The sequence below is a fragment of the Epargyreus clarus genome, unplaced genomic scaffold, assembly GCF_041222505.1.
Source record: "Epargyreus clarus isolate Ecla_fem2 unplaced genomic scaffold, WU_Ecla_fem_2.2 ptg000034l, whole genome shotgun sequence".
NCBI lineage: Eukaryota > Metazoa > Arthropoda > Insecta > Lepidoptera > Hesperiidae > Epargyreus > Epargyreus clarus.
This window is the reverse complement of record NW_027332239.1, coordinates 6,231,817-6,303,905: the sequence shown is the minus strand read 5'-3', so window position 1 is coordinate 6,303,905 and position 72,089 is coordinate 6,231,817. Positions and strand designations below refer to the sequence as shown.

Here is a 72,089-nt window from a genome sequence, read left to right as displayed (position 1 = left end):
TACATTCAATCAATGACACCATCGTCTATGCTTTTTTATAATAACCCATATTTTAACTATTTGGACATATTTTTTATTTGAAGGGAAGCAACTTTTAATATTATTATCATATTGTATTAGAAAGAATATTTGCTATAGTTCTACATTTGCTATAAAACTATTCAAATTGAGCATTTGTTAATTTATATCTCCACATAACTTCACATTTTGATAAGCTATAATTAATGTACATTTTTGAATACACATTTTTTTATCTTTAATTATAGAACACTTACATATAATAATCAACCTGTTGTGCTGTTTGTTGAAGACAATAGAAGTAATCTGTGTATCCTTTACATTTACAGATACATGGACAGACACGAAAATTACAAAGAAGAGCAAAAAGAAAGCCCGCAAGGATCAGTGAAGGGTGAGTGATACAGACAGGGTCCAGCAGGGCGCCACGCCCTGTTGCTAGCTCAATGCCATTCACACCACTCGTAAAACTACATCGGAATCTAACATTTTCACCATATCATTTATACATTGCCGGTATAGCCAAGCTCCACTTGATGGAAACAATAACATGTACATAACTTCTCACTGCTGACTATTATACCATAGAAACCACATGAAACATGTTTACACAGTCTCTAACTCAAATAGTTTGCTAGCAATCTCATGGTTTACCATAAAAAAAATGATTATGTTTACATAATCATTTTATTGTTAAGTGGAGTATGGCCTATATGTTACATAAGCAATATCTTCTTAAACGACTTCCATTTCTAAGCAATTGAATAAACAATACTACGTAGTAACAGGTGTTAGCTCCAGGATGTAGTTTTATAGGGTATGAAATTGTTAACATTAAGTTTTTATTACTATTACTACTCTTACACATTCAATTTAATTACGTCCATGTTTTAGTTGCATATTTTATGTTATGACTTGTTTTTTTTACATAATAATTTAATCATTGTTTTCATTATTGCATAATAGGTTTTGTTTTTGTTTCACAAGAGTCATTATATTTTTATGATAGTATGTTTCGGAATCTGCAATATTTTTTGGTGTTACATACTGTTATTGTGCTGGCGTGATACAGTTTTAGTGTCATTGGTATCGTTCTGGATGAATACCAATGTACGGTGTAAATGTAATGATTGTAAGTCTGTAACCTGGTATAGAACATATTTCGTAGTTAAGTAACCTTACTCTATTATTAACTCTCAAAATCTTCTGGTGCTTGTAGTGGATAAGTATTTCGCCTACATTCATTCCATTTGTGAGTATTTTCTCTACTCGATAATTTCTAAACGTTTACTCTGCAGATAACTCATTAATATCGTAATTCTTTACGAATTGATTAATATTAGATTATAGATACACCTCTTGCGAACGATAGGGAGTCGATTTGGACCAAAATTCACGAAGTAAACAATTACTTTGATATAAATTTTGGGTCATTCGTATTGTTGTCTATTCTTTAATTAAAGTGGTACAAACTATGTATAATCTCCAGGACCTAAGTGGCAAATTTTCGAAAATATATCGTAGCTTCTCTAAGATTATTGTTGTGAATTAAAACTGTAACCAAGTTTCAAAACTATCATTGTAGTACGTTAGCATTTTTTTCTGAGAAAGTAGAAATATTATAGCAATAGTACTTATAGTGAAAAAATCATATTTTTAAGAAATTTATTACAATTGTTGTTATATGCTTATGTAATGTAGCTCTTTGTAGATATTAGTGTTGTGTCCTATTTATTTCTCAGAGTGTATCTCGTATTGTATTACGTCTATGTAGAAGAATATGTGGATTTTTTCCGTCCGTACACAGATTATGTATGTAGCTTCTAACATGAAATTATTCCTTTTATCCGTATATAGCTGTTTAACGGGTTTCCTTTATATTGACACATATCTGTTATTAAAATGATAGTATACTGTTCATTTAATATCACTCTAACCAGCTTCAAAACATCGATGTCTTATTGCAGATTCCTGTTTTTTGTAAACCTAGATGTAAGTGTAATGGAAGTTTGAAAACTCTTTGTCTAAATTTGAATTTATTCGACATCATTCTGAAATTGTTAATGTTCGATGATAATTATTGCATAATTTATTATTATTATGTATAGGTTAAGCAACAGAACATCATTATTTTGAATTGTATGTACCTAGCTATACAGATGATTGATTATAATTAGAGTAACTATAACGAATTTTTATTAGTTCTGTAATTTATTAATTGATTCAATGGACATGCATTATTCAATAATAGATTTTATCGACTAAACTCTTTATATACCAGTGAATGTAAGTGAGGTGTATAGAAAATATATACTGCAGCAAAAAGATCATGGCCCTATTCATTTGGTTTTTTTAAATTAATTATACATTTTCAAATTTGTGATACTTACAGTGTCAGAGGGCGGTAGCAATAGTACATAGTTAATTCAAGTGAAACCGTGACGACCTCTGCGCACCTCTTGTACTTTACCAATTAATGTTGTTATCGTATTTATATAAGTATTTGAATTTATTAGACAGGTTTTAAGAGATTTAAAAATATTTTCAGTTGTTTTTTTTGTTTCTAAAACAATACTATTTCGTGCTATTTAATTTATTGCATCGGTACTTAGGGGCCTAAGTATCTTTGATATGCGGTCTAGCGGATTCATAATGGTGTTATTATAATAATATAGATAACATGTATGAGTATATTTTTCGTACGAATACTTTAGATGTAAAAGATATTTTTCGGCTTCATATTCATTAATTAGTATGGTAGGTATCGATAGTGTTCTACTTCGTCGGCCGTGTTTCGTAACGCCGGCTAGACATCAGAACATATATCTTATCTTGAAATGTTATTGTTTCATAGGGTCTAAACAATGAATGTGTAATATAAATATTTTTTTAAAATCAATAAAGAGTGATATTGACATGTTTTTATTATTTGACTTTACATGACCCCCTAGACATACATTAACTTTCAATTACTGTTTCACATAATATATAGTAATTCAATCCATATTTCTATGCAAGAAATTGTAGTAGAAGACACATATTTTAATGTAAAACAAGGAAGACTAAAGCAAATGAAATTTAATTTATTTTCGTTAGATCTTACAAATTAATTACTAAATTGATACATGCCGTTATTATGCAAATATAATTAATTATAGATGATGATATTATCTTGGTCATGAACTGTCATAATCTTGAACAACACCTACAAAGAAGCAAATAGATCGATAATATGTTTACTTAATATAGGTTAGCGCAGATGAATTCGTTTTGTGAAGTGTAATAAAACAATATCTTATCAAATATGTTTAATTGTACAAAGGTTAACAATATAAAATGCCTACGAGATTCAGATTACGTACAGTGAAAAAGTTAATAATACACAGTACATACGACTAGACGTATTAATCTTACACGATTTCAAAGAAATCAATTGTAAAATTACACACATATCGTTATTAATGTTATATTTTAAAGTACATACTTTATATAATAATTTGAACAAATTAATGCCATTCGATATTAAAAGAATTGTTTGAGTTGTTGATAAAGCGTTTACTTTTGAATGAATTATAACAATGCACATTTTTGGCAGACTCGTCATTAAAATAATGTGTTTATATTTGGCAGTGTAAACTGATATGTTTGCTATAGATTATTAGGTAATAACTAGGTAGTGCTTTATTTAGATAAGCGAAAGTTTATATTATTTGCATATAGATAGCATTAAACGAATGTTATAGACGGACTGTTTATTTAAATTATGAGTTGCGAGGAACATTCATTTACATATCCTATCTTTATTTTTTATTGTTTTGCAGATATAGTTCGTTTGACGATGTTTATACAAGTCATATTATAAAGACTATAGACATCGTTTAATTATTATTATTTGATAGAAAAAGAGTTGAATTTTGAAATGTTTTAATCGATTTCGCTGTGCTGTAAAAATATCGTAGGATTCATTATGCTATGCCCATAACACGTTAACTTTCGTGGACTCGTTGGCCTAGCACTGTGAATATGATTTAACTGTATTTCGGTTTGTCAGAAATTCTTTCTTCGCCGTTGTTTTAGAATAAATACAGTTTTGTTCAAATTCAAATGCTTCGAGGACTTTTCGTTCTAAATTGTATAATAGCACACAGTGGCCTAGGGTGTAATCAAGCCGCCCGGGGCGGAACGGAGTCGGAGGAGAGCCTCCTATAGGTTGAACATATTTCTAGGCGAAAAAATAATCTCCTATGGCAGGCAATAGTAGTTGTAATTGTTATGTCCAAAATAAGTCAAAAAGGAAGTATCTCAATATGTATATTTGCGAAATTTTGCTATTATCGCTCGTATCCGGCGCAAATTGATTACACTCAAGAAATACATCAGCGAAAAAAGGTCCATTTAATTAAAGAATAGTTTTGCCGCCTCCAAGGTCAACTGTCCCCGGCAAGCTACACTCATAGATTAGTAAAGATTACTCACTCCTAACAGTTTAGACAATTGTAATTGTCACTGTCATCTATTTTCGTGTTAGAAAAATATTTAAAAAATGTAGTTTTCGGATCATTTACGAATGAAATGACATTTCTCCGCACTTTTCCTTCGATTTCGTGTATTAACTGCGCATGTCGGCATCGTTCCGCGTAAATTAGACCATGACAGCCATTAAAGGGCTGACAGGATTGTCAGACATTTAATCCTTCAATAACAAGGCGGTGAGATATGTTTACTTAAGGCTACGCGTGTTTACAATTCGGAGTCGCTCTTAGCGTTCTTGCCGCGGCGCGTCGTGTGCGGCGGCGGCGCGGCGCTCTTGCTGCGCGGCTTGCGGCGCGCGCGGCGGCGCGGGCGGCGCAGCTTGCCGACGTGCGCGGGCGCGGCGTGCGCGCGCGGCGCCTTCGCCTCCACCTCCAGCTTCAGCCGCGCGAACATGTCGTAGTTCGTTATGGTGCACATTTTGCCTGAAATGGATAATGTTTATTGCCTTCTCGTATTAATAAACAGTAATCTAATGCGTTGTTACTCGGGACTAAGTTGGCATTCAAAGGCGAACATAGCATCTCTGAAATTGCTGTTATAAGGCAAAAGTAGATGAGGTGGTAGTTCTTGTGGAGCTGGAGGTAAAGCACAGTGGTTTCTACAGACTTCATACTTTTTTTAAAGCAGTTAACAATATAGGAGCAGCAGAGGAGCATGTTATTGATCTGAAAGTAGTTGGCTACTGACGCCCATGGACATTTGTAATCAACCCTAGATAACATTTGATTCCTACCTAAGGTAATCCCAGATGCGCTGCTACTCTTGAGGACTAAGCAGGAATGCCTCGGAAAAGTATGCTTCTCTTACAAAGCCTTCAAACCAGAACACACCAGCGCTTAACACTGATGTTATAAGTTAGACAGTTTTGGCGGTGATGTCACCGGAGTAGAACCACAGATGGCTCTACTAATTTCATCGTTGTGATGGTTGCGATGAGGTCGGTACCTATCGTCTAAACAGGCGATGTGCATAGCAAAATTTGGTTTGCCTTAATAAAATGATATTATACATTTTGCGCTCGCCCGTACAGTTGTGTTGTGATTAGGTTTTGGTTAGACGTGAATTCTTATATAAGTAGGTATTCATATTGAGTCAGCAAACATGTTTCGATTATTAACTTTTAATGCAATAAAGTAATAAGTTTGATTACCGTTGCAATATTCCTCTCCGCACTCTGAACACGAAACGATCCTCGTCTCGGTCACACCCGACCGATTCTTCGTTTTTCTGATCATGTTGTTTTTAGCGTATTCCCGTTTGTCTCTGGCCTTCGTTTTTAATTCGGATTTACCGAGTTCTATTAATCTAAAATAAAAAAGTTAGATATTTAGTTCCTATTTGCGATCTAGTCTGCTTCTTAATTTTTTAGGAAAGACCATTTTAAAAATAGTGCTTCCGATTAACAAAATTACATTTTCCACAAATAACTATTTAGGAGTAAGTAAGTACGTACCGATTAAAATATTCTTCGTCGAGTTTGGACTTAGGTCTAATAGAAGTGAGCATACGCCACTCGATTGGCACGGCACACAGCTCTTCAAACTTCAACCCCCTCATTTCAACAGGCACTGGATCCATGAACGTGAAATGTTTTTCTTCGTAACCCCGTGTGCCCAACTTTTCATAGCCACGCAGTTCCTTACGTGAAGTTTTCGTTTTATGGTCCTCAGGTTTATCTTTTATTTTGATGTCTTCAGCTTTCACCTATTGAATTTTGTGTTATCACTTTGGAATAATAATAGATAACTACTATAAAATTAAAGTTTTGTTTATTGTTTAATATTTTTACAAACCTTTTCGGGTCTAGTTTTAAAATCTGGAACCTTGTCCAAAACCGCTCTATATTCTTCTGCAGTATTTATTACAGTTTTAGATAGATCCAGCATAGGAGCTTCATCTTTCTTTTTATCAAACAAATCGTCTAATTTCGACATTGCTTTAATAGAAACACAGCGACGTGTGTATCGCAAAATGCAGTACTGGTTTTATTGATTTAACATCTTGTTCATTTCCTAGAAACGGTTGGATCGATAACTATGTTTAAGTAGGTAACCTAATTTAAATACGTATTGCACCAATCCCCTACATTATATGTGCTGCATCTAAGCATTGAAGTAAATATTGTTCACACTATAATAATATATAAAAAGAACAAAAGGAAACTATAGAAATAAAGTGATCTGTTTAAGTTTTCTTCATATTCATTTCAAGTCGTGAAGTTTTTTTTAGCAATATCCATATCGCTTAAACTATATTTGTTTCTTTCATTTACGTCATCCATCCATAACTTCTTACTTCCATATTTGTCGTTAATGAATTTTTGCGACAGGGTAATTCTTTTTGTAGGTGACGTTTTTGGAGACTTCTTTATGTCTGTCTTATCATTTCCTATTATTTGCTCTAATGAGGTGAGTTCGGTTGTCGTATTCGTAAGCTCAGATGTGTTATTGGGTCTGGAAAACTCTTGACTAGCCCGCTTATGCCTCCAATAAGATTGGCTTAACGAGTTTCGTTGCTTATTACTACTTTCAATGGTTTTTTCAGACCTCGTTGGAGGACTGGGCGATCGACTATCCTCACTAGATTGCGACATATATTGTCTAACTTGATGTCTATATTTTTGGCGTAATTTTCTTTTTTGGGTATAAAATGGATCTTTCTCACTTTGTTTTTTGTACTGGGCTGCAGGTCTATTAGCACCCCATTTCGGTCGGTTTTCTATATCTTTTTTGTACCTTTCCTCTGAACGCATTCTTCTATCCTTTTTTAAACTATTACGATTACTATCTTGAGGGGCATTTTCATCTATATTTTGGTAATCAATATCAATTTCTCTGGAAATTTCATCAGTTTCGATTATTTTGTCCGCAGTTAAAATATAAAAGTTCGAGTCCGTTTGGGTTGATGCATCTTTAGTTCTTAAAGTGCGGTATTTTCGTGGTGTAAGGATTCTTCCAGTGTCATTTGTTTCATTTATGCTATTGAGTGAATTTAAAGAGACACTATACAAGCTATTATTTAAATTTTGCGGAACTAAAACTGCTAGTTGTACATTATTTGATGTTCCTGTTACCTCTCCATTTCCATTGGCAATACCAATTGGCACAATATTGAACTGATTATCGGTTAAGGCAAGAGGTGGCACATTATGAATAAATAAATTTAAATTTCCAGTCGCTACTGATCGTGGTGAGTTACATGCTGTAGTATGATGAGAAACATTGTCCTTTTTATGGCTCGTGGCCGAATGCACATCATACGTTCTACTTGTCTTGGTAGGGCTTACAATCTTAGTAGGACTAGTGTGTTGTACTACTTCTGAAGTTATGTTTTCTTCACTATTTGATTTACAGTCGTTTGAGCTAGTCAATTTCTTATGACAGTTAAACCTTTTCTCTTTTTCTAGTCTTGCTTTTTTCTCGGCGTCCTCTAGCGCTCTTTTGAGTGCATCAAGTCTCCGTTTTTCTAGAATTTGCTTTTCTTCATTTTTCCTTTTTTCTTCTTCTATTTTCAATCTATCTTCTTCTTGTTGCCGCTGTATTCTTAATTCTTCTAAACGTTCTTCTCTTAATTTTCTTTCCCTTTCTTCTTGACGACGTTTTTCTCGATCTTCCAATTGACTTAATATTGCCGATTGCAATTCTAACGCCTTCATACGTTTGTTTTCCCGTTGGGCTTTTATTTCTGGCTCTATAGGGACGTTTTGCCCTCGAAGAAATGTTCTGTAAAGAATATTAAATAATTCAAGTATGTCGCATAATGAATATGTATTATTAATGGAAAGTATTATTTAATGAAAGTAGTATAAAAGGAAGCGTAATTAACTGTTGAATACTCACCTTCCTTCGTCACTTCCGTTATAAGACGATCTGTCACACTCCAATCCAGAGTTAGTGGAACTTCTTTGGTCGATGACTAGAATATCCGCTGTGTTTTCAATCATGTTTAAACCCCGCTCCACCCATGACGGAGTTCCTTTCTTTTGATGGTGCATCTAGACATACACAGAGGCGGATTTATAGATATGGTGTTTTATAATTCTAAAGTAAGCATAAACCTAAGCATTTACCTGTGGAAGTCTTTCATTAGGTGCAGTGGGTTCCCATAGTCTGCCAGTAGCGACGCCGCGGTCGCCCCAACGAGGGCGTCCTTCCTCGGCGGGCCCAGGGCTCCGATCAGACCACATGCCGTTGTTGGAGCGCCTGCCTGAATGTTGCTTTGTGCTGGAAATGACAGTTTTTGATAAATATTATTTTTATGCATGTTTACGTTTGAAAAATGTAGGGTGCTTTGGATTTAAATACGAACATTTAGCGTTATACCTAATCGAATTTCTTTGGTTAGTGGTTTAATATTTCGAATGTGTTTAATTAGTCTTAATGCGATAAAAATTGGTCTTACATACTAAGAAAATTACATATTCATTTTTATTTATTCGCATTAGGTTTTTATATTCTTTGAAACAAATCGGTTTGACTCCAAAAATCTTTGAAGTTTCTTCGTTGCTGTGACTGCCTCAAATATTGACCTGACTCAGCAAAAACGAGGAAGGTCTTTGAACCGGTGAATGTCTTTTGAACTTTCATCGAAAGTAAATTTTCTAAGAAATCAACAAAAAGGCATTGTAAAGTTGTAAATATACAAATAAATAAACTAAAGTATCTTTCTGTGGTTTGCAAATAACTGCAATTTCTAAGCTTACTTATACGGCATTTATAAACCTATTTTCTTTTGGTCTATCTGTCTGCTCGTCCGTAATCTTACCGGCGATACTACGGCGGCTTACTGTAATATTGAGTGTGTTGCACTACTTCTTGTCAAGTAAATACTGACGTATTACTACATAACCATTTACTACTATTATGTTTATCTATATGTATATGTATGTTTATGTATGTTCTTTATAGTTAAGGCTACTTTACTTACTTATTGTCTTTTTCTTCTTGTTGCCAAGCTACGACAGGGTTTTGATTAGTGACAGCTTGAAATGTTCCTTGACCCCTTATATTCATATGATTAACAGTTTCACTTCCGTAGCCCGAAGTATCCCCTTCGCCGTCTTCGTCATAAAAAGCGAATCTTTTCGCACTGGGTATGTTACGATTTAGCACTTCTTTGGTCCTTCTGTTATCTTCTTTGGCAGATCTCTCGTCTATTTTGTGTATAGGTGGCAAACTGGGGCTTCTTTGGCGTTGTACTGGTTCTTGGTACTCGTATGAAGATTGTTTGTGCAATTCGAGTGAGCTCGCAAACTGGTTTCGGACTTGCAAGCGATTCGTGTATCGCTCACCGGAACCCCACGGTAAATAAAGATGAGACATCTCTTCTGTAATAAGAAAGTACAACTTTCAATATAAAGATAAAATTAGAAATTTCTTTTAAAGTTTTGCTGGAAGAAGACCCGTTCAGGGCAAACGAGGTTACAGAATGAACTATTGAAAGGTGAAGTAAAAAAATGTTACACATTTCCCCTTTACGGCGCTGAATAAGGGTTTCAAAGTTTTGTCGATAGCGCATGTAGGAAAACCATTAATCCAGTCGTGCATGCTACCTGAAATAAGCTTGAAAAACGTACCGTCACAACATAATTGGATTTTATAACTTTAAAACTTCATAAGTATATTCAAAAATAAATTAAATTAAGATTATTCATAGACTTCTTTCTTTTGAACCTTAATTATTATATCGTTATTCCAAAATTGATTTCAACATCATTTTAATAAGTGCTTATAATGTAATAATCTAATGATTATAATTATAGGATTTATACGTAGTATAATATTTTAGCACCAAAGTCAACAAAAGAGGTCGCGAGAACACGAGCAAGGATTGCGTGTTGGACTGTGTTCTAAATTTTATTTAAGTAGTTCAATTACATAAAAATGTTATTTTATTGGCATATTTAGAAAATAATCATAAGAATTTTCGATGACACACTTAAGCATTATATTTATATAACCACAAATAAGATTTATACTTAATATTTACTTAAGTATTACCACAAATAAGAAAAACTAATTAGTGACCCATTTGGGTTTTAGTCGTAATATTAGGCATTTGTTATTCTATAAATTAATTTGTACGGAATTGAAATAAATAAATATAAATTTCAGTAACTTATCTATTATTATTTAGGTAGGTGTCTACGTGTAGAGCAGTTACATAAATTTTGTATTTACTTAGGTATGTAATGTAATTATATTTCCACATCTCCACTTCATTGACTACATCATGATGCACAATTTGAACATCTTGGTAACGTAATTGTAGTTAGCATGTTCCAGCATATTTAGCATAAATGAAAGTTCTTTTCAATTAATGACTACCTATAGACAAACTTAAGATAAGTACGTATTTTTTATTCACATAGGTATATTCTTAAGATATTCCGTCGCATAAAATAATTGGAACGTAGCCATCAAATAGACTTGGTAATAATAGATAGGAAAATCTGCATTCTTCATCTGCATATTAATGTAGGCGTGAATGTTATTCATTAGGCTACCATTCTCTAGCTAATTCAGCTTTCTAAGCGTTACGTTAATTATAGATATCATATATATACAGTTTAATAACAAAGTGTAACTATGTTGTAAATAGCAGTGCATTTGTTTGCGGCGCTCGCCGCTATTCGCCACGCTCTCATGCGCTCTAAATAAAATTAATGAGTGGAGAATGTTTTTATTCTATTATTTTAACACCACGATAAAATCCATACGTAACATATACGTTTTTGTAAGTAAGTTTTATTTTTATTTTTTTTTCAGATGTACGAGATTTAGTTTTATTTTGTAGTGTCATTGCACTATTTTATACAATTATGATATTATGATAATGATTATCAAATTTTATCAATATCATTACCTACCTCACTATTTAGAGGTCGCAGAGGTTACTAAAAGTTTAGTCAACCGGTGACCTTTAAGGCTAATGTTCTGTAGCTATTCGTTTATCGATTACCTATACACGCACGTCATGTTAACAGGTGGCTAATTGTCTGTCCAGCACTTGAACCATTTTTGTTGTAAATATTTATAGGTAGGTTGTAGGTATTTAATTACTTAACGATGCTAGCTCAGAAAAAAAGTGCGATAAGTTGATAGACGTAATGTATATTTCAAAAGATGTAAGTAAAATGATAATCGCTCCAATAAGGGGGTGGTATACAACTTTCAACCCGAAGGCTGTAGGTTTTAATAACGATTTGCATCTGCAGCGCGTGAATTAATTAAGAATTTTTACTTCGTTCAATCGCTCTCAATTTTGCCGCCCCTTATTTTTGCCGCTCTGGGAAATTTCGGCCCCAATTGGCATCCCATAGATCGGGCACTGCCAGAAATTATCGTTGGATAAAGCTATTAACCCCATGTAGAGTTACTATCATAATACACACTAAAGAAACGATTTTTAGTACTTAATACTAAATCGTTAACAGTTTACAAAATATATTTTACTTTTACCGGGAAAATAATTATTCTAAGAAATAATAACACGGACATAAAATTTCACTTCCTTGTTTCTGCAGTAGATGTTATTTATACTGATCATGATATAACAATGCGACACACATTTCAGTCTAGTCCCACATGTGGACCACAACGTTACGCGAGCATACAAATTGGTCTACAATGGTCTTTCTTAACGTCTAGCTGATGACCATTTGCAGAAATATGTAGTTCATATTAATAATGAAGATTTTCCTTATCAGGTTACTTTTATTAGAAATAAGTGTATATTATCCATAATTTTCTAATAGAATCTAAGATATACAACACTTTTATGAGTAAAAATGCCAATTTTACCTACTTAGCCCACAGATACTTTCGAACTACAAATTTGAAATAATTGTTATGGTTGTAGTAATTAGCATTCGGAGTGAATATGCACTTGTGTCTATAGTCAGAACCAGTATGTAAATTGTCGAAAGTAATTTGTAACTAACGGATTCTACCAGTAAAGAGAAGTTTATTGTTACATTTTACGCGCTAAATCAGAACTTTCTCTATTTAAAATAAAGACGTGTATTTAAAGTCATTATTATTAAAATGTTGTTTTTAAGTTTACCTGTTTATCGTTAAATATAAAATCTGTCTTTATTGTAATCATTAATCAATATAAAATACTCAAAAATAATCTTATATATAAAATTCTTGTGTCACAATGTTTGTCACCGTACTCTTCCGAAACGGTATAACCGATTTTCACCAAATTTTATATGCATATTCAGTAGGTCAGAGAATTGTATACTATCTATTTTTCATACCCCTAAGTGATAAGGGGTGTTCACCATTAACCTTTTTTTTATTTATATGGCAACACAAAGGTTGCCAGGTTAGCTAGTTTACAATAAAATATTTGTACGGGCAGGTCCACAAAATGATATTTAGATATTTTTTAAAGTATTTAAACGAAACGTCGATATGCGTGTTACATTATATAACTTAATGTTTTAATGTACGGTCACACTCACAACTATTAGGCATTAAAGTGACAGTTGTTAATGTTAAATCAGAGATAAACAGTTTGTTATTTCGAATTTTAATACGAGAAGCAGTCAATTAAGTGTCAGATTTGTAGAATAATTTTTAGTTAAGTAAGTGCCTACTTATATATTTTTTTGTAATGGTTTGACAAATACTATATAGCATGTGTCAAATACCTATACACGTTTACTTTGAGATTAGCGTGACACTGTGATAAGTACGTGATATATTAAGATGATGCTATTGTTCAACAATTGCTTACTATAACGACCGCGAAGTGTTGGTTAGGTTAAATGCGGTATTCAAGTGTTAGTTATATTACTTAGTTTAATTAAGCACTGTAGTAAAGTACTTACGACATACGTAGGTATACCATAGATGATACACTTAATATAAAGAAAGGTATACCTACTTTGTTCTTGTTAGACTGTATATCAAAATGTTAAAAGTGGTTCATATTGTACCTATGGATTAATACGGGTAACTATTAACTATTAGGTATATTAAGAAGCATAATATATAAATAAATACATATCCAAAAAGGTAATATTTATTCAACAATAAAGATTTTAGGTACGTACCGGTTATAGTTATTTAATGCAATATTTGCTCCTATGTCTACACGTATTTTGTGTTATGTGAAATAAACTGATAGCTATACACGAGCGAGTCGAAAACACAAGAAATCGCGATCGTGATATAAATGATTAAGGGTGGAACGTCGTGGTGCAAGCTGCAGATATAACGTGGCTGAGAGCTAGACGGCCATTGGGCTAGGCTGGCCGGCGCGGGCGCACGGCGGATGTGCGGACAGTACACAGGCGGTACGCACCTCTCTCCCGCGCCCACTGCTGTTTCTTCTGCTGGACTAACGATGCGGGCTTGCGCACTGACAGCATCGCACCGCACTATACATTACACTTTCTAATGCCCCGTATTGCACATACGTTGCGCTTCCTCCAACCGCAGCGCAGTTACGGTGCACCGGCTAATGAGTGCTCCGGAGTGCTTTTTAAAAACGGTCGCTCGCGCATCGGCGGCCGCGCGTATCGGTTCGTTTCGCGCGTGCACCCATTGTCCGAGATCGCCGGACTCCCACTTCGTCCACTCTGATCACTCCCACGAGCAACAATGAGTGTTTTGTAGCTGCACTTTGTTTGCGCCGCTTTTCCCACAAGCTGGGAGTGCCGGTGGCGCCGGCCCGTATGAGCCGCTCGCCCTCTAACACGGTCGCGGCGTCTAGACGACTCTTGTAGCCCTTATTGTTTCAGCGCGTGTCACGCAAATGTGAATGTTTCAGACGAAAGCCTCGGAAAAGCCGCGGGTCGATAGTGTAGTCATAGCAACGTTTGTTTCACGTGGTTGAAACGGAATGTGGTATTTTTCTTATTTGCATTTAGGCCATAACGTGCCGGTCCAAATTGTTATGGTATACATTTATGTCGAGTAGATTAAGAGCTAACAACAAAATATTCAGCCTAGTTTGATACAAGTAATAAGAAATGCAATGCTGCTTCAGCCAGCCATAATTGTTTGTGTATCAAGTTAATTTATATGTAGTAAAATAAAAAGTTATTGATTAAAATAAAAACTTATCAAAAGTCTCATATTATATTACCTATAGTAAAATAAAACTTCGGAGAAATAATGCGACCCGGTGATATGACACATTGTATTGTTAAGTTAAAGTGGCCTAGCTTTAATGAAAAACACAACTTATACCACACTACCGGCGGTTGAAATATGGGTTACGACATAGTTTCTAAGGACGATGTTTTAAATACTTAGGTATTAAGTCAGTTATCCGTGACCTCTCAACTTCCTAAGCTGTCTGCTTTCTTAAGCTCCTCATTTGCATTGTTATTTAATACCGTTGAATACATCACGGAGATAGGGTTTTCACGTGTACTATATTTATAATAGTAATCTTATATTATTATACTATATTCTAGTCCATTGTAGATACTATATATATTTAGTGCGAAAAATATTTTACAGATATCGTGGAAAAAAACTACTGGAATGCGCAGTACTTTTCAATACTTAGCAATAAGTCGGCGAAAAAGTTAGCAGAAAAATGTGTGCAATCTTAGAATTAAATTGAGTTAACAAAAAATAAATGTATGAATGCGTACATTTTATTTTAAAATATAAAAGTATCATTTTGCAATGCTTTTGTAAAAATACTATATTTCTTAAAGAAAAAAAAAACATGTGGCACCCCTATTTGGAAACAAGCCTATTACTATTTGTGGTGTTCTTAATATGCTAACTTGTATATTTTTTTGTTTACCTATTTTTGGATCTACTTTGACTTATCTAAGTAAAAAAGAAAATCAAATAAATTATTTATGCACCTCGTGACTAATCAGAAAACTTATCAGAACTATGAAGTACTTACCTAGCCACGTACATTTTTAATTATTTTAATGAGTTATTTCAGTACAAGACATAAAATAGAAATCATAGACAGATTCTTCAACTGTATTTATTTCCATATAATATTTTTTCATTGGATCTCAATGACACAGTATTGTTTAATTTTAAATCATTAAATTAGGCACCATTTGTTTTGAGTCAGTTCTCTTAATCTACTTTCTTTACAGCAAGTAGATATTAACCATTCTACTTCTTAGTATAAATAAATAAATATACATACATTAGTGCCATAAGTAGAGCTGTCTCTTCGGCTTACGAGTATTAGCTCTTCTAATTAATTTCTCCTTATACTATCATGCTTCGTCACAACAAGGAATTCAAAATAAATGACCAGCTCTTGCTAGTGAAAGTCGCATCAATTGCTATTCAGTTTTTCGTTAGCACGCACGCGAATTAAATTCTATAATGTTACTTTGATATCACACGAGACTGGGGCAGCGTCTGCGTATTTTAGAGTGGACTAGCTGTGCTCGTGGTTTCCCCTGCGTTTTAATACATATGAAGGTGGTGGCTCGATGTCAGAGGCACCACTGCCGGACATTTTTCTGCCTAATAACAACAGTTAGCAGAGTTGATCTGTTCCACTTTGAAGGGTGTGGTAAAGGAGACATTGTTATCCAAGGCGCTCTGTGCTGAGGGCTAGCAACGTAAATGTACCCGACCTCACAGGACTAGTAACGTTATCTGGGGCTGATTACAGATGACAAAAGGCGGCAGTAGCCACTTGGCACCAGGTGCATACATTTTTGCTATTTCTTTTTTCTGATTTATAATTCAATGAAGTTCGACATATAGTTTCCGTTTTATCTGTATTTTATTTTTTAATGTACAGTGGATTTCACAAGAAATTATTAGAGGTGAGTCAGTAGGTACATATCTTTAACTATAATAGGTACACTGGGTAGATATAGGTACAAATTATATTAAGACGTTAATATAATTTGTATTAATATAATTAAATCACTTTGCCAATGGTACATATGGAAATATTATAGATTCAACAACAGATAAGTAAATAATTTTAATAAATTGACTTCAGATAAAATCGTTATGATTAAAGATAAAGATAACTTAAAGATAAGTATCTTACAAATACAGACTTGTTATGTCTTTCATGCATATAAAATGTAACGCGAATTTGATGCAATAAATAATAATTTACTTCATATTAATTAGCATGTTACCGTTTACGATCAGTTTTATACAACACTTTCACAATTTATTCAGTTTTTATATTGCAACAACGCTGGTTTCGCTCGACGACTCAATTTTTACCATATAATATGAAATTAGAATATATCAGATACCCAAAAGTGATAAAAAATCAACTTTCGACGAGACAGCTGTGTTTAATATCGATAAGTGAGGTAGATTCCTACCAGACTTTGGCAACAGATATACAGACAACAGAAGGTGTTGCACAACTACAAGCATATATTCCGTAGCAACGTGAGGGCATACTAACGCAGCTATGTACCAGTGGGCACGAGCGGGCAACGGACGGGTGCCGGGAGGGATCTCGCGCTTTCTACGTCCCGCTAATATCTACATTTGCTATTCGCCGTGACTCGTTTCTATATTCAGAGCGGACTAGCAGTTTGGCGCGGACTGTACTCACTCACTCCTTTACCATACCCGTCAAAGCGAAACATAGCAGCGCTTCAGCGAAGTAGGCGTAGCTGTGGTGCCACTGTAGTTGGACCACACCAAGGGTTCTACCACCTTCAAGAGATAAGCATTCAATTATCTTCAATCACGAAATGAAATATGTGTACCTATAAATTTATATATTTTTTTATTAATCAACTCGTAAATATACAGAAATTGGAGATATTTTTGGAAAATACATACTTGAATACAAATCACTTGTCTCTTGGCTCGGTACAGCTGGTCGTACTTAACTGCTTTTGTCCCAATGCACAATGCCACTAACTATGGGGTTACTCGTACCACAACAAATTCAGTTAATAACTTAATACCCACTATTCTCCGTAGGTATGTAATTTTTGTGTAGCTAAGCAATAATATTTTATAACATCGACTAAGCTGAATAGGTATATCTCTGTTGAAACGTGACTATGATCCGTTATAAAATTATGTTACAAATGTCTCATTAGCTCACCGAGCGTAAAGCGAGCAATTCCCCCATAATGTAACCATAACAATGTAAAGAACGCCAAATCACTAGAGCAGGGAATTATCTAGTTCCCGCAGTGATTCTTTTGTTCTTTTCCATATTTGTTGCCGAGGGACCTCGTTTAATTTTATGCTACCATTTAACAATTTCAAATTTAGTTGGCAGTGTTACATTTATAAGTTACGCTTTCTTATTGGTTTCTGAAGCTCCAACTACGCTAGAAGAATCAAGCACGAGCATGATGGAATATGCAGAATTGCGTCAATCTTCCTCTGTCCGTCCGTGCTTCACAGGGCTCTATTTCTGGTACCGTAATATTCTGGTACTTGAAATTTTCACAGGATATGTATAACGGTGGCCACTGTTACAACAAATACTAAAAATAACACAAAAAAAACTTCAAAGTAAATGGGGGTCGTCATACAAGAAACTGCTATTTTTCCGTTGTTTCGCTTTATTTATTGAGCCGTAAGGAATAAACAGTTCTAATTTTCACAATGCATTCCCTTTTATGTCTACTGTGACAACAAATACTAAAAATAATTCGCCAAGTGCGAGTCGAACTCGCACATGAAGGCTTTACTACCACCAAATGTTAATTATTTTTTACTTATTTTCATTCATTTTATTATTTTTAACAATACTTAATTATATGAAACAGCGCCATCTAGTGTAAAGCCTAAAGAACTACCGATACATACGCCATCCATCTCTATTTTCTGACAATTTATCTATCATCATAGATGACGTTGGGGTGATAATGAATGAATTCAAAATATCTGTGGAAGTATTGCAGAGTATTGATTAGTGTTTTTTTATGGATTGTGTGACGTCATTACAAAGATCGATCATCACGGCGAACGAGCGTTTCAGAAAAGCTAAATATAAAATTTAAATTAACGAGTATGTAAGCCTTAAAAATAGAAACAAGTTTTTTTTATGAAATTACGAAGGAAATTACCGAAAGAATAAACGTCATTTAAAAAAGTGTCAACTATTCAACTTCAGCTGATATGGGCTGAAGAAACGAGAAGCCAAGATATTAAAAATAATTTAAAATATATTTGACATTGCGCGTCATGCGTGTAGTGTTGCCAATGTCATGAATTTTCCACTAAAACTGGTTTCAATAAAGTGACAAATGTTGCTTTTAGTGGCTAGTAGTTTTTTTTTCTAATTTCTTTTTTTGTTATTCTGTTTCTATTACTATAAATGGGTATATATATATATATATTAAGGTATCCCTTAATTTTTCAATTCTTTTCACGTCCGCATTCAAAGCCTTAGCATAAAAGTCCCTTTATTTATTATTATACAGGCCTTTTTTTATTGTGTAGGAACACTGAGTATAGTGTACGGCCATTTTGACATAGCTGTGGAGGGTCATGTTTTTCGATTGTATGTAAGTTATTTATTTAAACAACAAATAAAAATCCGCCCGTAAAACCATAATTATAATATTTAACTTATATTTTAAAATATTCCTTTCATTATTATACGTAGTAGTACGTATACGCGATTTTTCAGTATTTTATTTTAATTAGAGCATCTTGTATTTATAAAAAATATAAGTGAGTTAGTGGCTTCGGTGACCGTTTTTGCCGTCAAATTGGCAATAATAAGATTTTTGGCCTGAGTTTGGCGTCGTTTCATACTACTTGGTAATACTGATGGTAGTAGAATCAGGCGATTTATAGCAATTGGGTACTTGACAGTTATAACAATAAAATATGAAATATGTTGGATATGATAGCTTATAAGTAAACATAAATTATGCAGTATTTCGTTTATTTTTTAATACGTTCTAAGTATTTTAATTTTTAAAAAGAATTTTTCTATTTTTTATCTGTGGATTTTAAATCCCAAAACGGCGACAGTGCTGCCTCAAATGTCATGTGACGTCATTACATCGAAACCAAACAAGACAAATAATAATTAAATCGTTTGCTGTTAGAGTTGGTTGAATTTATGTTGTGAACCGAAATGAAGCCATACTATATTAAAGCTGATAGCGTGAACCTGCTTAAAGATCCATATATGCAGTGCAATAAATCAAAATGGATACAAAAACTTCCGTGAGATAACCTATGGAAATATCAAATAAACAACGTAAGTAAAACATTCTTTATATTTACATTTAATCATATCGGACAATTAAAACATTTCTTAACTGACTTCAGACAGAAAAAACCTTTCTTCTGTCTGAAGTCTTCAAGTGATTATTAAGATTTTTTTAAATATACTTATATTCTTATGTGAACTGTTTTAAGGTTATTAATTGGTTATATTTATATTTACAGATCTTCTCGACAATCGTATAGTGACGACGTTATAGAGTATGTGCAGTTTAAGAGGAAGGCAAGTTTGTGTTTCATGAAAAGTAAAAGTTGTCCTGAACACAAGGTACATCAATGAAAATGAAAATGTGATGATAATCCTGCCTAGAATAAGTGAGGAGTCAAAAGTTTCGAAAGTAGGCACCAGTCTGAAATACATAAAGTAAAGTACACGGGAAATAGTACTTCTTTACTTGCGTAACCTACCCAACAAGATGAAGGAAGAAAAGTGACCATACAGTTCCTATTATTGCATTGCAATTTAATTCTGAAAATGACAGTGATAAAAATATATATCCATTTGTTACGGAAAATAATTTTAGTAATGAAGAAAAGCAGACACGCAAGCAGCACAAAAATTTAGCTTAGGTGATCTGTAGTAATTATTGTAACTGTAACATATGATAAATATATACAAAAGTTCTACTGTGTGTACTCACTAATAGAACCATATAAACCAAATAAACAAAGAAATCGGTTAATAAAATACTAATATTAGCAAATCATGTATTTTTAATTATACAGTCCTGTAACTTAATCAGTGCACATGCACCATCAATAATAACACAGTCATAAATATTTTAATTGTGTCCTATTAATTACAGAATGGGCCCTTAAAATAGAATTCTTATAGACGTCTTATAATTATATTCTTATCATAGACATCTATATACTATATTAAATATATGAATACTTCCACTTGCTGTTTTGTTTTGATTACGTCCCGTTCCAATGATTTGGAATTGACAAATCACTCGAGAGTTCCTTTTTTTCAATAATACTTCTCTTACATAGATAGTATAAAATGTCATTGCTTGCAAACAGAGGATTTAAACATATAAGAATCTGCAAGTTCTTTATGAGATTTGGGTTTAGGAACTTGTATAAGCAAATTTGTTAGGATATTCAGCGATCGTACTTGTACACATCGTCACTGCACACGCCTTGTAATTTGACATTCTTGCAATTGTAATAATAAAAGTTAAATAATTCCCAAGATTTCCCCTGAAGTATGTGTAGCGTATGTGTGTGAAGTTTATTTCTATATTTTCAATGTGTTGACGTCACGCTACGAAATGACAGTTGACAGCCTGTTTTGGCGTAACGTTCCGTTTACCGTAATAAAAATATGTTTTTTATTAATAAATAGCCCTTTTTTCGAAAAAATGATCAATGAAAGGCATATATAATACGTATATGAATTCATTAAAACAGTTTCCCAAAAAGTGTCAAGTAGCCAATTATTGCTGTTGAGTTTAGCGACTGTGATTTTTTAGAGTTAGCAATACTAGAGCTAGTTCCTGTTGGTTTGATAAGTTTGGTTTTGAGTGTTGACAACACTGTTTGAGGCATTCATGACATTCACGTGTTGATTTTTATTTTTAACTTTTACTTTTGGAATTTGGTGTTGCGCAATTCTTTTAGTATTTGTTTTTGTTCAATTATTTTATAGAGTCATAAATAGAGCTTACGTAGTGGTTCTACCCAAGTGATTATGGTACTAAAGATTAAAATCATAAATCAAAAAACATCGGAAGTTCCGACAGGAACTGGTAAACCGCCGTACACGTACGAGTCCCAATCGCAGCCGGTGATGCCGTTATTAATCGCATTTCTTAGGATGTAGTTTTCAGACTTAATCGTGAAGATCGTTGTCAATCCGATCAGTGCACCGTAAAAATGGCGTTTTGGTTACCTGATGGTTGAATTTTAAGTGTACAAGGTATAAAATGGTATATTGTATAGTTGTATTTATCCAATGAGTATATGACATTCATGTGCATGATATATGACTTGGTTCGTGATTTTGTGTTATACTATTGAAAAAGGTTTGCCTCTTACTTCTGAAGGTGTTAGAATCGTTGTTGGCTTGAATATTTTGGCAACTGTCATATAATAACAGTGCTATGCTCTGTTTTGTTCTGGTTTGAATGATGTGAAAAAAGAAAACCATAAATTAACTTTTTATTTAACAATTTTATAAACATAATTAATAGCTTTTATTAATTCTTCAAAGGGATATAACTGATTTATCATTATATTTCAACACCTTAAATATTCTATGAGCCAGTCGGTAAATTCGTTTTATTATGTTCTTGTCAAAATTTGTTTCAGAGCTTGCTACTGGGCTCTATCCACTGGGTGTAGGTCCTATTTCGAGCCACAAATATGTTGGATTGCTATGATTGACTCTTTTATATATACAGGGTGTCCCGTAAGTACCACGACAAACTTGGGGAGAACATAGGTGAGGGTCTGACCTCTCTGGGAAAAAAAAATTACCTTAGTAAAAGTGTCACCGTTTTTGCACTATCAATTGTTTTAGATTTTTTGAGAAATTCAGCCCTCTTCATCTTCTTTCGTTAACTGCGTGTACAAATTTGGTAATGCAGTGTTTATTTTTTCTGTTAAATACTATCAGATAGTTGGTCTATCATATTGAAATGTAAATTGGTTAAAAGATGTAAAGGAACTATGAAAAAAATAGGGATATTTTTAGATTTTAATTTTTTTACTATTTTTCTCTCAACTTTGACTCGTCGCGGTGAAAAAAAAATGTACTGGACTATAAGTGCACATTGCGCAAAAAAATATGTCCAGTTAATAGAGATTTCAAAAAGGTACCACACTTACTCTTTAAAGTTAAAGAAAAAAAAGTTAAGACCGTTTTTGCATGAAAGGGACTGAAACCAACTAAAACGTAATGATCGACTTTTTATTTAAATTATGGTTTCTACCGATTCACAACGTGTCAGGCAGTACTAAATCACATTATTACCTAGTAACACACTTAAAAATATCATTCTTCATTTGTAAAAAAACAATTTAGTAACTAACTAGCAAACAAAGTAATACAATTTATTAAGTCAATTTTTACCTACTTTGAAGTGTCGTTTCGAAGTGAAACTTCGTACATGTATATAATTTGAATGACAATACTATAATATGACATCTTGGAACAGATCTGATGATGGAGCCAGCAGATGCATGGTTCATTTCTTAGTAAATCCCTCGAGTTTGGGCTAAATTGGTAAGAGATTTACCATCCATATCCTGGCTCCATCATCAGATTAGTTCCAAGACGTCATATTATGGTATTGTCATTCAAATTACATACATATACGAAGTTTCACTTCGAAACGACACTTCAAAGTAGGTAAAAATTGACTTAATAAATTGTATTACTTTGTTTGCTAGTTAGTTACTAAATTGTTTTTTTTACAAATGAAGAATGATATTTTTAAGTGTGTTACTAGGTAATAATGTGATTTAGTACTGCCTGACACGTTGTGAGTCGGTAGAAACCGTAATTTAAATAAAAAGTCGATCATTACGTTTTAGTTGGTTTCAGTCCCTTTCATGCAAAAACGGTCTTAACTTTTTTTTCTTCAACTTTAAAGAGTAAGTGTGGTACCTTTTTGAAATCTCTATTAACTGGACATATTTTTTTGCGCAATGTACACTTATAGTACAGTACATTTTTTTTTCACCGCGACGAGTCAAAGTTGAGGGAAAAATAGTAAAAAAATTAAAATCTAAAAATATCCCTATTTTTTTCATAGTTCCTTTACATCTTTTAACCAATTTACATTTCAATATGATAGACCAACTATCTGATAGTATTTAACAGAAAAAATAAACACTGCATCACCAAATTTGTACACGCAGTTAACGAAAGAAGATGAAGAGGGCTGAATTTCTCAAAAAATCTAAAACAATTGATAGTGCAAAAACGGTGACACTTTTACTAAGGTAATTTTTTTTTCCCAGAGAGGTCAGACCCTCACCTATGTTCTCCCCAAGTTTGTCGTGGTACTTACGGGACACCCTGTATATATCCATCTTCAGGAAGACTCTTATAGGATCTCCAATGATTGGTATGAATAATAGAGCCTTGCTGAACATGTTTTTCTATTAGTGGCACCAGCATGTCTGCAGACCTATCGTTGTTAGGACACACTTCAAGCTGAGGATCATTACTATCATCTTCAATCATTCTGATTTCTGGTCTTCAATATGGCACTCTCTATTATACTTTCTTTATCCAAATTTTGATTAGTCTATTTGGCCTATTTTATTTGGTCCTCCAATCTTCGGATGGCTTTTCTGGTTATCTAACTCATATATAGTTATGGTCTCGTGGCAATAACTGTACCTATTAGCAATTGACTTTGCAGAGAGCACTGGTTCGATGTTATCTGCAACTTGCTTTTGTGTTTGATGGTACATAATTCTCTTACTAAATGCATACATTATTTGGAATATAATTGTGAGGAACAATTATATATTTTCAAGCCATGTTCCTTTGGTCTGACTTATGTCCTTATTTCTACACTTGCTCTTTCTGCAACGGAACTTTCCTAATTGTCCCTAAGAAACACTTAAGTATCCATAATAAACACACAATGACACTTAGACATTGCATAGTTTGAGGTATATTTTGTTTCTCCTCATCAAACTGAAGACAATGTTCATGTGTCCCAATTTGGTAAATATCTTTTTCCAATTCCGCATGAGTGTGAAACAATTAAAATGTCTATATATACCTAGAATTTGAGTATACTAAGGTTGATCTATCTTAAATTCTACAAATTTCACTTTATTTTGCAGTATCAATTCATATAAACGTTACATTATTCAAAATGTCAGTCAAAAGTTTGTTGTTTTCTGGAATTAGAATTTGGAATTATGACGGTGGATTATCAAGAACAACAACACTATTCGGTTTTATAACAGGTAGTAATTGTGTTATGATCCACTGTGAATAATTATAATTTTTTCATGGTCATGCCTCTTTTTTGTTGGCTTTAAGCATATGCAAAGCTTTTGATACAAAACCATCCATACAACTAGGCATGCGCATTTTTTGTCAATGCTTAAACATGTGATCATTGATCACTTGATTTAAAATTGTTGAAGTAAAGATTGATATTTATTTTAAAGAAATGTTGATTTAGCATTCAAATATTCTATGCAATTATGCTGTAATAACAGAAATATCTTTAGGTTGGTCTTGTTTTTTCTTTCTTCCTCTATTTCTAATATAGTCCATATAAGCTTCTTCCTTCAAAGAATAGTACATCTGAAAACTTCTTTTTGTGAATGAAAACATTATCAAATTATCTCATAAGTGATTGGTTCAAAGACATTCTTGAACCAGTCATTTACTATTTTTATTAAAAAACTAAATAATGATAAAGATCTTAATCTTAATGATAATTTAGACGAGACTCTTTAAAAACTTTGGTATAACATAAAAAATAACACAAATTACTTGCAAAAATCACAAATCCATGTATCAATCTGGTCCAGCACAGAAAATACACTTTGTATCTCTAGAGTCCGGAACTACATTTCCTATTAAGGCTCACTGTCTGTATCAAACAGCAACATCTCCCTATCATATACGAGGGTACGTTTTTAAGTTCGCGGAATGAGGGACAAGGAGCGAAAATAAAATGTCAAAATTATTTTTCTTTTTCTACATATTCTCCTGCAAGACGAATGCATTTTTCAGATCTTTGTATTAACTTATTTAAACCCTCATAAAAAAATGTTTTGTCCTTGTCGGAAAAATACGAGGAAATTGCGTCCTTTACTTCTTCGTCTGTAGAAAATTTCTTTCCACGAAGCTCTTTTTTCATTTTTGAAAAGAGATAATAATCGCTGGGAGCCAGGTCTGGACTATAGGGTGGGTGATTTAAAATATCAAAGCCCACCTTATGCAGGGCAGCCAGTGCAATACGGCTCTTGTGTACGGGCGCATTGTCGTGCAACAGCAGGACACCTCTGGATAATTTTCCTCGTCTTTTTTCTTTGATGGCTTCTTTTAACCGCTCCAAGATTGTTGCGTAATATTCTCCGGTTATAGAGACACCTTTATCTTTGTAATCTATTAACAAAATTACTTCTGCATCCCAAAAGACTGTCACCATGAGTTTGCCGGCCGATTGTGACACCTTAAACTTTTTAGGAGGTGCTGTACCCTTTTTATGCCACTGCATGGAGTCTTGTTTAGACTCAGGTTCATAATGGTGAACCCAAGTTTCATCTCCAGTAACAATTCGATTCAGTACAATATCCTTATCTTCTCCACAGAGGTTCAAAAACGCACGGGAACATTCAACGCGCTGTTGTTTCTGAGGCGGCGTGAGCATTCTCGGCACCCACCGCGCGCTGACCTTAGTCATGCCCAGATGGTCATACAGAATTTTAAAAATGGTTGTATCCGATACTCCAACCATTTTTGCAAGCTGTTTCTTCTTTAGCCGAGCATCTTCCAGTACTAATTTTTCGACTTCCGCTATCGTTTCCGGAATGGTCACCTCAACAGACCGTCCTGGTCGTGGGTCGTCTTCAAGTGAATCCCTGCCTTGCTTAAAAAGGTTGTTCCACTTGTAAACCATCGTTTTTCCAGGGCAAGAGTCCCCGTAAACCGATGACATCTCTTCCATTATGATTTGCACAGACTTTCCTTGCTTGGTAAGGAACTTTATAACGGCGCGATGCTCGATTTTCTCCATACTTCCAATTTTCTTCCGGATTGAGTTGTTTAATTGTCGATAGTTTTAAAACTAATGATGCAATTGTGATAAAACTTTATATTTATACTATTTATGAGTCACTTAACACGTACCGCCCTTAACGAGCCCGATATCCCCCCTCCAACCCTGCCATTCCGCGGACTTAAAAACGCACCCTCGTATATAGAAATATCAGCCCGTAGGTCGCTGATGGTGTCTTGCGAGGTTTCTAACTTCAACATTACTTCCGCCAGGCTTGTCTTCAATGTTGTGATGTCCTTTGACAACCTGGTTACATCCACATGGTCGAAAGTGACGGGCGGCAGCTTGTAGATGTTCTTTGCCACAACAGTTGGCAGGTCATCACGATCAGTCACCTTAAAGAGATTGATGATGTCCTTTTTCTCCCTTTTCGTCCTTCCTGCGGGAAGGCATCTGGTAGCTCATCCCGAGCGACTCAAACAGGAGGATCTTGGCACTGCCGATCTCCTCGCGTGTGAAATTGGTCTTATAGATCTGGATGATGCTGATGGTATCGATGGCGTGCTGTATAAACGCCAACACCTTATTGGCTATGTTGTTGTTCAGATCTCATAGCCATTTTCCGGGCAGCAGCGATCGCCGCGTAAATCGCGAATACAAAGTAAGTATTCGGAAGCGCTGTGTTTGCGTTTGTCACCGGACACATACGATACCTGAATGATTTGACTTATTGACTTTCTTCTATTTTTTTGCTATGATATCATTCTTATTAGGTGAAGATCAGATGATTACTGCGACACATGCTTTTCTACCTCTACTAGAAGCTTTTCTTTTCTTGTCAGTCCAGTATGACTGATGTCATATGGAGATACTTATCCTAAACTTACAGGTCTGTTACAGGTCCAATATTCTTGTCTTATTTGGGTGTGGAAGCTTCAGGTAAAGGCCTTCTCATTATTCTTTTGATTATTTTTAATCTTTCTTCAGTTCTTCCGTCTACTTAATTTTTGATTTTCTGTTCGTATGAAACGACGTACATAATTGCCCAAGTTGCATCTGCTTTATCCACTTACATTAGTCAAGAGCGACAGCCTTTTTCTCTTTGAGGCCTAATATTAACGGCGAGATTCAGGAAGATGATGGATGGAAGGAATGCATAGGAAAATGTGCAATGGAAAATAAAACTACAAGTCTTTATAATTATCTTTATTCTTCTTCAATGAATATTAAAATATTATCTAAAAATTGTGCAGGAGGTACTATATTAGTTTAATATCTAGCCCAACTTAAATACCAAATAATTGTCATTACATGGGTACAGCAGCTTACAGTCCGTTTACCTGCAATACAATTGCAATAATATTGCAGTATAGTTTCCCTGCCTCGGAGAGAGCTGTCAACTAAAAGATATACAAAATATGTTTTTCTAGAAATATGTCTTGACCTCTCAAAAGCCATTGAATATTTGTAGCTGACAGCTCTCTGAGTAGGCTGCTGTTTACCTCCTTGCACACTTCAATGACAAAACCATCATTTGCTCTTAAATGTTCACTAAAACAGGAACGTGCCTGCTTTAATTGGTATGTTCCTAATGCAATTAAAATTGTTGGTTAGCTGGGTTGCTCGTTGTCGGCTAACTGGGGAAAATCTGACAAATTGTCATTTTCAACTGTAATTTCTTGGAATTCAGCCCTACGCCTGTTATAATTATTTGTTACAATCAAACTAGCTAATTCATTATTACTGTTCATATATTTCTTTATTTCTTGTATTATTTCCCCAGCATCTACACAATCAACTATTGGAGGGTGAAACGCGTTGAGTAAAGCAGCAGCCATTTGAAAATCTCCCATGAAACTTTAATGTGCTGTATTTAAATAATGTTGACGTAATAATTTAAAATCTCTTAAATCTTCCGTTCACTACCTCCACAACTCATCGACATATAGCTCTTGAGCATATATCATATTGCTCTTGAGCTATTAGCTTTTCCCGTAATGGGTTGGTTTCCACTGAAAATTATTTTTTCATATTATCAGAGTCTGAAGTAGCTGGATAGGGGCCTAAACATCAATTATATGACCATCTGTACATACCATTAAAAATGGCTTAACAAGATTCCTGTATTTATGCTGGCTGTATGTCCTCTTTTGGTATAAATAATTGGAACTTTTTTCAATGTAGCAATATGTTCCATCAAATATTAAAATTGGCCTAGCTACTCCTTCGAAGTTGCCAAACAAAGTGTTTGGTATCAACAGATTCTTTTGTACCATTTTCTGTATATTAACATGATTTCTTCTAGATGTCTAGGCAAAATATTCAATTAGTAATTCCTTTACCTTGTAAGGCAATTTTCAGGGGTTCGCCTCGAGACTTAAACAATTTTCTCTTCCGGATTACATTCTGCTCTTAATTGTAATGCTACTAACGCTTCTTTTGTGAAACCTGGTTTCCCACCAGAACTGTAACATTTTATTATTGTTCTTGATGCAGGCAAACAAGTCCCGAAAGCACGGAGTGGCCCAGAAAGAAGTGCACTTTTGAAAATTCAATGAAAGAAAAATTTAATAATTTTGGACATCTTTATTTATTACCGTTAAAGGAAAATTAAATGAAATTTATGATACGAGTTACTTTTTAAAAATTACATCGTCCAAATGATGTCCTTGTCGGTTACAACATTCGTCTAATCTAGCAACAATATTTTGAAAAAAATTCGTTTGAGTTATCCTCGAAATGGATTCCACTTCTTGCCGAATGTTCAGCTTAATTTGTTGCAGAGTGTTGGGATTATTCGAGTATACTCTGCTTTTAAGGTAACCCCACAAAAAGAAATCTGTTGGAGTGAGATCTGGGCTTCTTGGTGGCCAGGATATGTCACTTATTAGTTATTTTTTGTGGGATCAAGCCTCTTACCACCTAGATGCACTCATTTGAAGTGTGACACGTAGCCCCATCTTCCTGGAACCAAGTGCTCGTGTTATATCTTTTGGATTCTTGCAACTTTGGAACCAAAAAACTTAACAGCATGGCAATGTAGCGCTCTGAATTGATGGTCACCGCTTGATTACGATTATTCTCAAAAATGATTACTCATTTCGCAATTGCGGCCCAAACTGTAACTTTCGGTGAATGTACCGGCTTCTGGTATATCAGCCGCAGATTTTCTGCTACCCAATACCTACAGTTCTGTTTATTTACAAAACCGTTCAGATAGAAATGGGCTTCATCTGAGAACATGATGTTATTAAAAGTTTTGACCTTATTGCGCATTTCAAATTTCAATCTTGATTCTAAGTCTTCTGCCTTAAGATCTTGTACTAACTGTAGCTTATAAGGATGCAATTTTAAATCAAGCCTTAAATTCGCTGCAATGTCGATCTAGACACTCCCAAAATCGATGAACGTTTGCGATCCAACATGCGTGGATTAGCGCGTACGGATTCTCAAACTCGCTGACTGTGTTCGTCGGTCCGTGAAACTGGCGACTACAAGGTCGCGTTTTTAGTGTCAACCCTGTCCTTTCGAACCTTTCAATCCATTGCTTAATTAAATTATTGCTTGGACATTCACTGCAATTTAAATTTAGCAAGTCAGCGTCTGCGAATTCAGCTTTGAACAGTTACATATGATCGAGCATTCTCATAAAATGAGCGAACACAAAACGCGCGCTACGGACTGCCATTGCTCTCGCGCTCCGCCATTTTGACGCTTCGAAATGCGCGCGAAATCAAAAGTGCATTTCTCTCCGGGCCACCCTGTATTTCGCATATACAATTTATACGCAATTTATGCATGGTTAGAGCAAAACAAATCCGTTCCAGAATCACGCTCAGAATTTGAGTAATTTGTTTATTGTATGAATATGTATTAGTACTGGATTTAAATGTAATAAATGTAAATAAAACATTTGCATTAGAAACTATTTACCGGATGTTATTGATATGCTATCCAGTTTAGTTCAGGAGTATTATACTCATATGAAAGAAAAGAAGTTGCTATATTACATACGTTTGACAACTAGCGATTGTAATGAGAATGATTGGTGTCCATTAATTAATAGCTTTTCTCGAGGAATAAACACATAAAAATCAACACGTTATATTCTTAACAATATAGCATAACTTAAAAATCATCAGTTTTTATCTTATTTAGCCTCAAAGGCAGCCTTTAGCGCATGCCCTAGCGCTAGACTTATGCGCTCCACAAACTGGATTTTTGCATTTGTCGCTCATTGACTTTGTCATCCTTCTTATTTTCGAAGGGCAAAAGGCACAATATTTTCGTTTCTTTGGCTCAGGTGTAGCGTCATCATGTTCCGATGGTTCAGTAGGCCTTTTTGGTAGTAAGCTTACAATTTTTTTCACATTTGGTCGAACGTGTCGACCCCACCTTTCGTTTCATTATAAAAATGAATCATATTTGGTTTACCCGTAGTAGAATTAACCGTCCCCTCTTCATCATACGACGATAGAACGTACACCATTTTGCTGGGTTTGGGTTTTTACGAAACTAACGTTAGTGGTCCGTCATAACAGAAAATGGATGTTCCGACACGAGAGTGCATGTTTTTCATCTCTTCGGATATTTCCCGTTTATTCGATCTAATTGTGCCGACCAAAGTCAATTTGTACGGCTGTTTTAGCAGGTTTTTAGCCAACGGATCTGAGGTAAACCAGTTATCGCAGTTTCTGTTGCTTCCGTAGACAGATTTTGTTAATTCTTTTATATAGAATTCCCCAAGCGGTAAGCCATTGGTCTTAGTACATTTGCCTAGATAGGGCATAGGGTCTGCCATATAACAAGTACTGCTATCGCACGCCATAACTATTTATAAACCATATTTATTGAAAGAAAGAAAGAAAGAAATAACTTTATTACGTAATGCATTGTACACACACATAACAACGACAAATTATGTTAAATATTTACACAACAATGGGATAGGTAAATAGAAGACTTAAGATACGTAAAATGGGAACACAAACGAATAAAAACAAAATATATATATAATAGTTAAATAAATACGTTACAGTATATCCCTATGCTTGTATGTATACATTGCATACGGAAAAGGTACTCACTCAGCATTAATGCCATGGTGTGTTGCACCACGGCGCTGGTTTTCAGTGAGCCCTCTGAGTGACTCACGGATATTCGTACAGCGAAGAGAAATAAGGGGTAACACGTGAGCACTGGGTGAGCACGTGAGTATTGGGTTTGTTCGGTATGGGCACGAAAAGGGCACCGACCCCTGAATCCTAAAAGCTGTTCATCGATTGTAAGATAAGGCCCAGGAATGTAATTCACCTGGTATGTTGGAATTCCCTTGCTTTACAGCTGCAGGCGCAAAGTGATTCTGATTCTGGGTCGACAGCGTTGAAAAAATAGACACGTGTCTATTTTCAAATGACGTTTCAGATTCGCTGTTTTTTTATAAGAAATTTTCTCTTTACATACATTACGAATCCGGCATACACTCGTGAGTTGCAGTTGTTGTGGGCTTTCGCGGCCGTTCGCGCCGCGTGTGTAGAGCCGGCTTTAGCTAAATGGAAATGGGTCGATTTCAAATTTCGAATTAAAATGACACTTTTTTGTTTGATTTCTTAAATACCCGTTTTTTGGGGTTATTAATGGTATGACGTCACTATATGGGGTTATATTAACATACGTTAAATAAAATATTAATGATTTTTAAATGAAAACTATTGAAAAATTAAAATCATAGTAACAGTGATGTTGTTGTGCGAATGAGTGATGTTGTTACACTAATGAAATTATCTAAAACACTAATGACTAATGAGATTAGATGACTACTAATGACAATTAAAAAAAAACATCTGTAACCACTCATTTTAATAATTTTACGATCTATATCAGAAAATTAAAATAAAACTAACCCAAATGGATTAAATCAGTTTAATGTCTCTTAACAATCATAAAAATATTATTTGGATGCATATAATTTTTCAGTCTTCTTAGAGGAACTTTAGGATTAAAATTTAATATATTCGTATAAGCACAAGCTTCAAACAAATATATAACATCTAATCAAAGTCTAAACAAACATAAATCAAAGTTATCCATATATATAATTAGAAACAGTAGTTTTCTTTATACTTAAAAGTACTCAACTATTGATTCAATTTTTAGGTCTTCCATATTACAATCAATAATTTTGCCGATTTTGGTCTTGTTTTTCTTTGGTTTTAATCATTATTTATATAAAATTTTTGCTTTCTGCTGATTGCTTGATCTGCTTGATTTCTGCTTCTGCTTTCTTTAATTATATCTTCACCAGAAATGTTCTGTCTTAATTGTTCAATCAATCTTTGGATGCCTGTTGTTGATTCAAAAACGTAAGAAATTCTTGTTGATGTTGTTGCCCAAATCCAGGTGCCATTGCTTCTGTTTGAGTTACCATGAATGACTGATTTTCCCAAGTACCTTTAACTTTAGCAAGTGGTGTAACATTCTGCTCTTTGCGAATTCGAGAAGTTGGAGCTTTATTGGGCTTATTGGTGTATTTAATGGTGATATCGCTCAATATTTTAATCTTCTTATTATGAGGTATGATTTTAACATTACCGACTTCTGAATCTATTGCACTTTTGTAAATTTTATGCAATTGCATATGCTTGTCGTGCTTACAAATGGTGTCAACACACTCGTAGCAACTCAATTTTCTAAACTCAAGGAACTCCGATTCGGAGTTCCAAAGCACCTGGTGGACTAACATAGTTCCTTTAAAAGGAACTATGTTTTTGGGGAGATGAATTTCTTTTTCTCTAATCTCATGTTCTTCTACAACCCGTATCTCGACATTTTTTATATTTTCTCGCACAATACCAACAAATGTTGAGAAGTCCCCCACATCACGCCCGCATTTTACTTGGTAGTCAGCCGTCCTTTTAACTACGGCGCCAACTCCATCTGGAGCACCTTTACCGTGGCCGGCTTCCTGATAGTTCCAAGTTACTGACTTTAATGATGAGAATACATTTTGCAGCTGTGTCATAATGTAAAATATATACTTGTTGCGATATTGGCTCGAAGGGCTATCAGTTAGTATATGCACAGTAGTAATATTAGGAGATTTCTCAAATACAAACTCCAGTGATTTCTGCAGATGAGCCCACACTGCTGGTGAATCGTGTCGAGTGCATTCACTTACTGTGCATAAATAATAGTTAATGATTTCTCTTCCCATTTTAATATAAATTACTACTGTGTGCAAAGAAACCTGGCCACGACTACCTCCAAAATGCAAGCTTTGTACTTCCTCAGCGAATTTATAGCTATAATTTTCCGAAAAGTCCATGTGGACTAAAGTTTCGTAGTCATTCAGCTCTGTTATAATTTGGTATTGATTGATAATATTCGCAGTATGTGAGAAGAATTGAGGAAGAGAATCCTCTAGTTTTAATATCACATTTCTTATTTGAGTTGTGCGTTTAAATTTCTTAGTGATGTTAATTTCTTTTTGACCCACTTTTTTCTTATCCCTGCCCCACGCATAGTATTCTATTTCTTGATCGTTACTAAATTCGTTGTATGGTATGACTTTATTTTTACAAATTTGACATGTACGAGAAACACATATTAGATTATATTTGTCACAGCACAACATATCTAACATCTTTTGGAAGTTAGTTATGTCAACTATCCCTTTTTTCTTCAAACTCGAGATTAATAGATCTATATTTGTGTGAACTGTACAACCACAAGTATCTCTATCATCTCTAGGAAGGTAAACCCAAAACGGACGTAGTCGTGCGAATGTAACATAGCTTATTCGTATGTTTGCATTTTCTCTCTATAGGAAGTGTCTACGCAACCCTTTACAAAAGAAGATTTTAGAAGGAGGCAAAAGTATCCAAGAGTTAGTGGAACGATTTTATGAAGATGATATCAATAGTCGCAATACTGCCGGTAAAAAACAATGTGTTAAAAAGTTCGGAGTTACGAAACAAAAGCGGTATTTATTGGACTCTGTAAAAAATTTGCAGTTTATGGAAGAAAATGCATAATTTCGTCTTGGACATACAGTATTCGACTTAGTGTTATCTTCTGTAGCTTCATTTATGCCTGTTTTTTCATTATCCACATTTTCTTTTTCTCGGTTATTTTTCATAATTTTAATTTTTGCATTAGAGCTCTGCACCTGTATTGGTATTTTTTTATTAAACATGACATTTCTTTCTTTTCCAAGAGGTGCTTTCGTTTTAAAGCTTTAATTTTGTTCAATAAGATTTTGTTTTTTAACTTATTTTGTCGTTCTGTATCAGGTGCATCCAATGGGTCGCCAGTTTTATCATCAGCTGTAGAATCTATTTCAATTTTTTGTGTGACAATCACTTCTTGTATCTTTTTCTCATTTTTTTCTTCTCGTGATAACGTTTGGAATTTTCCCTCCACTTTTTCCGTTGTAATCTTTGCTCTCTTGGAGACATTTGGTTAATACTTTTCACCTTCTTACTCTCTTTTCGTTGTAGATAAGCTTCTCTTTTTTTAGCTCTTTCAGCGGCATATTTTTCTGGGTCGTTTTTAATTTGTTTATATTTTTCTCTCCTTGCTATTCTTCTTTTTTCTAACTCATCTTCAGTCATCCTTTTCTTATTCGGCATAATGTCCTAAAAAAATAATTTCATAAATAACACCCATTAAGCCCTAGCTAAATTACACTAAGCAACACTCAAACTCAAAATATAAACACCGATAATAATTTATAGCAAATTTCGTAGATAATCATGTTACACATAAAAAAGAAGAACTGTTAAAAAAAAAACTCTGCCTTTGACGTAATCAGGCGGAAAGCCTTAATTTTTTGTTAACAATTCAATATTATAATATTTCATTAGTGTTACATTCAATATCATTAGAGTTACTTGAAAAATTGACACAAATGACAGTATCACTAATGATATTTGGAACAAACATATATTTTTTAAGCTTGTGGAACTTTCTAGATGGCAATCGAATACATTTAAAATATCCATGTTCTTGTTAGCTATAAGAAACACTGTGTTATAAAAATTCAATTACAATACCTTTTGCAATTATGGTTAGGAGATGAATGAGTCGAATTTCGTCCACGGCACCGAAATCGGTAGAAATATGAATATCTCGCAAAAAAATACGAAACGCACCACCGGTCTGAATAAACTCTGCGAGGCCACTGAAGATGTGTCGGCGGGTGGGGTGAGGTGGGGGCCCGGGAGCTCCGTGGATATAATAATATGACGGTATTAACTTACGCTACACTAATGATAGATAAACCATGATCAATGTTTAAAACACTAGGATAAGAGTATTATATTATTCTCAAATGAAAAATTTATACTATTTTTGAATGCTTGCTTATCAACATGATATGAAATATTAAATAAATAGAATATTTACGAGTAACTTCGTTTTTATTCGACTTTATTTCAACGTAAACGGAAAATGAGTAATATCTTCTTAAGGGACTGAATGTTATAGTTTTAGTTTTCTCGCAAATAGCACACTTTTGGGTATTGTTTTGTTTTGGAACGTAAAAAGGTAGATGAAGACTATAATATTAAAAGAAAACAATAACAATCTCAAAAAAATATTCAAAGTTATTAGAGATGACAACATTTTAGCTCTGTTTGAAATCGACCCAAATATTCTATACGATGTAGTTCGTTTAAACAAAACATATTTAGGTACCATTATCAGAATCAAAATTTTCATACGGCTAAAGACAATTCCTTACTATTTTTTTCATGAGATGTGATTTTCATCCAAGAAAACCACATTTTTTCCTTCGTAATAGGGTGTTTAAAAGTAGTGTTCATCTGTTCATTTGAATTTTTTAGCCATTGCCAAATTTGAAGGACGTCCGTCAAACGTAAGGCCGACTACAATAATATTTGGTTCGAGTACTCTAATGCACATGCCTCTAGCATTGTATCACTAGATCTGCTTTTTGTTGACATGTTGCCCCATCAACTAAAAAGTACCCCACGTTTACCTGTAATATAAATGAATCGTTAAGACAATGAAAATCTTTAATAGTGTATCGGTATCCAAATCACGGCCAAAATCTATTTGTTTTTTATTGCAATTTCATCTATCATTAGATAGCAGTATAAAATGTATATTTGGAATTGTAACATGACTGTGTCACTGGATTCGTTTGTTAAGTTCACTTCATGGTCTAAAAGTTGTCAAAGTAAAAGTCTCGTTTTCACAAAATTGTTTTATCAGAGCAATATATACTTTGTACTTTTAATGCCAACATTTTTTTCCGTAAGGCCAATTGGCTCGCAATACTTTTTCGTTCATATAAAGAATCAAAACATTTCAAAATTTGCTTCGCGGTAGTTTCTTCCTTGGCAAAGCCTACCTAGGCTTTGAGCGATGCATACCTAGGCATCGCTCAAATGTTCAATGAATACACTTTTCGCAATATGATTATTTTATCCCAATCACTAGCATTCGTCTGATCCTCCTCAATGACACTTATAATATCCAGTTCAGAGAGAAATGCGCGCAGTAGAAATTTCCAAACGCTATATTTTTCGCCATCAAACGGTTTAATAATTCTTTTAATTTTTTTAACTTCCATAATAACGAATATGTATTTTTATTTTCAATTTTCAATTATATATATAAAAAAATACATTACATATAAAAAATAAAATGTCAGAGCTTGATTCTGAATAATAAATATATTTCTTTTAGGATGTAAAAAAAAAAATCTCTTGACAGGGTGGATGTAATGTCTTGTGTGGTTGTCACATTTGAGAGGTTAGGGGCCACTGTAGCTTGAGTACGTACATTTGTGTCTTTACTGAGAAAGTTGGCCTGTACAATATTATTCAAATAACTCACCAACTGTTGAGATAACCAATCAAACCTTCGATCCAACTCAGATTCCTTTGATGTAGAACGACGTTTACTACGGCGGCGGCGTTTTTCATGCGGTCGGCTACTGTTTGAAGTACCCTCAGACTCGCTTTCAGAAGATTCACGAGCACTTGATTCGGGAGCACATGGTCTCTTCATTGCTGTCGCCGATGGCTCGACTAGCTTTTCTTTATCCATTTATCACAACTCACGAAACTACTTTATGGAAAATAAATGACTATTCTAAAGCAAAAATCTAAATCAAACTTTCTACTTTTCTCTTAAAAGTTTGAAAACTTTAGAACTTTACGACTTCACAGATTAAAGAACGATGCACAATGATTAACTAAAATGGCGGCTTCCAGTTTGTAAGTTAGTTCCGAGCAGGAAGGTGAGGGCGCCAGGGGCGCGAGTAGCATGGAAAACAGTGACATCTGACGGCGACAAGCAGAACGAGAATGATGTACCTACTCTCTCTCATAATGGACTTCGGACGTCAACCGGAACACATAATGTACTTTATAATCTATTTCTTATTTTAAATTGAAGTACCATTTTATTCTCTTTTAGAGAAACAATTGTTTTTCTTGTTTTTAAATAAAGTACAATTTTAATATTGTTATTTCCAATGTTTAATTAACATTAATTCTCTTGAACAAAAGTATAATTTTTTTATTGTTATTATCAAATGTCCATTACTTTTTATATCTTGATTAGAATCAAAATATAATTTTATTTGTGTTTTAATAACAAGTTTAGATATCGCTCATTTGGAGCGACAGCGACACAATTGCAAAGGATTTTATTTTCGGTTTTTGTTTCATTTTCGGTTTTTGTTTCATTTTCGGCCATTTTATGTACACTATATCTAAAAAACACGAATAATTTGTATAATTGAAGAAAAATACACATATATTTTGATAACCTAAAGTATTCCTGTTAAAAAATATTTAAAATAAGCATTCCTCATTGAAATATTAAATATGGCGGAATATTGTCAATGTCAAATTTCAAAACTGTCGATGTCGGTCAGGGAACCTATGTGTACCCCACTCATAGGTTACTATACTCTTTGGATGTCGGTAATTCTTTATTTCGCTGTTTTTGTCGTAAAGTTATTGTTACCTTAGTACTTTACAACCTGACTTTAATTTTGGGTATCCCGTCATTATTTCTGAATTTAATTAATTATTTATAATAATTATAACAAAACCACCTTTTAAATAGTATCTGGTTTTATAGATGTAAGTGACATGTCAAATTAAAAAAGAAGAAGTTGTCAATTTGATATGTGTATAAGTGGATATATACATATCATATAATAGTGGAATCCAATGTAAACGTTGAATAAATATGTACTGATGAAAAGATTCCATTTCAATCTTGAAAATGTTTTTGCTCTGTGCTGCTTACGATTTTGGACTGATTCTTCCTTACTTGTTTACCCAGCTTATGTTTTATGGACTCTTGTTATTTTCGTGCGATCGCTGTGGATTGTGTTGACAAGGATTCAATGTCATCAGGTAAAATATACATCAGTTAGTTGTATTAATCGTGAAATAATCGTTAATAATTTTAACCTAGAGAAGCTAATCTTTTTACATTTCTCTTCTTTTAGATAATTACAATGGCAAGACAAGGACATTCTTGGGATGACAAAATAATCAGTTATTATTGCAACTGCATCGCCGGGTAACGAACCGTAATCGTAGGTAGCTGCGCTCACATTATGACCATTGTTTGATGTTTGGGCTGAGCTCGTCACAGGATATTATAGAACCTGCTACATGATTGGATGAAAATATTGATAAGGGAAGATATTGAAAATGAATAAATAATGTATCTAAGTGAAGAATAAATAAATTATTATCTAAATGTGTACTTAAAGTTGTTTTATTTACACACTTAAATGTTTTAACTAAGATAAATTGGTATAGAAATACATATTTTGGTATGATTGTTTTCAGTCAAGATTTATGAAAGTAAATATAATTAATATTTATCAAATGTAGGTATTGTTTCTCAATACATACAATACAATATTTATATATCTACGCCCATTCGCGTAAAAAATATTAAGAAGTATATAATGTACATAGTAAGTTAAAATAGAATGACAGATGACATTATTACGGTAATCACTCCCGCCATGATGTTTTTCGACTGTTGTGTTGCAAGTTTAAGTGTAAATTATTGTTTTTTAACAATTAAAGGAACATGATTTGAAGAAAATGAACCCCCACGAATTGTTCTTTGGATGTTTTCTCAGTTTTTAGTATAGTGTACAAAAGGTGGCCGAGGGCCCATACATTTTGAAACATCTCCTTTGTTATTTTACACCACACCATTATTAAGATTTTTTCGTAACACTTATGAAGATTTTATATATTTCTTACAGCTAATGGCTAACTCTATTATTTTACTTTTGTAGTTTTAACATTAAGCACAATAATAGTTTTTTTTAAATAATCAGTCCATAAATCTAAGGGAAAATAAAAAAAAAACATTTTAATACTTACACTTGCGTCGTTATTACCCTAGAAAATGAAATTCTTGGTAGTTATGACTTTGGTTGTCTTAATAATAAAATGAAACAAATTTTGATTAATCAATACAAGTAGCTTTATTTCAATTAAAAATTACAATCACAGTCAATGCCGACTTAGAATTGCAATTAAACAAGGTACAATGTCGCAGAGCTTTATCCTAATGACAGTTTAATATTGAACTATGAATAGTTACAATAAGTACCTACTAAATGACATCATAGGATACAATCATGCTATTTTTTATCAGTCTTACCCGTTTTTATCTTTATGGCACAGAAAAATCACAGATTACTACACTTACACTGTGTTCTTAAAATCTATAACCCTGTACTTGCAAAAAGTTACTCCTAAAAGTTAAGCTTACTCAATATAATTATAAACCTTATAATCAATGGAATGTTAGACCACTTATTAAACCATAATTGTTGTGAAGTACTCAAAGGACTTCCGTTGTCTATTTTAAAAAAATATTAAAATAGACAACAGATAAAAATATTTAAAACAAACTTTCGTAAAATCCAGAATAGCATCTTGGAATAATATTTTTTGTAACAAAGTCCGCAAATCCTGTTTTTTTTTTTATCAGAAATTGTTAGTTTAGAATTATAAGCTGCTCTTAAACGTAATTCACTAATGTGTAAATTATTATCTGATCGAGTTTTACGCGTATTAATGGTTGCTTTTGATTTTACTGATATCCATTCACTCTCATAAGAATATTTTAAATCATAAGTCTCACTATTTTTTACAAATCGTATAGATTTTATTTCAGATAATTTAATCTGGTTACCTTGCAGATCTTTGTTAACATTTAATGTAATATCCTCAAACAACTTTTTTAAATCATAAAAATCGTCATAGTTCAATTCGTTAACTACAAAAGCATTTCCAGTTTTCTTTGAGTCTCGTATAAATTGAACATACTGGTAAGGAATGTAGATAGGACCAGACTTTTTTGCTCTTTTAATTGACTTTTCGATTAGCGAATGAGCATTGTCACCCTCATTTTGTGTATGACCACGAATCAAATATTTATGGGTAATCGATTTTATTGGAAGAGTTTCAACGGCGTAATAATACATGCCAACCAGGAATCTAGAAGAGCAAAATATAGAAATTAATCAAAGAAATATTTTTATATCCTATTTTTTTAGAAAAATAGTGACAGTAAACTTACCTGTTTTTCTGCTGACCACAGCAGTTGTCAGAGTAGAATATTATATTGCTATTTGGATAACGTTCGGCAGTCTCTTTCAGAAATTTCAATACACAAGAACCAATTTCTACAGCTCCTCTATTGCCAAGTCCCTCGTGCCAGAAATAGCAATTAGTAATGTTATCTTTTATATTTGTAATCTGTTAAAATAGTTAAAATATTAGTATTTATATATAGGTAGTTACAAACGTATAGAATAGGGAAAATACAAACCGTAAAATTTAAACAATTTAATTTCGATTTGTAGAAGAACGCCGAACTATTACCAATAGGTACAGGCATAACTGCCTGTAAATCATATATTGCAACGACAGTTTCTTCATTTTCTTTTGCCAACTCTATATCCTTCGCTTTCTCTTCCCTACTTAATGTTTTCTGCTTTAGGTGTTCTTCGTAACATTCTTTTAATTTGATTTGGTCTTCTCCAGTGACATTTTTATAAGACTCGCAGAGATCGCACTGATCTTTTTTGGGTGCAAAAAATGATAAATTAAATTCAGTGTTGAAAATTCGGTAGTATATATCAAATGTTGCTGATGGCATTGTTCCTCTAATAGATACATAATTATGATGCAACTCTTTAACAGTAAGACCGCCATCAATAAATTCACGAGTAGTGTTAGCTCGAGTATAGTGACTCTCAATTCTAGGTACAGAATTAATGTGATCGCGAACCGATTGTAAGATTTCCGGGTTTGTTTGATTATGATGCCCATGTTTGCCACGTTTATCTTCTGGGATCACACCTGTACTATTTCTACCTTCAATAACAGTTCGCAATGTTCTCTCGGATATCCCCAAAGTATTGATAAAAAAAAATTTACACACTCGGTTACTTTCGCCATTCACCGTGAAATGAAAAACACAGTTTTGTTTCCTAGTTTTGGCAGCTCCTTCTTTTATTCGACGGTAAGGGACTTTTAATGTTGTTAAACAGGAGTTTAAAAAAATCACGCTGCCTTTGCAGCGTTCCCAAGCCCCAATAACAATCAAATATTTCCTGTCTTTGTCCTTCCGTTATTTTATTACGACATTTGAGCCTACATTTTTCTGTACATGGTAATTTAATAGACTTTTCTGCGACAGTTTTGCCAGTTCTAGATACGTATTGTTTTCCAAAGTTACGTTGTCGTTTTCGTACATTCTTTATCCACGCAGATTCATTCCGAACTCTCTTCTTTCCTTTCTTGGGTACAGTAGTCTCGGCAGGCGCTACACCTTGGCTGGCATCCATTAAATTGGAATTTCTGACCGAATCATGAGTAGTCGATGTAGATGTTGAGCTAGAAGTAGAATCAGACGAACTGGACGATGAAATAGAACACGAGGAGCTTGTCGATGAGGTAGATGATGTTGAATTTATACGGCCACGTTTTACAGATTGCTCTGGTTTATATTCGTCACCACTATCATCTGCAGAAAAGTCTTTAGTTTCGCCTTCACTACCATTTTCGTCGTTAGCTAGGATTGGTGGCGAATTTGTGTTATTTAAGGAAGTTATAATATTTTCCGTCACAGTCAATGCTGTTTGGTCTGCAGTATCTCTGAAATTTAGTAATGAAACATTAAAACTCGGCACTGTGCAAAAATATTAAACAAATACTATAAATGCTCATTACCATTTACACTGGCAGAATTAAAGCTATTGGAAGAAGATTGGTCCTCAATGCTACCAGAATCCTGTTCACAAAGTTTGACTAACATTCGTGCTCGGCTTCCCATTTTAGTGGCTGAAATTCTATAACAAATAATAATAATAATATTTGTGAGTTATATTTGATTATAAATTATTGTAATTAGTCATAATTGTTTTAATTAGTACTCATTTCAAGATAGTACTGGCGTAATTACATTTACGTCTAAAAAAATAATCTAAAAGTTTAAAGGAATAACTGCGTAATTGTACGATACGTCTTTGTAGCCATAAAACTATTTGAAATATCACTAACTATTTACTGAAACAACGGCACATTTGTATAATACGTCATTGTAGCCATAAAACTATTTGAAATGTCACTAAACGTTTAATAAAACAACGGCACATAGTATGATACGTCATTGTATCTGTAAAACTATTATTTTTGCAAGTTTAAAATTGTCATAAAGTACAATTGCGTCTTTGTAGTTCCTAAGTTTAATTTAAAAAAATGTCATATTTACCTTAGAGACGATGTAACTCCCTGACACGTGCACACTATGAGGGGCGCCCCGTGCAACTGAATGTTTGGCCGTTGTCGCTCGGAATTCGCGCGCGAAAACGCAATATTTCAACAACGTCTTTTCGTTCTCTAGCGGGCTTTTTTGGAACTTATAAATATGACGTTTTCACTTCTAACGAAGATTATTATGGTGATCGTTGTGGTGTATAGTGCCACCAACTTATCTGTTCAGTTGACAGGGTCGCTAGTACAGCGTCCAATGTTACCATATAATTAATTATATTTGCCTACTGAAGAGGGAGCTCAACAACTTTGAGACCTATGATTTTTACTAGATAAAATATGTAAAAATTATTTAAAAAGATAAATAACCTTCGTAAACATCCTAAAAAAAAGAATTAGGTTAATAATGTCAAATTTTAATTCTTAAATGATATTCTAGGACAGGAAAAATAAAAAGTCCAGAATTATTAACTATAATTATTTATATTTTATAAAAATAAAATTTATATTTTATAAAAATAATTATGGTCATGATCTCTAACTTCGAGGGGCTCCACACCAGACATCCCTGAGCGAAATAATGACGATGCGCCTGAGGTGCCTGTGCCAAGTGATTTACATAATTCGTCATCAGAGTCACTTGAATCGCTTTCGCTATCACTATGCAACTTAATAATGAATGGTTCTTCTAAATATCCATCATTGTTCCTGTATTTTTCTTCAATTCTTTTTACGTGGTGACAATGGTTTTTCCACTCTTCTTTTGTTATTTTATCGAATGCATTCTGAATTAACTGGGGCATTTCAGCACTAGATTTACCAACATTTCGCTCAGCGACATTTCTCTTCATTGAACTCCAAACCATCTCGATTGGGTTCAAATCACAGTGGTATGGCGGTAACCTGAGAACAGAATGGCCATGACTTTTTAATAGATTATCTATTTCATATTCAGGAGCTGGTTTATGACGCTTTATTAATTCTTGCAGTTGAGGTTTCGTCATTTGCTCAGAAAATTCTATATTTCTCTCCCTCAGCCACAATTGCATGACAGCCTTAGTGTGGATTGAATTGGGACATTTATTAACACAAATGCTGTGATAGGGGGCATTGTCCATCACTATAAGAGTATGCTTATGCAGGTTCGGCAGCAATTTCTTAATAGTCCATCTTTTAAAATTATCATTATTCATTTCATCATGGTAGTCACCGCTCTTAGTGTTTGATTTAAACACAAGAAGAGCATTCTCTACAAAACCTTCTTCGCCTCCTGCATGAACTATAATCCACCTATTCCCTTTTGATACTGGCTCCAAATCACCTTCAACATCTGGACCTTGCCAACATTTGTCAGTTGAGTGAGATGAGTGTATATAGGTCTCATCTAAATAAACGACGGGTTTTTTTTCTCCAGACTCATTCTCACGAATTTTTTGTAAGTATGCAGCCCTCCACGCAGTTATGTCATTACGCTCACATAGCACTTTTCTATTTGTTTTAGTTTTTTTAAAACGAAATCCTATTTTATGCAGCAGTTTTCTAAGTGTTTCACGTTTTGCAGAGAAATCAATTTCTTCTCTAAGTATGTTTAATAATTTTGGTATAGTCGGAATTTCTTTCCTAAATGAATAAAATTCATGAATTTTTCTCCGTATGACGCCAATGTCAAAATCATCAATGTCCAATTTTCCTGTTTTTCTTTCTCTATTCTTACCGGGAGTAGATAGTTTGACATTACTTTCTTCAGCTTTTTTCTTTTCATTCATGAGCTTGTAAACAAATCGTTCGCTTACTCCTGTAGCAAAAATATAAATACATGAAGTATAAAAAAACATTTACTACCAAAAATACTCAGTGACACTTTAACTAAGTAAAATAAAATAACTGAAATATTTACGCGGGACTTTCTATTAATTAACTATCAACACTTCATAGCAACACTAACCTGTCGCAGCTGCGACGCGTTCTGTCACTTTCTCAAACGGTATTTTCGGAGCTAGCAGGCGTTTTTCTTCCCTCATGAAATCTAAAACCTTTAAAATAATGACCCGTGCATCACTTTTGAGAGGCTTAGGCATTTTTAATCACTTATTACAATTATATTCGAATCGAAAAACAAAGAGCACTCACACTTCAAAGAATTGACAGCGGAATGACATTTCAAAATGGCGGTCGGCTTTGTTTTAGTTCCACATTTGTCTACTGAACAGAAAAGTTGGTGGCACTATAATTAAGTCGATTTCGCATTTTTTGCAATTGTGTCACTGTCGCTCCAAATGAGCGATATATACATACACGTTTGGATATACAATAAGACTGATTAAAAACTTTGATTACCTATTTTCATGATCTCACAGAACTAAGACTAACAATTTAGCTGTATAGCTGTATATTTAACTTTTTTTTAGTTATTTACACTCTTAACGCTTTCTACACTCACAGCCCCACACTAGGATTACCTGTGTTGTGGGTGCCATGGACACACACATAGACAAATACACAAACACCCAGACCCAGAAACACAAATCTAAATTCATCATTTAGTTATCTGTCTGGCCGGAGATCGAACCCGGTCAGACCGGTATGGTGGCCGCTCCGCCATGCGGGTCGTCAACCGTAACCGTAACTATAAGTCTAAATTTCAGTGATCTCTGTAATACAATATCCTATTTGAAATTAAAAAAATATATTAACTTTATACAAATAATACTCTCTACTAAAGATGTATATGAATATAAAACTGACAGTAATTTTAAACATGTAACATTTTTGTGTAACCGAGGTAATATATTGTTTCTCATTTTAAATGTTTCTATTAAATTTTATAGTATATTGCTGTTATTACCATATTTTAATTATTGTTTTGATGTAAGTCACTACATATTATAAAAAAATGGGATTAATGAATAAATATATGTCGGAGTGGTCACCTGTGACGTCATAAAATGGGTACGTCAGAACACAAGCTACACCTAAAGCACTTGGTGGAGCTTCGACAGAGTCTCGGTGCGGCGGTCGTAAGGGGCGAACGTATACAAAAAGACTTGGGAACTGACGAGTGAAGTTGACTTGCGCGCACCGAGGAACTGTCTCCGTTTTGATAGTGTCCATTTAGTTGTAGTTCGATTAATTAGAGTATTCTCAGTATAGTGATTTAGGGACTATGTAAAGTATTACAAGTGATTGAGTTAAGAGACATAAGCTAGTGATAAGAATATCTGTGAATCTACCTGTACCTGTATCATAATTATCCTGACAAATATGAAGTAACAAAGATGTCGGTTCGGGAACACATACAAAAATCAACCAATTCGGCCATCCTTGTTCCGACATATATATTGTAAATAATCCACTATTAATTATTCAAAAATACCATTTCATTTTATTTAAAAATGCAGGTGGTACTAATTGCCCATGACTTGGTAAGTAACAACTACCTTGCAGTAGTGTTTGTATTTGTATTGTTGTGTATTAGGGTGTGATAAAGCATTTTGGACTTAGGTACTCATTTAAGGAATCATGCATGATGCATCTATTCAACTTCATGTATGAACCTTTATTTGGAGTTGATAATAGGTAGATAGGTTAAGATGTATATTAGCACAAAAACATTAAATAAAACATTGTAAAAAATTAAATATATATTTTAAGAAAACAAAGTAGATTCTTTCTCTCTTTAAGGTCAGTAAGAAGATTATATGCTGTTATTATTTTTCTAGCACAAAATATTTAATTACAAAAAAATTTTGTCAACAAACACTAAACTTAAATTTTAATTAAAGGATCAAAAATAATTTTAAAAAAATATTCAGTACTACTATTTGTATTGGTGCTACTTCAGAAAATAATCATAATAATATATTTTTCTTTATTTCTAAACATTTAACTAAAATAATTGTTTTAAAAATGAACACTTATAGTCACATCTTAATATTAAACTGTTTCGTATAGCTCTGCCTTGCATTAGCTCATTTTGACTACCTTCAGTGGAAATATTTTGTTGTGTGTCTGTGAAGGGTAACTCTTCTTCTTCTGGGGAATGTGGAGGAGGTGGGAAACTTGCATCTATTGCCATGTTATGCTAAACAGAACAAGCAAGTACTGTTTTCCCAGCCTTAACAGGATGGTAATGCAATGTTCGGTGTTTGAGTAGACATCTCCAGCGTGACTTGAGCAATCCAAAGCAGCGCTCTATACAATTTATGGTTTTTAGATGACGCTGGGTGTAAATCTCATCTCGAGAGCCAGGGGCTGCAATTGGAGTTAGTAACCATGGCCACAGCGGATACCCAAAGTCACCTAAAACAAATAATAGTACAGGATCCCTGGTATAGTTTTCATCATTTATTACTAACAAGCTGATTTTTCGTGAGTAGCTTCGTTTCGACAAGACGCCCAACATTTTTCCTTACAGCAATGTTGGTAAATGGTAGTTTGATAGGGGCAGCAAGGATAAAATATGTTGACCGGACGAATTCTAAAAATGTATTACTAACCAAATTTTTCTTTGTTAATTATCTTAATTATTAAGATAATTATTTAAATAACGTGAAAAAATATTGTCCTACAAAATATAAGTTTTTTTTTAAGGGCACCTTTCCAACATGTATCATAAACAAGGTCATGAAAAATAATTACTAACCAGCTGATTTTTTTTTATTGGCTGTCTAACATTTACATAGTCTACCATGCACATTGTCCTACAAATTGCATGGTATGTCATCTCGGACCTACACTTAAAAGTTGTAGTACTAATACTTAATGTAAAAATAATTAGTATCAAGCTGAGTGTTCCAGAATAGCTTCGTTTCAATGAGACGCCCAACAAATTCTCGTACGAAAGTTCTCGATTGTGGTTTATAACTAAAATAATAGGGATGAAATATGTTGATTTGACGAATCAAAAAAAATTATTACTAACCGATTTTTTTTTTATTAATAATCGAGACAATTATCTAAATAACGTGATATTTCTTCTCTTTTTGCTCTAAAATGAGAGTTTTCAGATAATAAATTACACAAAAAAACACTCCATTATTATTTTGCTGCACAGACATAACAGAGGTTGACTAAATAAAACTTTACGTAGTTATGACAACAGCATGGGCAAGCAAGAAACAGTGTTGCCAACTTTATTTTTTTGAACCCACCAAATGTGGTGGCGTAAACCACTAGAAAACCACTAAAGTAAAAGAGCAAGGTACATTATGCTATATTTCTGTTGCTTACCTATATTATATTTGTTGTAAAGTACATTTTTTTCCTGCGAAACCCTTAATACACTCACGAATATGCATATCAAGGCAAAAACATACTACCTAAGGACTCCCACTCTCTACAGTTCTACACTCTTCTATAGTAGGTACAAATAAATAATTTTTCGTTGGAAATAAAACAACAATATTGTAAATAGGAAATAATTTATTTCGTAACCAAAAAAATAATACTAGCTGGCTAAATATCATCTTCGGAAGAATCAGCTTCGTCTACATTTTCTATTTGTGAATAAATTTCCTTACTTCCAACTTTATGCACAACGCTATTTGGTAATGACTAGTCATTGCAGCATTTGCCTTGCCGTTCTAAGCCAGCACGAACTAATAGAATTGAAGACATTCGTCATTCGGTTTCGCTGTTTTGTCTTAACAACGTTCATCATGCTAAATAATCGCTCTACATCTGCGTTGGAGTGTGGCAAAATTAATAAAGATATAGCAAATGTGGCTAAATCTTGAAATCTGTTTTCAACAGCCATATCTTTGAAATTCAATACCTCATACCAAAATTCCTTAGTATTTTTTGTATTTTTCCATATCAGTAAATGGATTTGATGCCACTGCTCGTCTACTTTCGCAATATCTTCTTGATTTTTATTAAAATGCAACATCAGATCAGCAATTGGTTGTTTGTAGTGAGACAAGGCTTGATCTACACTAATTTTTTGAATATTTTTCATTAGTTTTAAGTTTTCGGGCAATCTATTTTTCAGTTCATTTATCAAATGTACAATGAACTGGATACACCTACTACGAATTATTTCTTCTTCATGCGCTGGAAGTCCTTTATCTTTCATCATTGATAAGTGAGTGTTGAATCTGTATCCCAAATAACATGTTTTGTCTACAAACCCAAAGCCCTGAATATTTTGCGTAAAAATATCTACCTTCTGCGTAGGCAATATTATCTTGGCAACAAGTGTATCGATTAAATTTGTCAACTCGCCATATAGTTTAGAGTGATCTGCATCTTTTGATTCGAATAGTTTATTTAGTCTATTAATATCAGTAAGAATTGGATAAATAAATGCAATATATGCATAATTGACGTCATCCGAATACATTCCGTGCAGCAATTCTGCTGTGTAACATCTTTCTTTTAATTTGGCCAAACTAAAGTGTGTTTTCAATTCCAACCATTGTGTGTAAATTCGTGCAATTGCGGACTCTATAGAAAGCCATCTAGTTTGACAAGATTGTACAATTTTTAAAGTAGGGATGGCGATTCTTTACGAAAAAGATCTATTTTTAAATCGATTCGAATCGTAGTCTAATGAATCGATTCACGAAAAAATCGAGGCCTACAAGATCGATTCTTAAAAAATCGATCTTTTTTTCAAGTTTGCGTTTACAATGTAAATTTATATCAATTTTATTAAAAACAAGATCAATATTGCAATTAACGATATCTTATCAATAAAATCAGGGAATTCGATAATAACAATTATTTTTATTACCGTATCAAACTATAACATCAACTATAAAAAAGAATAAGTATTTATATACTGAATGTTTTTATTGATTGCAAAACAGTAAAAAATAAGGTAAGAGTTAAAAGTTTAAATATTAAGCATTGGAAATTATAACTGGGAACTATAGTTCCCAATGCTCAATATCTAAACTTTTTAAAAACAACAGTCTGTCAAGCCTTTTGGGATCCAAGCGGTTACGCTCATCACTTGCGATGTTTCCAGCAATTGAAAACAGGCGCTCACAAGGAACGGATGATCCAACGATACTCATATACATCATGGCGATTGGGTGAACGTGATGATAAATGGAGCTCTTTTGTTCTTGCCAGTACAGTATAGGATCATACTTCAGGTGCACAACTGCCTGCGATAAATAATGTTTGAATTCTTCATTTAAGCCTTGATTTTCCTGTGCAAGTGCATTGCATAAAGAGAGTTGCTTTTTCACAAGCAAGTTATGAAAATCCCATATTCCGTTTTTCATATCCTTATCAGTGCTTTCTATTGCGTCGACTTCCTCACTATTATTTTGTGGAAGTGATTGTCGTGTAATATCCAAAATTGAAGTGTTTATTTTATTTATCGCTCGAGAACAGGCTACATGGTCAGTAAAATGATTTTTTTTAAATCTAGGATCTAAAATGGTCGCAGCAGCTAACAAATTAACTTGTTCAATACTTCCAAATTTTTCTTCAAGCCGTCCACAATTAAAGTCCTTGTTTTAGCACCGATATCCGTTGAATTTTTCATTGTATTATATGTTTCAGTCAGACAAGACACGATGGGTATAATTTTACTGGCTGTAACGTAGTCTTCTCCCGATATTTCTTTAGTTATTACTTGTAATGGTCTCAATATATTTATAAGATCTTTTATAAATTCTAACTGCTGTGCAGTTAGCATTGTTGGCGCTTTCGAATACTTGAGTAATATTGGCGCAATTATTTCGGATAACTCAACAAATCGTTCCAATTGATAAAAAACAGAATTCCATCTGGTACACACAGACTGAACAAGCCCCAAAGGCTTTGTTTGATGACCCTGAGCTTTCTTTAAAGAATCAGCAGCATTTGTATTATGTTTAAAATATGTGGTAATATCTTTGACAGCTGTTAGTAAATTCTTGGCTTCTTCCAGTCCATCTTTATTGTCAAATGGTTTTGATGCTATTAGGTTTAATGTATGGTCAAAACATGGCATGTGTTTATTTTTGCCATAAACATTTGTGACAGCTTTAACGATATTAGCGCCATTGTCCGTGATAAACGCTACCTACCACTTTGTTACTTGTGATGCCCAATTTTTCCGTCATATTGATAATTACTTGTGCTAAGTAGTCAGCATTGTGTGGTTCTGTTATGGTCTAAGATCCGAAGCTAAATCGAACTGGACCGAGCTGATAATAGAATGAAACTCATTTTATAATGAAATTAGTACATTGGGTAATACATTAAAAATGGGTTTGCTAAAAAAAATCCTGGACAGGATAATTTTAATTATTTTTTGAAAAATTAAAATTTAATTGAAAATTAAATTTTGCAACATCAAGATAATAAGAAAATTCTATTCTGAGTGAATGTTAAAAACATACAGAATGTGGAGGCTTTGGGTTGCCTATTATTTACGTGGACGAACTACTGGGTTGTCAGGTATAAACAGGTATTTCGCTGGCAACTACTTTCACTCATGATGATAATAGATAAAATTTTATATCAGTAGAAGCGCTGTTTTATTGTGAACACGTTGATATAGGGTTGTCTGCAAAATGAAAATTAATTTTTCAAAAAATAATTAAAATTATCCTGTCCAGGATTTTTTTTAGCAAACCTATTTTTAATGTATTACCCAATGTACTAATTTCGTTATAAAATGAGTTTCATTCTATTATCAGCTCGGTCCAGTTCGATTTAGCTTCGGATCTTCTACTATTAGAGCAGTTACACCAAAAACTATGCTCAATAATTTACTTTCATATATACAATGACCAGTTAAGCCTAAGTAGCTTTGACTATTATGCGAGTCAGTCCAAACATCTGCAGTTAAAGATAGTGCTTCTACTTCTTGTATTTTTAGTTTCAGTTGTGTCGAAAGAATGTCATATTTATCGTCAATCATGTGGGTCATTGTTTTTCTGGCTGGAACTTTATAAAGTGGTGCCACTACTTTCATTAAATATCGAAATCCTGTTTTTTCTACAGTATTTAAAGGCAACCCATCTTTTGCGATCATGAAGACTTGGTTATTTGACCACGCTTAATACCAGTATCTGAAAATAAATAAAATAAAGTCTTAATTATTGATCCTGTATGCATCTCACTTTCATAAAAAAATATTCAAAAGATTTTAGTTTCATGCCTTACCTCCAAATGATTTTATATTTGTTAAGCAAGATGTCAATGTTTGCTGTTTTAAGACTGATACATTGGTAGAAGAAGAAGCCACGCTTTCAGCATCCGAATTATCAACATTTTGCAGAAGTTACTTACTTTTGATTTCTGCAAGTGTTATTTGGATAATCCATGATTCTTTAAATCTCCGTAATGATTCCTTAAAATAGAACCACACAATTTGCACTTAGCTACTGAACCAACAGTGCTTTGCACAACTTGTAACCAGTTCTTTAATTCTGGGTCATGTAACCAACTATCACGGAATTTTTGTGTATACTGTGGTTTTGTGGTTTGGTGGTGGTATACATATTTATTTCTAAAAGATAATATGCAATTATGAAAATTCAACACTAACTGTGCAGTGCGTCCGGTATATTCGAGCAAATTGGAAAACTGGAATAAACAAAAACAAACCAGTGGAATACTATAAAACCTTTGAAACAAATCAAATTCGACCTAGTAACTATACTAAGTTCATTATAAAAATGATTAAAGAAATTGGCAAAATATGTTTGGGGGAATCCTCGACAATAAGCACGTTGGTTCTGTTGTGTTGCCTGCACAACAGATAAATATACCCTTATTTTAGGTGTTATTCTCTAAATACGGTATATATGTTAATCATTCTAGTGGGTGAATATCGTACCTTACCACTAACTGAAGCAGTCAGTCACTAAAGAAATCCACTAGCCACTAAAGCCAATATTTATCCGCTGAAACGAAGGTTGAAACCACCAGATTTAGTGGAAAATCCACTGAGTTGGCAACACTGGCAAGAAATGCCTAGTCTGTAGTAAACAATGCTGTACGCATGCGTTTTGAAACAAGGATAGTAAGTAGTATGCCTCAGCTATAATAGCAAAATGAACAAAATAATAGTATTTTCTTTTATAAATTTAAACTATAAAACTGGCGGACTGGAATAACGTAGTCAGGTGGGCAACAGTGAACCACAAAAAATTCAATTTTTTGTCATGTACTTGAATTCAAAGTTTTCGTTTTCTTTTTTCATACATACCATTCAGTGTCTAATAGACTTAAGGTTTCTTTACAAATTTACGCTCAAAAACTGATAGGTTAGACATTATCAAGTGTTTTTAAAAAAATGGGAATTGGTTCACTGTGTACACTCTTTGGTACACACTGATCCATGATGAAGTTCACAGTGAACCACCGTTGGACACAGTGAACCACATCAGAATAAAACGAAGTTAAGTTATATTTTAACTGGACTAATTGGGGTAAATCGGTCATCAATCAAAATTCATCATTAAAACAATAGTTTTTTCATTTATTCAAGAAGGTTTATTGCTTATACTGTCAAGAAAAAACAAAAATAAAATTATAACTTAATCACGAACAAACACAGCACAATATTTATTTAGAAATAATTGTTAAGTAGGTATAAAGAACCTTTAAATTTCTGTAGAACAGTAACATGAAATATAATATAATATTCTAAAAAAATACAATTAAAGCGGTTTTTATTCATTGAGATCTATATTATCAACTTATTACTTAGCTACCCTACTATAAAATCAGTCTCCAAGTTGCGGTAACAGCCTCAATCAAAAAATAATTCTAATAAGTGAACTTCAGAAGTGAAATATTGACGGGGAATTTAAACGTCGCTTGGCGACGACTGCTTCCATCCACTTTTGGTTTAGGCAAGATATATTTGATATCCATTTTCCGGACTCCTGCACAATCTGGTTCAAGAGGCTCGGAAAACTTATGATACACTTTACTTTTTAATTTTAAAAACGACACATAATAATCACAGTCATCTTGATCAGGTTCTTCTATAATCCTAGCAATATAAAATAATTTATTTTTCTTCTCTGTTTCAAGTAAAATTATTACATAATCTCCTACTTTTGGCTCCCGAGGTAAAGGCAAGAAATTTTCAGTTAAAATTATTTCTCCTTCTTCTTCATCACTGATAAAATCTTCTCCTCCCGAAGAGGAACCACTAGCTACGAAAATCTCCTCATCGGTCGTGCTAGTACTATCGCAATCGATTGAAGTTGTTTTTTTCTCTTTAAAAATATCTCTTTTTTTCACGTTCTTAGTGCACGCCTTTTTCTTGTTTTCTATTTCATTCTTTTCAGGAGTATCAGTTGCGATCATGCTTCTTCCTAGCTTTCTGCGCTTCCTGATTTTACGTGGTCCAGCTTTGATTGGTGGCCTAAACACACTTGGCGATATGAAAGTTCCTTGTCCCCTAGAAGTTGACGGTATATCCAGCTGATTATCATATTTTTGTGGTTGAGCAACGGTGTCACTTGTAGCAATCGATGGGACATATAAAGGTTTCTGTGGAGCAGTGTCTATGACTGAGCAATTAACATCGTGTTTTAGTGTTTTTTCCTGAGCCTCAAAAAGGGATGATATAATTTCTGAATTATCCTGAGTCATTTGCAAGAGTGATGGTGAGGCACAGGCACAAGAATCTTGTTCTTCAGTTGGTTCAGAAATCGTTAATTCTGGATCAGGTCTATCTGTGACAGAACTTGGCAAAAAATCTACATCTGTGAAGATCGAGTCATCGAATGGATGAATTCCACATTTGCTAAAAGCATTTGTGATATTTACAGGCGTCATTGATTTTAGATAAGCTTGTCCAACACATTCAGCTACGTGATATATTGTCAGCATTTGGCCTGGGTTACGAAGCAGCCATGAATCAACAGCTGCGTTGTAGAAACATTTAAACGGAGCGTTTAAGCCAACATCTAATGGCTGGAGTTTTGCAGTTGTGTGTGGAGGTAAAGTAAGCACGGTAACACCTGAGTTTTTTGCCAGATCCAGAGCTTGTATTGATAAATGGCTTTCATGGTTATCTAATATTAGAAGTGATGGGTTGTCTTTTAAGGATGAAGTGTGCTTAACAAAATGTTTCATCACATCAACAAAGAGGTCTACATTCATCCATCCGGAAGGCGCGGCTAAGCCCAGAGTACCCGGCGGAGCACCATGCAGCATATGAGTTTTGAAATTTTTGCGAGGAAATACCATTGCAGGAGGCAAAGCTTGTCCAGATGCGGATATAATGGCACAAGTCGTAATTAAAACACCTCGTTCACTGGTAATTTTACAGACGTTAAACCCTTTTGGTGCTAGCACTTTCTGTGGCTTCTGGACAGTTGTTGTTGATGTCTCGTCTAAGTTATATACTCGCATGCCATTACCGAAGCTATGATGTCGCTGCATAACTTCTTTTAAATTTGAAAAGAATTTTTCAACATTGTCCCTGTTAAAGGCTGTGGCTCGCGCTAAGCTACATGGCTCAGGTTTTTTAAGGCTAAGATCTTGATGGCGTGCTCTAAATGATCGCAACCAGTCTTTTCCAGCTATTCCATTTGCTTCCCAAGATATTGGTGTTTTAATTTTGTTGGTTTTTGCCATTTGGTATGCCACTTGACGAACTTCTTTTGCCCCGAGCCCATAAAACATTAAGGCGCATTGTTTTATGTAATCTTTTAACACTAGTTCCTGGTCCTGGGAAAATACTACATTGACTTCGTAATTAGGAACTAAGTTAGTGTTTTCATCCGACTGGATTTTTTTAGAGTATCTCCGTAGCGTAGGATACGCCAAGTGACACTCTTTAGCGGCCCTGCGTATACTTGCACCATCTTTTATAAGTTGAAGTGCCTTGCATCATATCATCTTTGCTATGCCCCCCAATCTTTCTTTTCACTGCCTTAGTTCGACCCATCCTGAAGCAATAAAAAGTTGTATCTATTAACTAATATGACGTTGTAACTTTGGTACACAATGAACCATCAAGCGGTACACACTGACCCACGGTTCACTGTGTACCCTGCAATACTGAGTCACTGTATACCACCTACATTATTTGACATTTGATGTTGAGAGAAAGTAATTGATCAAGGAATATGTTTAAAACATAATTACCATATTATTGCTACCACATAATTACCATATTATTGCTATTATGGCGTTGGAGCATTGAAGTCATTAAAGCGAGCCCAACTTAAACCATACAACAGTCAATACGTGTATAACCACAAAAGTACAAGTATTGACACACACACGAACTAAATAAATATAAAACAATTGCCTTTAAACGCCTTGCCTTCAAACTGTCACTTTATAAATCGATTATCGATTATAATGATATTATGTATTTGTTTAGTCACGAAACTAATAGATATTATTTAATTTACCATTTATATTTTAAAGAACAACAATCAACATTTCGTCTTATTTTGTCTTAAATGGAATCGCCTGTTCAAAACAAATATTCTGATCAACAAACGATGTAAAAAAATCACGAAATAATTTTAATATTACTTTCATTTTGATGCAGGAGAAAAATCAGTACCAAGAATGGGCATTCTCCTTTATCACTTTGGAGTGATAAGTGAGTGATAAGTGAGTGATAAGGTTAAATTGGTTTAACCTTGTGTTTGGAAATTTTATGACGGATGTAAAAATTAATATGCCTAGAAATTTATTTAGAATACCTTTATTTATAGTCTTTATAGTATTTATATTTGCTTTTGTGTGCCATAAAGGTTACTTTCGTAAACAATTTCTTTTTTCAAATTTGGAGTATTAAAGTATGAAAAGAACTTGACTCGCTGTTTTCTTTCGGTCAAATACTCCCTGAAAAGATTCATCGGCACTCCCCTAACTTCAAACAACCTCTAGGTTTTTCAGGAGGAGTGAAAGGAGTGAAATGCTAGATCAAGGAATACCGTCAAACATTTTTTCCGACCATCAAGACGCCCTACCACAGTGTTCACAAGCTCTTGTACTGCATCATTTGTCGATTTCCCTTATCGAAATCCGTATTGAGCTGGTGAAAGAAGGTGGTTGCTTTCTAAGAAGTTGGTGATGGTGCGACGGTTCATGATGCGTTCCAGGACCTTAGATAGCGTCGGCAGGATGGAGATCAGTCGATAATTATCAATTTAATTAGTTAATTAATTTGTGGACTGGTTTAATGACAGCTCTTTTGAAAGCTGAGGGAAATACACCTTTAGTTATGGCGAGGAATTTAGTCCTCGCATTAACTAAAGGTGTGTGATGGACGGTATAAGAAGAGGCAAGTATTTCTTAACTAATTTGGCTGATATTTTGTCTACGCCTACTGCACAGCTTTCTTTCATGGAATTAGATTTACTTCATTTTCATCCGTTGGAAGTAGTACGAAGGAATCTATTGGGGTCATAAAGCTAAAGGTAAGATGACGGGAGTGTTGTTGAGCGTCATCCTGAATTGCCTCTGCAATCTTTTTACCTATACCTACAAAGTGACTGTTGAATTTATAATTTGCTAGCTGTTACCCTCGACTTCGTCCGCGTGAACCAAGATACATCTTCATTGAGTTCAGATCAGCAGCTCTACCAAAGTGAAAATGGTTAGACAAACATTTCAACACAAAGAAACAAATAACGGTCGCACAGTTGTACAGCAACAGTTTAATATTATGATTGAGCGAGCGCGAGCGATTTTTTTTTCCACATTTCTTAGACATATTTTTTTTAAAGTTTAAAGATACAATTAATTTAGTTAAAACCATGGTTTCATTTTCGTCCGTTCTACTTAATGTAATATACTCCGGTATACTACGTTACGCAATTTGTTTCTTTCTGTGAATGTACATTTTGCGAAATAGACTCGCTTGAGCAAGCTACGTAGAGTTGACCGTGGGAAAAACATGGTGTTTCTAAATGTATTCCTGCTACCTTTAAAGTTTGCCCTTGCGATTTATGATCGTCATCGCAAAGGCAACCTTCAAAGGGAACTGTAAACGCTTAAAATTAAACGGCAAGTTATTTGGTATTATAGGGATACGTGAAATAAGCACACTATCGCCCTTGCTTTCTCCGGTTGAAATTGTGGCCTTTGCAATATGCTTTCCTAATTCAGTAATGCGCAACCTTGTACCGTTGCATAATCTCGGTGCATCTAGGTTGCGCATTAGCAGAACGGGTATACCGACCTTTAATTCAAGCTTATGAGATGGCATCCCGGAGAGCTCCAAAGAGTTCAAAAACTCCACGGGGTTAGCTTGTACAGTCTTCGGATGACATGACTGTGTCGACGGAGTTGTAAGTAATCGATGAATTGGTTTGGTGGTTATTTCATTCAATATTTTGGTATTAATTTTCCCTACAGTCTCATTTTTGGTGCCAGTATGGTTCTTATATATATATATATGACTTTGCTCTGCTCCATATCCATACTTTGCTCCATATATATATATATGAGGACTTCAGACATTTATTTCATCCGCTGCAGTGCCGCGCTCGATGACAGGCAATGTTTGCCTAAAATCCCCAGCCAATAAAACTACTACACCACCCCTTACTGTTTGTTTTCTGTGTATGTCTTGTAGGCAGCGATCAACAGCTTCGATGGCGCGTTTGTGTGACATGGTGCACTCATCCTACACGATCAGTTTGCACTGTTTCAACAGCATAATACGGGCGCTGCTCTTACTTATGTTACTTGTGGGGTTTTCTTCACTTGCCAGGTTTAGAGGTAATTTAAATACCGAATGTGCCGTCCGTCCACCGTGTAACAATTTTGAAGCTATTCCAGAGGGAGCTATAGCTAAAGCTAAGCTATGGTCTCTGCGAATTTTTGCTAGAAGCAAATTCAGCAAAAACGTTTTTGCGGTACCACCCGGAGCATCAAGAAAAAAAGCCCGATTTCACCACTCTCAACTTCTCGTAATATTTTGTGATAAATCTCTCTTTGTTCAGGAAGCAGACGTGACGCAGCTTCAGACACACTCTAAAAGAAGTCATACGAAAGCAGGTATTGAATTTTTTCTATATTTGTCAGAAAACGATAAGATTCATCAGTTTCATTAGAGAAAAGCTCTTTCAAAGGTTGAACAGGCTCGTTTATAGAAGGTGTGACGTATTGGGAGAGGTGCCGGTCGACCGAAGAAAACCTTCGAATTGTTCTTATCATTCAAATGCGTATTTATTCTTCCAAGCTCAGCATTCATCTGTACAATGTTCGCAAATCGGACCTATATTAAGGGCGGGCGTACACGGACTGCTCGAGCAGTTAACGGCTGACCGACGTACACGGACCGCTCGAGCGGTCGGCGTTGACTGCTTGAGCAGTCGGTTGTTGACTGCTCGAGCAGTTGAATTTCTACCTCAGTCTAGTCATGGATTCTGACGAGGAAGCACTGCTTTTGCTGCTTCTGCTCAAGCGGAGACGACGGCGGCGACGTCAAAAGAGAAAATTTTGGGTTCATCCAATTTTGGAATTAAGAGAACAACATGGACAATTCCATCATTTGTTTATGGAACTTAGAAGTGATGAAGAAAATTTTTTCAACTATTTTAGGATGTCAGTGTCTTGTTGATGAAATGAATAATATACTAAGGTCTAAAATTAAACGTGAAGACACAATCATGAGGAGAAGTATCCAAGCAGAAGAAAGACTAGCAGTAACATTGAGGTTCGAAAAATAAATAACAATTATTTAAATTTTTATTCATTAAAAATATTGGAAAATAATTCATCAGACATTACTGAAGATGATGAAAGGTCTTCAAATTGAGAGTTTTGGTCATCAGCCGCTGATGTAGATTGGCCAGTCGCTGATTTAGAGGGGCCAGTCGCTGATGCAGAGGTAGAGGGGCCAGTATTATAACCATATTGTCCACGGTAATCATACGGTGAATTCTGTGATGTATATCCCCTGCTCGCAGGATATATGTGATTTGTCATCCCTTTAAAGTATTTAATTACGTTAAGTATTTCTGTCTTGGGATCTAATTTATACTGCTCATTAATTTTTTAAACTTGCCAACTAATGACAAAAAAAAACAATTTATCTTCATCTTCAACAATGCGCGAATTCTGTGATTTTTCATCGAAGCGTTTAGCTAATTTTTCAATTAAGACGTTCTCATCTGTGATTGTAGTATTTAATTTTCTTTTGTTTCTTTCTTTGTTTATTTTATTTTGACGATTTTCACTTTCTTCAGACGTAATTTCAGCGTGCTCACTTTCTTCTAAACTGTTTGTTTTATCGGGTCTATCTTCTATTATTACCTTTAAAAAAGACATCTGCTGATAATATGCATATGGCCGAATGTTTAGGGCTGCTGAACCACTCTTTAGTTTTATTTTTTTAGCATATCTGGTGTACCCATCTCTTAATGTCTTCCATTTTTTCTGTATTAACATGGCTGTAACAACAAAAAATATATTTATTGGTACAATTTATTGATTAAAAAATATGTTTTTACAGGTATTTGGCAACTGGATGTACATTTATGGATTTGCAATATAGTTTTAGAATAGCATCAACAACAATTGGTAAGATAGTGAGGGATGTTTGCAGAAATATATGGATACATATGAAGGATATGTGTATAGAACAACTAACTGAAGATAAATGGAAAGACATAATAAATGGTTTAAAAAAAACTTCTAAGTTTCCGAACTACCTTGGCGCTGTTGATGGATATTAGAATAATACAACCCGCGCAAAGTGGATCGTCATATTATAACTATAAAAATTATTATCGATAATACTTCTAGCAGTATGTGAGGCTGGGTTCCCACTACGCCGGACCGGCAGATCTGCCGGACAGCGGACAGAAGTGTTCACATTATACCGGATCCCGGAAGAAATTCAGACAGTCAAGTATTTACCTCAGTTGAATTTGGACCTGCGCGCACAATAGACGACGAAATTGTAGTGTTGTGGTGGTATCTTAATAGAAGGCAAAATAAAAGAAAACATTGGGTACACCCTATTTTACGGGAAAGATTTTCACTTGGAACATTTGAAACATTAATGGGTGAACTTAGAAGAGACGAATCGAAGTTCTTCAATTATTTTCGAATGACAGCAACCACTTTTGACGATTTACTGGGACGACTAGACATAAGAGTACGAGATACAAGTTTCAGAGAATGTATTTGCCCAGAACAAAGATTAGCCATATGTCTAAGGTAAGATTATTTTATACACAAGATTGCGTAATAATAGTTTTGACGTAGGTACCTACTAAGTAGGTACTTAAGACTGAATGAATGAATGAATGTTTGCTATGTATGTTAATATAATGTGTGTGTGTGTGTGTGGGAGGGTGTATGTATTTAATAATCATTATGAATTAAAAAATGAAAATAACATATTTAAGTATTTATTTGTACTCAAACTTAAATCCCTTCAAAATCAAAGTAATCTGAGTTTTGGGAATGTATGGAGTGATTACTAGATGCTGATGGCGAAGCTGGAATCGGATTCGATGTCTGAGATGAAGTTGATGGTATAGATGTTGTTGCCTGTTGATTGCTACTATTATATTGCGTAGAGTATCCAGGGAGGTGTTGATCTTGCGTAGGTGTTGCCTGTTTTGACGCTATTATGTGTGTAGTATCCAGAATACTGATCTGGTCCGGTCATCTGATTATATGAATCACGCCAATGTCCGTAATTTGGTCTCTCATAATTCCTACTTTTAATTTTTTGCAACATTGTCATGACGCTAGCTTGAAATTCTAAAGTCTCTTCGATATTTAAAGTGTTCAAGATTGGTATAATGCCTTTGAAGAAAGACAGATGATGATTTTCCTTTTCTGGGTTAATTCTGGAGTCCAAATACTTTACCATCCTGTCATTTAACTCATTATTATCAATTTTTCTTTTATCTTTTTTTAAAGGTGAACGAAAATCTGATTCTATGCCTACTTCAGTCTCAGTTCTTGCTTTTTTTGAAACTGACTCATGTGGTGGTCGAGGTTCGGAGACTTTTTTCAAAAACATTAATTGCTCGTGATATAAATAATATCGTGTCATTTTGGCCGTAGATCCAGATTTAGACTCATCTTTTTGTTTCTTTACTGTCTTAAGCCACGAATCTCGTATATTATTCCATTTAGTTGAAACCTGTTTTCCTGAAATCAATAAAAAAATACACTAAAACAATACAATTTGTTTCTTGGTGACATATAAAGTAATAATGTATTAACAAAAAATACTTTTTTTTTCAGATATTTAGCTTCAGGATGTTCATTCAAAGAAATACAAAAACAAAAGCATTTATTTCGTCGAATATGCGGTCTGCCGGCAAGAAACTATGCCCACGCACAGGGAAAGTTATGGTTATTTCTTCAATTGTGTTATTGTTATTAGATAACCAGTAAATTAGTAAATGTAGGATGTGGCTATTTTTATTTTGTCCGTCACAGAACAACTTCAGTGACGTGACATTTTCAGAAATAATCAATTTGGTTAAGTATGTCAGCAACGCTGATCCAATTTTTAGTGACCCACGAGAAGCCTGCGTCTCATCCCATACAAAAAAAAAGACGTTTGGTTTTTGTCTACGTCAGTGATACAAAAATTGTAAAAACTGATTTGTGTATTGTAAAATGCGTCTTGTAAAGGTGTTCTTGGAAATGGTCAAACCTTCTGTAAATCAAAACACAGCCTTATGATGTTGGCAACTGGTATTTTCAATAGTTCGTAGAAAACATTGGATCTTATGGCGCATCCACACATGCCGACGGCTTATGCCGCCGGGTTTCAGACCGCCTTGCCGCTGAATGCAGGCCGCCGGCTTTACCGGCGGTTGCCGGCGGCCTGCAGATGCGGTTGCAATTTTCGCAGTAGTGTTGTGACTTTCGTCGAAGTTAGTCGTGTACGTAGGATTGAAAGATGTTGGACTATGATATAGTTGCGTGTATCGCAAGTGTAGTGTTGTATGTTATTATTCGTAAAAAGAACCTCAAAATCAAACGAAGATATTGGGTCAGACCAAGTCTACGAAATAGGCCTAATGTGTCCCTGATACTTGAAGATTTTAGAAAGGATGACATAAACCGAAGAAATATTCGTTCGAAATTTAACACTTTTCTAAGGATCTCTAGTGAAGAATTTGAAATATTACTGAATTTAACTGGACCCATGATATCAAAGACTGACACCCGCTGGAGAAATGCTGTGTCAGCTTCCGATCGACTAGCAATTACTTTGAGATACCTGGCTACAGGAAACTCTTATTTTTCACTCGGTACGCTGTTTAAAGTGTCTCCACAAGTTATTTCTTTAATAATTCCAGATGTTTGTCAAGCGTTGGTATCTACATTATCCAATTATTTAAGGGTAAGTACAAATATCCGTAACACATTAGGTAGTTAGAAACTGAACCTTCCTATATCTATTCCTAGTCGAATTATAATATCTATGATTTTATACTGTACCTGGAACTTCACACACATTTTACATACATATAACTAGAACTACACACAAATATCACAAACAATTTTATTTTACAGATGCCGAATACACAGGAAGAATGGCTATCAGTGGCTCGGAGTTTCATGCAGAAATGGAATGTACCTAATTGCGTAGGTGCCCTCGATGGGAAACATATACGTATTTCATGTCCAATTAATAGCGGTTCGGAGTTTTTTAATTATAAGTCTTATTTCAGTATTGTTTTGCTAGCTTTAATCGATGCCAATTATAACTTTTTATACGTGGACTTTGGATGTCAGGGCAGAATATCTGATGGTGGAGTTCTACGCAATTCAACTTTATTTCATATGATACGAGATGGAACTTTAAGTCTGCCACAAGCGATTCCATTACAAGGGAGAAATACACCTGTACCTTTTTATTTCATCGGTGATGATGCTTTCCCCATCTCACAGAATTAAAACCATTTTCTGGATATCATGCAAAAGGATCACCTGAGAGGGTTTTTAATTATAGAATTAGTCGCGGGCGCATGGTTGTAGAAGACGCGTTTGGCATTTTATCTAATAAATTCAGAATTTTACGTGAATGTAAAATTCATTGGCATGCATTGGCTTACAAAATGAGAAAGCAAAACTTGTCGTGATGGCTTGTGTGCATCTGCATAATTTTATGAAGAGAAATGAAAGAACTACTGATGGAGTTTTGAACGAAGAGCAACAAAATATTCCGCAGATCGCTCTAAATGTAGAACCAAGTGTAATTAGAAATGAGCTAAAATGTTATTTTCTATCGGAACAAGGTCAGCTTCCTTGGCAATATCAAATATAATGGTTTAAAGAAATAAAATATGATTATTCAAATAATTGTTTTATTTAGGAATCAGAAACATTTATCAATAATTTTAAGCTTTTATTAAAATAAAATAATTCAACTGAAAATATTTAAACATTGATTTTAATCTATAACACTATTTTCGGTTAAATTATTTTCCAAGACTTGTAACAGACTGTCACTTGTGTTGACATCTGGGCTATTTTGCATTTCATAGTTTGATTGAACAGAGTAAGAGCGCGAAGTTGAGGGCGATGGTGACATTGCTGACGTTGTAGGTTGGCCTGTGAAGTATCCTGGACGAACATTTTGATAACTAAGAGGCTGAGTAGTATTATTGGTATCAAAATTCATCGGACCCATTCTCATTTCTGCTTCATAGACAATATTCTGGATTTGATGTTGTACTGTACACATCGTGTAATGATCCATCTTCCTCAACTTGCTACTTATATAGTCTGCAAATATAGCAGCATCATCGCGTTGCCTTGCATTAGATGTAATCTCCCTCAGTAATTGCAAAGCTTCATCAACTTCAGGTAAGGTAGCGTAGTCTGGGGAGTGATATTAACTTGAGAAGACTGAAAATAAAAAGGAAATCTTATAAATAATTGCAAACAAGCTTTAACATTATGTTTTGAAATATCCAATCAGTATGTAAATATTTAATAAAAACCGGCCAAGTGCGAGTTGGAAGTTATAATTTGCGATTTCACACGTTTATTGTATGGGGACCCCCTTAATATTTTTTTATTTTTATTTTTAGTATTTGTTGTTATAGCGGCAACGGAAATACATCATGTGTGAAAATTTCAGCTTTCTAGCTATCACGGTTTATGAGATACAGCCTGGAGACAGACAGACGGACAGACAGACAGACAGACAGACAGTGGAGGCTTAGTAATAGGGTCCCGTTTTACCCTTTGGGTACGGAACCCTAAAAACCAAGCTTATAAACATTACATGTATACAGTCACCATTGATGACGCCTATACCTACACTCTTGATGAGCGCTTATTCCCGAATACTTCGCTTTCGGTGAGCGTTTTGCCGACTGCATAAGGTTCAAATACGAGAGTATGCTCGTCCGCTCTCCGTGGTATTATATATTGTTACCGGGTTGTAGGTAGTAGGTATCTAATATTAATACGCGAGAAAAAATCTTTGTAAAATACATATTTCATTAAGTAATATTTTCGTAAATAGGGGTTACGAAAATATTACTTAATGAAATATGTATTTTAAATTAATTATGGTCGAATTTCGATCAATGGGCGACCAACTAGTCTACTTGATTATAAGAATTTGATGGGTACTTACAATAGGTGCGTGGCTGTTCAGAGTCGGTACCGGTGCATTCTTGTCACTAAGAAATGATAACGCCTTATAAGCAAACCATTTCGGCAATTGAACATCTTCCCGTCCAGATCCACTCCTTTTAGATTTTTTTTTTTTTTTTTTATAAGAGTAGCAGACGAGCATGCAGTCCACCTGATGGTAAGTGGCTACTGCCGCCCATGGACATCTGTAATCAACCCCAGATAGGATTAGATATTCCTACCTGAGGTCGGCCACAGATGCGCCGCTACCCCTGAGGACTAAGCTGGAACGCCTCGGAAAAGTCTGTCTCCCTTACCACACCCTTCAAACCGGAACACAGCAGCGCTTAACACTGCTGTTATTAGGTAGAAATAGGTGTGGCGGTGGTGCCGCCGGAGTCGAACCACAAAGGGTTCTACCACCTTTGGAGTTCTTCATATTTGCGTTTTTCTCGAGAATAATGGCTGGATAAATTCTTCAGTTTTCTCTCAATTTCTGATGATGCTATGTTGAACACAGAAGCAATATCCCTAATAGCATCATTTCTTTTGTTGCGATTCTTGAAATCCATATGCCTTGGGTTCCACAATGGTTAATTTTCTTGATACTTTTCTATTAATAAAAGTACTGCACTATCATCCCAGTTAAATTCTGTCATTTCGTTATTTACTTCTATGAAATTATACGACAACACTACCACTCCGTATCGAAGCCGCAAGCAAACTGCCGCCGGCAACCAAAAGCCGATATATATAAAGATTGGACGTGTGTGTTTCGAATAATTCAGAAGTAGTATTTTCAGATTGACATGGAGGAGGACGATAACAGTGATTTAATAATAGCAGTTTGTGGAGTTATTATCGGTGGATCCCTCAACACACGAAAGTGTTGGGTTAGGCCAAGTTTAATGAGTCGCAATAAATACAGTACTTGTCAAAGATTAAGTGATTTAAAGGAAGACGACTTGGTTCTATACAAACCCATTTCTTTTAAGACTTTTCTGTCATTAACCAGTACCGACTTTGAATATTTACTGAATATTGTTGGACACAAAATAGCTAAACAAGACACAAATTACAGAAAAGCAGTTTCACCAGTGGAAAGATTGTCAATAACGTTAAAATACCTAAGCTCAGGAAATTCTTTTAGTAGCCTGTGCGACGTCTTTAAAGTATCTCCTCAACTAATTTCAAGCATTATTCCTGAAGTATGTGATGCTTTAGTTGAAGGACTTTCAGATTATGTGAAAATTCCGAAGAGTCAGGAAGGATGGAGAGAAATTGCAGATGAATATTTAAAAAGATGGCAAATACCCAATTGTCTTGGGTCAATGGATGGGAAACACATAAAACTTCAATGTCCCCCAAAAAGTGGAAGTGATTATATAAACTATAAAAAATATTTCAGTATTGTGCTCTTTGCTTTAGTAGATGCTGATTACAACTTTTTGTACGCTAATGTGGGATGTCAGGGTCGGATTTCAGATGGTGGGGTTTTTAATAATTCAGCATTATGTCGATTGTTAAATGATAATGAATTGAATATACCACATAAAACCCCTTTACCCGGAAGGAATCTACCAGTACCGTATTTTTTTTTGGGTGATGACGCGTTTCCTCTGCAACCCCATATTATAAAGGCTTATGATGGTAATCACACAATGGGATCATCTAAGAGGGTTTTTAACTATCGCGTATGTCGAGGGCGAAGAGTAGTTGAAAACGTGTTTGGGCAGCTAACACACAAATTTAAGATTTTTCATAGACCTATTCAGCTAATCCCAGAAAAAGCTACTACTGTAACTTTGGCGTGTATACATTTATTTAATTATATCAAACGAACCGCTGCAACTCAGCAAAACGAATACGATACTGAAAATAATCAAGGAGAAGTCTTTCCCGGTGAATGGCGTAGACATCTTGAAAACGACAGTTGCTTAGATAATAATATGTCAGGAGAAGACAATCAAACCTCGGATACTACAGTGACCGCTGAGGATACAAGAGTGGAGTTGACTCATTATTTTCTTTCTAGTGTCGGAGGATTAGAATGGCAATATAACCAATAACTCAACTCATATAATCAATTTTATTTTTAATCATTAAGTAGTTCCATGTATTATCCATTAAATCTAAAATCGTAAATTACACATAGTGAGATACACTTTTATTGTGATTCGTATAATAAAGTTTTAAACAAAATAAGAAATGTGTTTTTGTAAACCAATAACATGATATTAACTATTGGTAACAGTAGAAGTGTCACTAAACTAAAATTAAAACCTTGCTATTCCTTTCGCACATATGTCAAGCTCTACTCGTGTGAAGGGAATAGTCAACACTAATTTTAAATTTAACTTTAATGGGGCTACCTATAGCTACCTTTATTATACCAAAAAGAAAATTAAATATTTATAACATATTTTGAAGATTACTTTATAAGACTATCAGAAGGATTTAGAGCTAGGTATTCTTCAGCAAATGTTTCTAGTGACGAAGGTTGAATTGTTTGTGGATCTTGGTTTGTTTGGGCAGAGTATTCAGAAGAAGTTAAGTTATTTGTAGAAGGGCTTACAACCGTCTGTTGAAGTGTAGATGCTGTATAGTATCCTGGATGACTGTGTGAACTAGAAACACTACTTGGTCTTGCAAAATCCGTAAATGTATCGGATCTACAGGGTTACTGATAATTCGATACATTCCCTTGGAGGGGTAAAAGTAGAGCTCATTTGCAATAGGTTTTGTCATTAAGTACCCTAGCCGATAGTGATTTGTTTTTGAGATATTCAAGTTTTTGTGTTTTTATTTCTATGTACCGATTTCAGGCAAAAATTAAAATGCTCCTAAGTGAATGTCCTATTTTGATCCTATTTTTGTGCATAATCTTATACCTAACATCGCAACACTTCCTTAAAATGACAATACGCTGTAGTAGTTCCATTAAACTTAACGTTATTGAGGTCAATTTGCTAATGTTCAATAAAAAAACCCTTTTTATTTCCACTTCAGAGTGAATTTGCATATAAAGGATGTATGGAATGTGTCGTACAAATTATTAAAATAATAGCCCTTTTTTACTAGCTATCGGCTACGGCGTGTTTACCTTACCGCAAAAAAAACGTGCTAGCATGTACATGGCACGGCAAAGCTACCGGTCGAGACAATGGCCAGGTGCCGCTCACTTGGGATTATTCTGCCGTCAAGATAAGACGTCCTCACTATGAATCTTTATAAAAAAAAATAATAATCGTCGCGTACTATATATTGTATAGAAAACTCAAAAAAGAAGAGAAAAGAAAAAGAAGATTTTGGATACATCCGATTTTAGAAAAACGAGAAGAATTTGGCGCATTTCATACACTTGTCAAGAATCAGCTGAGGGAAGATGAAGACAAGTTTTACAATTATTTTAGAATGCAGAGAACGACATTTGATAAATTGCTTCAAAAATTATCCGAGAAACTAAAGCATCAAGATACCAATATGAGAAAAAGTATTTCCCCCGCAGAAAGATTGGCTGTAACTTTGAGGTAAGTATAAAATCAAATAACATATTATCCTTTATTATTTATTTATTTATATGAATAATTTACAAAACATAAAGACACAAAAATTTAGTCACCATAGTACAGGCTATGCTATATTTATATTTATTTATCACAAAACGAATGTTATTGTTTAATAATCATTTATTGATCCATCACGTACGTCTTAATATAAATTTCAGTACCGTCTCAGAGCTAAAAATACTACGGACATTCAGTACTAAAATCAAATTCTTCTTCAACACTAGCGTGAGAATTTTCTGTATTCTCACTAGGCAGAAACTTGTGATGCCGGTCGGTTTGGGATTGGCTCCAAACCAGAACTATGTCCAAAATCGTAATCCTGACGACTGATTCCAAAGCCTGATAAAGCAGCTGTAGAATATCCATACATGGATAACTGCGAATTCGCCGGTGCTGTGCCACTTTGGTAGCCATGCTCCCGTTGGTTTCTAGGTGTAGGTATATATCGATTATGTTCTTTATGTTGAATGCTCTTAATGATTGAAATGACTTGAAACTGAAAGTCTATCATATTTTCATCACTAAACTTGTCAACAGTATCAGCGATTCCCCTAAAAAAGTTCATACTACGGCTTCTTTCCTCCTCTGCTGTTGCATCCATAAACTTTAAGTCAAGTGCAGTGAATTGATTTTTTTTTTTAGCTTTTTGGGTGACGTTCATTTTACCTTCCCCTGAGCTTGATTGATTCCGGTCTGCATTTTCATTATTAAGGCCTGTATCATTTACACGTTCAGGCATGCTGGAATCGGTTTTGCGATGTTCGACAATTTTTTGCAAGAATTGCATTTCATCATAAAAATTGTATTTTCTAATTTTTTTTGCTCCGGCGCCAGATTTATATTCTTTCATTTTTTTGTTACATTTAATCCAATTATCTTTCATATTAGTCCACTTCTTCATCACAGCTTGCCCTAAAAATAAAATAAAATATTTTTTAATATTTCAGGTACCTAGGAACAGGAAATTCGTTTACAGACCTACACTACAGCTACAGAATTGGAATAAAAACCATAACTTGCATCGTACGTGAAGTTTGCTACTTCATTTGGTTAGAAATGTGCGAAGAATATATGAAAATACCATCTAAAGAAGACTGGCTACAAATAGCTAACAACTTTCAAAGAAACTCCGACTTCCCTATGTGCTTAGGAGCAGTCGATGGTAAACACATCAGAGTCATTAAGCCTCTGGACAGTGGTTCGATGTTTTTAAATTACAAACATTATTTTTCAATAGTTTTGATGGCGGTAGTAGATAGCAATTACAATTTTATATTTGTTGATATTGGTGCCTACGGAAAGGAATGCGATTCCAGTGTATTCAAAGAAACTACATTTTGGAAAAACTTAACGAACAACTCATTAAATCTACCCGATGCAACACGCTTGCCTGGAACTGACTACGAATTACCGTTTGTATTCGTTGGAGACGAAGCCTTTGCTTTGCACTATCACTTACTTCGTCCATACGGAGGGCATCAACTTAATCAATTAAAACGAACGTTTAATTATAGACTTACAAGAGCTCGAAGATTTGTTGAATGTGCTTTTGGTATTTTAGCCAATAAATGGCGTATTTTACACCGACCAATGAATGTGTCCATCGATTTAGCTGTAGATATTGTGAAAACTTGTTGCATTTTGCAAAATTATATACATAAAGAAGAAAATTCTCATTTTGATAGTGCGAGTGAAATCGAGTCCACCTTTGAATCAGAATCGGAACTAACACAGTTACCTATCACGAATTCAGTTCGTGGAAGTTTGTTGGCTAATGATGTTCGCAACAGATTTGCCCAATATTTTATGTCTAACGAAGGTACTCTCTCTTATCAAAATAACTATGCTTAAGTATTTTTTGTAAGTACATAGAACATACAACTTACCAAAACTGTTTTTTTCTTCACCACTTAAATCTTCAAATGTGGGATTTAAATGTATAAATATTTCTTTCCAGGAATGATACTTCAGCCGCTTATTTTTATAATCTTCGATAGTCTTATCCCATATTACAGATCTTTCGTGAACTAATGTAATTAATAATTCTTGATTTATGTTCATTTTACTAGGAAAACAAAATTAGCGTATGTAGTCGGTCACTAAAACGTGAAAACGCCCGGCGTCGTCGACACACTCACGAAGACTGCGATACAACACTGACGAAAATCACGCCGTGCGTAGGCGCGGCACGCCGAGGGGGACGCACGGTGCACACGGCGGCGGCGCCGTGCCGTCACGCCGCCGTGTCTGTCAACAAGCTCTCATAGTAATCCATACAACACTGACAACCGCGCCTACACACGGCGAATAAATCGTAGATTTTTACGCCGAAAAAACGTGTGTCTACAAGAGGCCTATGGGTTCGCAGCGCGTGGCTGGCTTGGAGGGCTTAAAGCCGGGGCTCGACCGTGAAATGAACGGTCAAACTTGAACTGAGCGAGGTTGTCTTGAGAAGCGAGAAATAGTTAAAATGACAATAACTTAGCTCGACCGAAAAATAGATGCCAGAGGTGTTAGTGTTGCGACGTATTTGATACAGAACGGTTGGGTTGCCTACAATTCAAAATGTACGAAGACTCGAGCTCGGAAGACGATTTTCACACTACTTATGAAAAAATAAAGATTTTGAAGGCCTGGTACTATAAAAGGAAAAATAGACAACCACCAAGATATTGGATAAGCAATCACATTGAGACTCGACTACTTAATGGGGAGTTTCATACTCTGTTTAATGACTTAGATGATGACCAT

The 72,089-nt window shown here is 34.5% G+C and overlaps 5 protein-coding genes and 2 pseudogenes across 6 annotated transcripts in view; 1 reads left to right on the top strand and 6 right to left on the bottom strand.

The window, feature by feature from the left end:
* The window catches only part of LOC140755826 (uncharacterized), a 5,247-nt gene extending 2,314 nt beyond the window's left edge, over positions 1 to 2,933 (top strand). Inside the window, exon 5 of the mRNA XM_073091160.1 lies at positions 348 to 2,933. Within this exon, the coding sequence (XP_072947261.1) occupies positions 348 to 409 (62 nt within the window). The 3' untranslated portion in view covers positions 410 to 2,933. The remainder of the gene's footprint in view (positions 1 to 347) is intronic.
* A 1,568-nt stretch (positions 2,934 to 4,501) lies between these two features.
* LOC140755827 (uncharacterized) lies at positions 4,502 to 6,485 on the bottom strand. The gene is made up of 4 exons (XM_073091162.1): positions 6,345 to 6,485; positions 6,005 to 6,255; positions 5,702 to 5,856; positions 4,502 to 4,973 (listed from the first exon to the last, which is right to left on the bottom strand). Exons 1-4 carry the CDS (start codon positions 6,483 to 6,485, stop codon positions 4,759 to 4,761), a joined length of 762 nt encoding a protein of 253 aa, XP_072947263.1. The 3' UTR covers positions 4,502 to 4,758.
* Positions 6,486 to 6,757: 272 nt separating this feature from the next.
* On the bottom strand, positions 6,758 to 14,225 carry LOC140755823 (uncharacterized). 2 transcript variants are annotated; one of them, XM_073091156.1, is made up of 5 exons: positions 13,867 to 14,225; positions 9,478 to 9,877; positions 8,621 to 8,774; positions 8,391 to 8,545; positions 6,758 to 8,273 (listed from the first exon to the last, which is right to left on the bottom strand). In XM_073091156.1, exons 1-5 carry the CDS (start codon positions 13,931 to 13,933, stop codon positions 6,758 to 6,760), a joined length of 2,292 nt encoding a protein of 763 aa, XP_072947257.1. In that variant the 5' UTR covers positions 13,934 to 14,225. The 2 variants fall into 2 exon arrangements, with proteins under 2 accessions (XP_072947257.1, XP_072947258.1); XM_073091157.1 differs by lacking the exon at positions 13,867 to 14,225 and adding an exon at positions 13,616 to 13,860.
* A 13,420-nt stretch (positions 14,226 to 27,645) lies between these two features.
* LOC140756162 (uncharacterized) lies at positions 27,646 to 29,412 on the bottom strand (annotated as a pseudogene).
* A 10,581-nt stretch (positions 29,413 to 39,993) lies between these two features.
* LOC140756194 (uncharacterized) lies at positions 39,994 to 42,512 on the bottom strand. Its single transcript, XM_073091635.1, has 3 exons — positions 41,309 to 42,512; positions 41,057 to 41,235; positions 39,994 to 40,974 (listed from the first exon to the last, which is right to left on the bottom strand). The coding sequence occupies exons 1-3, from the start codon at positions 41,636 to 41,638 to the stop codon at positions 40,350 to 40,352; spliced, it is 1,134 nt and encodes a 377-aa protein (XP_072947736.1). The 5' UTR covers positions 41,639 to 42,512; the 3' UTR covers positions 39,994 to 40,349.
* Positions 42,513 to 50,960: 8,448 nt separating this feature from the next.
* On the bottom strand, positions 50,961 to 52,697 carry LOC140756158 (uncharacterized; annotated as a pseudogene).
* A 16,661-nt stretch (positions 52,698 to 69,358) lies between these two features.
* Positions 69,359 to 71,440, bottom strand: LOC140755840 (uncharacterized). The gene is made up of 2 exons (XM_073091180.1): positions 71,225 to 71,440; positions 69,359 to 70,250 (listed from the first exon to the last, which is right to left on the bottom strand). Exons 1-2 carry the CDS (start codon positions 71,397 to 71,399, stop codon positions 69,586 to 69,588), a joined length of 840 nt encoding a protein of 279 aa, XP_072947281.1. The 5' UTR covers positions 71,400 to 71,440; the 3' UTR covers positions 69,359 to 69,585.
* Between the last annotated feature and the right edge of the window lie 649 nt (positions 71,441 to 72,089).

Excerpts from the sequence above, each read along its gene's own strand:
- LOC140755827 (XM_073091162.1), bottom strand. The coding sequence starts at position 6,485 with ATGTCGAAATTAGACGATTTGTTTGATAAAAAGAAAGATGAAGCTCCT. Across the intron at positions 6,256-6,344 it reads TTAAAACTAGACCCGAAAAG|GTGAAAGCTGAAGACATCAA; the intron begins GTTTGTAAAAAT and ends AAAATTCAATAG. Across the intron at positions 4,974-5,701 it reads CGGAGAGGAATATTGCAACG|GCAAAATGTGCACCATAACG; the intron begins GTAATCAAACTT and ends TATCCATTTCAG.
- LOC140755823 (XM_073091156.1), bottom strand. The coding sequence starts at position 13,933 with ATGCTGTCAGTGCGCAAGCCCGCATCGTTAGTCCAGCAGAAGAAACAG. Across the intron at positions 9,878-13,866 it reads GCAGTGGGCGCGGGAGAGAG|AAGAGATGTCTCATCTTTAT; the intron begins GTGCGTACCGCC and ends TTCTTATTACAG. Across the intron at positions 8,546-8,620 it reads CTAATGAAAGACTTCCACAG|ATGCACCATCAAAAGAAAGG; the intron begins GTAAATGCTTAG and ends GTGTATGTCTAG.
- LOC140756194 (XM_073091635.1), bottom strand. The coding sequence starts at position 41,638 with ATGCCATCAGCAACATTTGATATATACTACCGAATTTTCAACACTGAA. Across the intron at positions 41,236-41,308 it reads TAAATTGTTTAAATTTTACG|ATTACAAATATAAAAGATAA; the intron begins GTTTGTATTTTC and ends CTATTTTAACAG. Across the intron at positions 40,975-41,056 it reads TGTGGTCAGCAGAAAAACAG|ATTCCTGGTTGGCATGTATT; the intron begins GTAAGTTTACTG and ends TTGCTCTTCTAG.
- LOC140755840 (XM_073091180.1), bottom strand. The coding sequence starts at position 71,399 with ATGAACATAAATCAAGAATTATTAATTACATTAGTTCACGAAAGATCT. Across the intron at positions 70,251-71,224 it reads TGAAGAAAAAAACAGTTTTG|GGCAAGCTGTGATGAAGAAG; the intron begins GTAAGTTGTATG and ends TTTTATTTTTAG.